This window comes from Oncorhynchus kisutch, linkage group LG10, assembly GCF_002021735.2.
Source record: "Oncorhynchus kisutch isolate 150728-3 linkage group LG10, Okis_V2, whole genome shotgun sequence".
In the NCBI taxonomy this organism is placed as follows: Eukaryota; Metazoa; Chordata; class Actinopteri; order Salmoniformes; family Salmonidae; genus Oncorhynchus; species Oncorhynchus kisutch.
Window position 1 is genome coordinate 12,303,007 of NC_034183.2, and position 72,089 is coordinate 12,375,095.

The 72,089-nt window shown below is 41.2% G+C and overlaps 1 protein-coding gene across 1 annotated transcript; it reads left to right on the forward strand.

The window, feature by feature from the left end:
- The first annotated feature begins 21,897 nt into the window (after positions 1-21,897).
- Positions 21,898-52,590, forward strand: LOC116375766 (trichohyalin-like). The gene is made up of 28 exons (XM_031832846.1): positions 21,898-24,148; positions 24,259-24,480; positions 24,642-24,713; positions 24,810-24,860; positions 24,966-25,037; positions 26,119-26,283; positions 26,445-26,516; positions 26,613-26,663; positions 26,769-26,840; positions 27,922-28,086; positions 28,248-28,319; positions 28,416-28,466; positions 28,572-28,643; positions 29,725-29,889; positions 30,051-30,122; positions 30,219-30,269; positions 30,375-30,446; positions 31,528-31,692; positions 31,854-31,925; positions 32,022-32,072; positions 32,178-32,249; positions 33,547-33,711; positions 33,834-34,103; positions 34,285-34,338; positions 35,170-35,589; positions 35,994-36,305; positions 39,831-40,142; positions 52,466-52,590. Exons 1-28 carry the CDS (start codon positions 21,898-21,900, stop codon positions 52,588-52,590), a joined length of 5,766 nt encoding a protein of 1,921 aa, XP_031688706.1.
- The last annotated feature ends 19,499 nt before the right edge of the window (positions 52,591-72,089 follow it).

The following is a 72,089-nucleotide window of genomic DNA, read 5'->3' on the forward strand; positions in this document are numbered from 1 at the left end:
TTAACATATCCTTATGATGCTTTTGGGAAACAGCTCTGAGATTTACCAAGGCTCCTATGAAGGTTCTAATGATTAACATATCCTTATGATGCTTTTGGGAAACTGGGACCTGGATTATAACATATTGATACAATGTTGAATGCTGAGATAGTTTATTATCATGTTCAAGGCGCTTCTCTTATTTCTGTTTGTCTGTGTGTATTAATGTGCATTCTCGCTATTTTCTTGTCAGATTTGTCTGTGTTTGCTGCAGCCGGAGGAAAGACTCAGGACTCAGCAAAGGTCAAAGGTGAAAAGGACCTGGATAATGACTGGTCAGAGAGTGACAGTGAGATTGAGGAAATTACAGCTGATTTTGAGATTGATGAGGAAACAGACCAACCAGCAACGTGCGGAGGTAAGAAGGCAGTCAGTGGAATTACAGTGAGGAGTGCTGATCTTGTTTGACAGCATGTGAAAATCATCACTAATATTTTATAATTGTAGGAAACTCCCGTGAAATCATTAACACTTACCTTTTCACCCACATTTTGACACACCATTTTTTTCAAATGTCAGATTACTCCATCTCTATTGCTGAGGAGGTTAAGATTCAGGACCCTGACAAGAATCAACCAGCAAAGCTCAAAGGTAAAAAGGGGACAGACAGAGAATAAAGTGTGATATGTGAGGGTAGTTTCAACACTTTCACTTACACTGACTGTATACCACCTCCCTCTCCTCCAGATTCCTCCATCTTCTTGGCTGGTGTTGAGGTCAAACAGACCCAGAGCAAAGGTCATCTTAGTTTACAGTTCTTTTGTACATTGAAAGTGTTATACAACTGCACCCCCCTCCCCCACTGTTGGTATTAACATCCTTAATTTTCCTATTTCTTGTTAGATGTCTCCTTGGTTGCTGCAGCTGAGTCAAAGACTCTGAAACCTCAGGAGGAGCAGCCAGCAACGTGTAAAGGTAAAGACCAAAGCCCGGTTTCCCGTTAGCGATGGAACTGAAGCTTACTAGTGTTTAAGTGATGCAACTTTCTTATAACGGCCGAAGATGTCACATGCGTTTCAACAAAACACCACGCAGAGAGAACGTTCACTAAGTGCATTGTTGGAGAAGGTGTAGATATTGATTGAAAGAAAGGCAGGGCTGCTCCTTGATCAGATTTTTCCATTCAAATCTTACCTTAACATTAGAATTATTCCACAGTACTGATGACGGATCAGCTCCCAGAGAGCTATTACCACCTCATGGCTGCAAAATATTGAGGCGGCTTTTTCTGATGCTTACCCTATAATAATGTACTAAATCACAGATAAATTTGGCACATGTAGTTAAACATCATGAAATATATATTGAGGCAACAATTACAGACCGTAAAGTCTACAAATAGAAGTCAATTGACTGAAGATTAAATAGATTTGAATATGATTGAAATACAGGCCTGTGTAGCCTACTGAACTTCGCTTGTTGAATTGCCAAGACATTGATAACTGTTTATTTGTAGTCAACTTCATGCCGAAGTTTTCGTCAGTCACAGAGAGACAGATAAACGTCTTGTTTCTATGTTTAGGGGAGATCTTCTGCGCAGAAGGTGATGTGGAAGGGCAAAAAAAGCCTTTAACAAAGCACTTAGCTGAACTACGAGTGGTCTGAGGCAGCATTTTCAACTGCAACTTGACTAATTATGGTTTTGGGAAACAGCTCTGAGATTTAACAATGCTCCTATGAAGGTTCTAATGATTAACATATCCTTATGATGGTTTTGGGAAACAGCTCTGAGATTTACCAAGGCTCCTATGAAGGTTCTAATGATTAACATATCCTTATGATGCTTTTGGGAAACAGCTCTGAGATTTATCAAGGCTCCTATGAAGGTTCTAATGATTAACATATCCTTATGATGGTTTTGGGAAACAGCTCTGAGATTTACCAAGGCTCCTATGAAGGTTCTAATGATTAACATATCCTTATGATGCTTTTGGGAAACAGCTCTGAGATTTACCAAGGCTCCTATGAAGGTTCTAATGATTAACATATCCTTATGATGCTTTTGGGAAACTGGGACCTGGATTATAACATATTGATACAATGTTGAATGCTGAGATAGTTTATTATCATGTTCAAGGCGCTTCTCTTATTTCTGTTTGTCTGTGTGTATTAATGTGCATTCTCGCTATTTTCTTGTCAGATTTGTCTGTGTTTGCTGCAGCCGGAGGAAAGACTCAGGACTCAGCAAAGGTCAAAGGTGAAAAGGACCTGGATAATGACTGGTCAGAGAGTGACAGTGAGATTGAGGAAATTACAGCTGATTTTGAGATTGATGAGGAAACAGACCAACCAGCAACGTGCGGAGGTAAGAAGGCAGTCAGTGGAATTACAGTGAGGAGTGCTGATCTTGTTTGACAGCATGTGAAAATCATCACTAATATTTTATAATTGTAGGAAACTCCCGTGAAATCATTAACACTTACCTTTTCACCCACATTTTGACACACCATTTTTTTCAAATGTCAGATTACTCCATCTCTATTGCTGAGGAGGTTAAGATTCAGGACCCTGACAAGAATCAACCAGCAAAGCTCAAAGGTAAAAAGGGGACAGACAGAGAATAAAGTGTGATATGTGAGGGTAGTTTCAACACTTTCACTTACACTGACTGTATACCACCTCCCTCTCCTCCAGATTCCTCCATCTTCTTGGCTGGTGTTGAGGTCAAACAGACCCAGAGCAAAGGTCATCTTAGTTTACAGTTCTTTTGTACATTGAAAGTGTTATACAACTGCACCCCCCTCCCCCACTGTTGGTATTAACATCCTTAATTTTCCTATTTCTTGTTAGATGTCTCCTTGGTTGCTGCAGCTGAGTCAAAGACTCTGAAACCTCAGGAGGAGCAGCCAGCAAAGTGTAAAGGTAAAGACCAAAGCCCGGTTTCCCGTTAGCGATGGAACTGAAGCTTACTAGTGTTTAAGTGATGCAACTTTCTTATAACGGCCGAAGATGTCACATGCGTTTCAACAAAACACCACGCAGAGAGAACGTTCACTAAGTGCATTGTTGGAGAAGGTGTAGATATTGATTGAAAGAAAGGCAGGGCTGCTCCTTGATCAGATTTTTCCATTCAAATCTTACCTTAACATTAGAATTATTCCACAGTACTGATGACGGATCAGCTCCCAGAGAGCTATTACCACCTCATGGCTGCAAAATATTGAGGCGGCTTTTTCTGATGCTTACCCTATAATAATGTACTAAATCACAGATAAATTTGGCACATGTAGTTAAACATCATGAAATATATATTGAGGCAACAATTACAGACCGTAAAGTCTACAAATAGAAGTCAATTGACTGAAGATTAAATAGATTTGAATATGATTGAAATACAGGCCTGTGTAGCCTACTGAACTTCGCTTGTTGAATTGCCAAGACATTGATAACTGTTTATTTGTAGTCAACTTCATGCCGAAGTTTTCGTCAGTCACAGAGAGACAGATAAACGTCTTGTTTCTATGTTTAGGGGAGATCTTCTGCGCAGAAGGTGATGTGGAAGGGCAAAAAAAGCCTTTAACAAAGCACTTAGCTGAACTACGAGTGGTCTGAGGCAGCATTTTCAACTGCAACTTGACTAATTATGGTTTTGGGAAACAGCTCTGAGATTTAACAATGCTCCTATGAAGGTTCTAATGATTAACATATCCTTATGATGGTTTTGGGAAACAGCTCTGAGATTTACCAAGGCTCCTATGAAGGTTCTAATGATTAACATATCCTTATGATGCTTTTGGGAAACAGCTCTGAGATTTACCAAGGCTCCTATGAAGGTTCTAATGATTAACATATCCTTATGATGCTTTTGGGAAACTGGGACCTGGATTATAACATATTGATACAATGTTGAATGCTGAGATAGTTTATTATCATGTTCAAGGCGCTTCTCTTATTTCTGTTTGTCTGTGTGTATTAATGTGCATTCTCGCTATTTTCTTGTCAGATTTGTCTGTGTTTGCTGCAGCCGGAGGAAAGACTCAGGACTCAGCAAAGGTCAAAGGTGAAAAGGACCTGGATAATGACTGGTCAGAGAGTGACAGTGAGATTGAGGAAATTACAGCTGATTTTGAGATTGATGAGGAAACAGACCAACCAGCAACGTGCGGAGGTAAGAAGGCAGTCAGTGGAATTACAGTGAGGAGTGCTGATCTTGTTTGACAGCATGTGAAAATCATCACTAATATTTTATAATTGTAGGAAACTCCCGTGAAATCATTAACACTTACCTTTTCACCCACATTTTGACACACCATTTTTTTCAAATGTCAGATTACTCCATCTCTATTGCTGAGGAGGTTAAGATTCAGGACCCTGACAAGAATCAACCAGCAAAGCTCAAAGGTAAAAAGGGGACAGACAGAGAATAAAGTGTGATATGTGAGGGTAGTTTCAACACTTTCACTTACACTGACTGTATACCACCTCCCTCTCCTCCAGATTCCTCCATCTTCTTGGCTGGTGTTGAGGTCAAACAGACCCAGAGCAAAGGTCATCTTAGTTTACAGTTCTTTTGTACATTGAAAGTGTTATACAACTGCACCCCCCTCCCCCACTGTTGGTATTAACATCCTTAATTTTCCTATTTCTTGTTAGATGTCTCCTTGGTTGCTGCAGCTGAGTCAAAGACTCTGAAACCTCAGGAGGAGCAGCCAGCAAAGTGTAAAGGTAAAGACCAAAGCCCGGTTTCCCGTTAGCGATGGAACTGAAGCTTACTAGTGTTTAAGTGATGCAACTTTCTTATAACGGCCGAAGATGTCACATGCGTTTCAACAAAACACCACGCAGAGAGAACGTTCACTAAGTGCATTGTTGGAGAAGGTGTAGATATTGATTGAAAGAAAGGCAGGGCTGCTCCTTGATCAGATTTTTCCATTCAAATCTTACCTTAACATTAGAATTATTCCACAGTACTGATGACGGATCAGCTCCCAGAGAGCTATTACCACCTCATGGCTGCAAAATATTGAGGCGGCTTTTTCTGATGCTTACCCTATAATAATGTACTAAATCACAGATAAATTTGGCACATGTAGTTAAACATCATGAAATATATATTGAGGCAACAATTACAGACCGTAAAGTCTACAAATAGAAGTCAATTGACTGAAGATTAAATAGATTTGAATATGATTGAAATACAGGCCTGTGTAGCCTACTGAACTTCGCTTGTTGAATTGCCAAGACATTGATAACTGTTTATTTGTAGTCAACTTCATGCCGAAGTTTTCGTCAGTCACAGAGAGACAGATAAACGTCTTGTTTCTATGTTTAGGGGAGATCTTCTGCGCAGAAGGTGATGTGGAAGGGCAAAAAAAGCATTTAACAAAGCACTTAGCTGAACTACGAGTGGTCTGAGGCAGCATTTTCAACTGCAACTTGACTAATTATGGTTTTGGGAAACAGCTCTGAGATTTAACAATGCTCCTATGAAGGTTCTAATGATTAACATATCCTTATGATGGTTTTGGGAAACAGCTCTGAGATTTACCAATACTCCTATGAAGGTTCTAATGATTAACATATCCTTATGATGCTTTTGGGAAACAGCTCTGAGATTTATCAAGGCTCTTATGAAGGTTCTAATGATTAACATATCCTTATGATGCTTTTGGGAGACTGGGACCTGGATTATAACATATTGATGCAATGTTGAATGCTGAGATAGTTTATTAGCATGTTCAAGGCACTTCTCTTATTTCTGTTTGTCTGTGTGTATTAATGTGCATTCTCTCTCTTTTCTTGTCAGATTTGTCTGTGTTTGCTGCAGCCGGAGGAAAGACTCAGGACTCAGCAAAGGTCAAAGGTGAAAAGGACCTGGATAATGACTGGTCAGAGAGTGACAGTGAGATTGAGGAAATTACAGCTGATTTTGAGATTGATGAGGAAACAGACCAACCAGCAACGTGCGGAGGTAAGAAGGCAGTCAGTGGAATTACAGTGAGGAGTGCTGATCTTGTTTGACAGCATGTGAAAATCATCACTAATATTTTATAATTGTAGGAAACTCCCGTGAAATCATTAACACTTACCTTTTCACCCACATTTTGACACACCATTTTTTTCAAATGTCAGATTACTCCATCTCTATTGCTGAGGAGGTTAAGATTCAGGACCCTGACAAGAATCAACCAGCAAAGCTCAAAGGTAAAAAGGGGACAGACAGAGAATAAAGTGTGATATGTGAGGGTAGTTTCAACACTTTCACTTACACTGACTGTATACCACCTCCCTCTCCTCCAGATTCCTCCATCTTCTTGGCTGGTGTTGAGGTCAAACAGACCCAGAGCAAAGGTCATCTTAGTTTACAGTTCTTTTGTACATTGAAAGTGTTATACAACTGCACCCCCCTCCCCCACTGTTGGTATTAACATCCTTAATTTTCCTATTTCTTGTTAGATGTCTCCTTGGTTGCTGCAGCTGAGTCAAAGACTCTGAAACCTCAGGAGGAGCAGCCAGCAAAGTGTAAAGGTAAAGACCAAAGCCCGGTTTCCCGTTAGCGATGGAACTGAAGCTTACTAGTGTTTAAGTGATGCAACTTTCTTATAACGGCCGAAGATGTCACATGCGTTTCAACAAAACACCACGCAGAGAGAACGTTCACTAAGTGCATTGTTGGAGAAGGTGTAGATATTGATTGAAAGAAAGGCAGGGCTGCTCCTTGATCAGATTTCTCCATTCAAATCTTACCTTAACATTAGAATTATTCCACAGTACTGATGACGGATCAGCTCCCAGAAAGCTATTACCAACTCATGGCTGCAAAATATTGAGGCGGCTTTTTCTGATGCTTACCCTATAATAATGCACTAAATCACAGATAAATTTGGCACATGTACTTAAACATCATGAAATATATATTGAGGCAAAAATTACAGACCGTAAAGTCTACAAATAGAAGTCAATTGACTGAAGATGAAATAGATTTGAATATGATTGAAATACAGGCCTGTGTAGCCTACTGAACTTCGCTTGTTGAATTGCCAAGACATTGATAACTGTTTATTTGTAGTCAACTTCATGCCGAAGTTATCGTCAGTCTTAGAGAGACAGATAAACGTCTTGTTTCTATGTTTAGGGGAGATCTTCTGCGCAGAAGGTGATGTGGAAGGGCAAAAAAAGCATTTAACAAAGCACTTAGCTGAACTACGAGTGGTCTGAGGCAGCATTTTCAACTGCAACTTGACTAATTATGCTTTTGGGAAACAGCTCTGAGATTTAACAATGCTCCTATGAAGGTTCTAATGATTAACATATCCTTATGATGGTTTTGGGAAACAGCTCTGAGATTTACCAAGGCTCCTATGAAGGTTCTAATGATTAACATATCCTTATGATGGTTTTGGGAAACAGCTCTGAGATTTACCAAGGCTCCTATGAAGGTTCTAATGATTAACATATCCTTATGATGCTTTTGGGAAACTGGGACCTGGATTATAACATATTGATACAATGTTGAATGCTGAGATAGTTTATTTTCATGTTCAATGCGCTTCTCTTATTTCTGTTTGTCTGTGTGTATTAATGTGCATTCTCTCTATTTTCTTGTCAGATTTGTCTGTGTTTGCTGCAGCCGGAGGAAAGACTCAGGACTCAGCAAAGGTCAAAGGTGAAAAGGACCTGGACAATGACTGGTCAGAGAGTGACAGTGAGATTGAGGAAATTACAGCTGATTTTGAGATTGATGAGGAAACAGACCAACCAGCAACGTGCGGAGGTAAGAAGGCAGTCAGTGGAATTACAGTGAGGAGTGCTGATCTTGTTTGACAGCATGTGAAAATCATCACTAATATTTTATAATTGTAGGAAACTCCCGTGAAATCATTAACACTTACCTTTTCACCCACATTTTGACACACCATTTTTTTCAAATGTCAGATTACTCCATCTCTATTGCTGAGGAGGTTAAGATTCAGGACCCTGACAAGAATCAACCAGCAAAGCTCAAAGGTAAAAAGGGGACAGACAGAGAATAAAGTGTGATATGTGAGGGTAGTTTCAACACTTTCACTTACACTGACTGTATACCACCTCCCTCTCCTCCAGATTCCTCCATCTTCTTGGCTGGTGTTGAGGTCAAACAGACCCAGAGCAAAGGTCATCTTAGTTTACAGTTCTTTTGTACATTGAAAGTGTTATACAACTGCACCCCCCTCCCCCACTGTTGGTATTAACATCCTTAATTTTCCTATTTCTTGTTAGATGTCTCCTTGGTTGCTGCAGCTGAGTCAAAGACTCTGAAACCTCAGGAGGAGCAGCCAGCAAAGTGTAAAGGTAAAGACCAAAGCCCGGTTTCCCGTTAGCGATGGAACTGAAGCTTACTAGTGTTTAAGTGATGCAACTTTCTTATAACGGCCGAAGATGTCACATGAGTTTCAACAAAACACCACGCAGAGAGAACGTTCACTAAGTGCATTGTTGGAGAAGGTGTAGATATTGATTGAAAGAAAGGCAGGGCTGCTCCTTGATCAGATTTCTCCATTCAAATCTTACCTTAACATTAGAATTATTCCACAGTACTGATGACGGATCAGCTCCCAGAAAGCTATTACCAACTCATGGCTGCAAAATATTGAGGCGGCTTTTTCTGATGCTTACCCTATAATAATGCACTAAATCACAGATAAATTTGGCACATGTACTTAAACATCATGAAATATATATTGAGGCAAAAATTACAGACCGTAAAGTCTACAAATAGAAGTCAATTGACTGAAGATTAAATAGATTTGAATATGATTGAAATACAGGCCTGTGTAGCCTACTGAACTTCGCTTGTTGAATTGCCAAGACATTGATAACTGTTTATTTGTAGTCAACTTCATGCCGAAGTTATCGTCAGTCTTAGAGAGACAGATAAACGTCTTGTTTCTATGTTTAGGGGAGATCTTCTGCGCAGAAGGTGATGTGGAAGGGCAAAAAAAGCATTTAACAAAGCACTTAGCTGAACTACGAGTGGTCTGAGGCAGCATTTTCAACTGCAACTTGACTAATTATGCTTTTGGGAAACAGCTCTGAGATTTAACAATGCTCCTATGAAGGTTCTAATGATTAACATATCCTTATGATGGTTTTGGGAAACAGCTCTGAGATTTACCAAGGCTCCTATGAAGGTTCTAATGATTAACATATCCTTATGATGGTTTTGGGAAACAGCTCTGAGATTTACCAAGGCTCCTATGAAGGTTCTAATGATTAACATATCCTTATGATGCTTTTGGGAAACTGGGACCTGGATTATAACATATTGATACAATGTTGAATGCTGAGATAGTTTATTATCATGTTCAATGCGCTTCTCTTATTTCTGTTTGTCTGTGTGTATTAATGTGCATTCTCTCTATTTTCTTGTCAGATTTGTCTGTGTTTGCTGCAGCCGGAGGAAAGACTCAGGACTCAGCAAAGGTCAAAGGTGAAAAGGACCTGGATAATGACTGGTCAGAGAGTGACAGTGAGATTGAGGAAATTACAGCTGATTTTGAGATTGATGAGGAAACAGACCAACCAGCAACGTGCGGAGGTAAAAAGGCAGTCAGCGGAATTACAATGAGGAGTGCTGAGCTAGTTTGACAGCATGTTCAAGGTGTTATGTCTGTCTAGTAATGTACTTTCTCTCCCTTCTCTTGTCTGTGTTTGCTGCAGCTGGAGGACAGACTCAGAACACTCAGACAGACCAGGCCACAAAGGTCAAAGGTGAACAGGACCTGGACATTGACTGGTCAGAGAGTGACTATGACAGTGAGGGAACAATGGATAGTGACAAAGAGTTCATAGATAAAGACGAATGGACAAAATGGAGCGTGGACATTGAGGAAAAGAAAGCGTGTACACAAGTCCAACATGATGGAAATACAGCTGAGAGAGACATCATAAACCAAGAGAAGAAAAAGGTCCAGCCAGCAAAATGCAAAGGTGAGAGAGAGAGAGAGAGAGAGAGAGAGAGAGAGAGAGAGAGAGAGAGAGAGAGACCACACTAGATGATAAGGAGAAGTTCAGATTGTGAAGTGAGCATGAATTCCCTCAGTATGTTTATCAATCGTTCCTCTTGCCCACCTCTCTCCCCCGACAGATTTATCCATCTTTTCAGCTGGTGCTCAGACTCAGCAGACCCAGCAGTGCAAAGGTAAGAAAGAGGATGGGTGCAGCATTATGAATTGCTGTGTCACATAAGACCCACTACCCACTGGGCAAAAACTGGTTGAATCAGCCTTCTTTCTACAAAATAATTATCTATTTTATGACATGACATTGAATCAATATGGAAAACGACTTGGATTTGCAAAACGTCATCAATGTAAAGGAATTTCAGGATGTTTTTTTCCACACAGCTTTTCATCTAAATCCAATTACATGGTTTACATTTAGTTGATTTCACATTAGTTGTCAACTGAATCAAATGTAAATTAAAACTAGACTTTAAACTGACATCTGTGTCCAGTGGATAATATATATTTTATTTTCATGTCATCTTAGTTTACAGTTATTTTGTACACTGAAACCATTAAGTCTATGGTAGTCACACATTCATATTTGGATTGCAGCCTACTACATGAATACATTGATCTGTTGGACCATTGATATTCAAACTGTCCTACAACTTGTTTAGTAAACTACATTGAGTTTAGTTCATTTGAAAGCATGTTCAGTATGAAAGCATCGTCAACACTGTACATCTTTTAGTGTTTATGGTATTATTATCAAACACACTCCTTTTGATATTAACTCCAGTCATTTTACTTTATCTTGTCAGATGTCTCCATAGTTACTGCAACTGAGTCAAAGACTCTGAAACCTCAGGAGGACCAGCCAGCAATGTGCAAAGGTGAAAAGGTCTAGAATTACCATGTTGATGCAATGATGAGTGCTGAGCTAGCTTGAAAGCTGTCTCTGTATTGTATCTGTTATATATCTGTCTATATCTGTTCCTCTTTTCTCTTGTCTGTGTTTGCTGCAGCTGGAGGAAAGACTCAGAACACTCAGACAGACCAGGCAACAAAGGTCAAAGGTGAACAGGACCTGGACATCGACACAGACTGGTCAGAGAGTGACTATGATAGTTACGATGAATTCATAACTGAAGAAGTATGGCAAAAGTGGAAAGAGGACAATGAGAAGAAAAGACAAAACAAAGATGACACAGTTACACCATTACCGAATACAGATAGGATTGATGGAGAGGTCTCAAGAGAAAAGATTGGAAAGATAAACCAAGAGCAGAGGGCTGCAGCCGAGGGAAAGACTCAGAACCCTCAGACATATCAGCCAGTAAAGGTCAAATCTGAAAATGACCTGACAAGTGGGGGAATGAACCAAGAGAAGACAGAGATAGAGGTCCTTCAGAGGTCTCGTCAGGAACAGCCAGCTAAGTGTAAAGGTCAGGAGGGTTGGAGGACCATGCTATAACCAGTAGAACTGTCTTTTTACATTTAACATTTACATTTTAGTCATAGAGCAGATGATCTTATTCAGAGCGACTATACTGGCCCCCCGTGGGAATCGAAAACACAACCCTGGTGTTGCAAGCACTATGAAATACCAACTGAGACACACTAGGCTCTAAATAACAGAGATTATGTTTATTTCCAATCCCCTCTCTCTCTCTCTCTCTCTCTCTCTCTCTCTCCTCTCTCTCTGTCTGTCTGCCTGTCTGTCTGTCTCTCTGTCTCTCTGTCTCACAGGCATGGCCAAGGTACCCCCGGTTCAGCAGGCCAAAGTGAGTTATAAAAGTGAGATTGTCCAAAAGAAAGATGGGAATGACAAAGTGACAGAGCCAAAGACAGATGCAGAGCTCATTATGGAAAAATATGAGAGGATGGTGGAAGAGGGGAGACGGGGGCCTGGTCAGAAGGATAGGAGAGATAAAGACATGGCCAAAGAGTCTAAAGAAGAGCAGCGCAGGCTGAGGAATGAGAAGGCCCTTCAGGATCACCTGGACAGTGTAGAGAATCAGGAAGGGACAAGCAAACAGACCAGACAACCACAGTGTATAGGTAGGACCAGGCAAAGTGACAGGGGACTCGAACAGAAAACATTTCATTCTCTGTGGTTTAATAGCGAAGAGCACCATTGTTCTCTCCCAAAAGTTAGGTTGGTGAGTAAAACCCGTAAATTAAAATAAGTACAAATAAATACATTTGAACTGCATCAGGGATGGCGTACACAGATGTTTCGGCTTTGCAGCCTCCTTCAGGGTGGTTTAGCATCACATTGTACTGAGACGACGCCATCTTAATCCTCATGGGGAGGCTAATAAAACTATTACATTTAAGTAACAGCAGTGTATCTCACTAAGGTACTGAGTTATGTGTGACTGCAGTTTATTAACACAGTACTCCTCTAGTGCATTGAAACAGTTTATAGAACCTAACTATAATTTTATTGCTGTGTGTTGTTGTCCTATCAAATTTCCATTCATGTATATTCCTTTCTGTCCTTAGATTACTCTATTTTCACTGCATCAGGGCTAAAGAGCAAGGACCCGTATGATCAACAGCCAGTAAAATACAAAGGTAAAACATGAAGGGGGACAGAGAGGGACAGACTTTTCACAAAGTATTTGATGGCACAGTGAGGTGTCGGTAAAAAGGATGAGAGATATAGAGACAGACCGACAGACACACTATAGGCTCTAGTTCTCAATTGGAATAGAACTGTTTGATGTCTATTTTAGGAAACATGGCTGATGTTTGTTTTGGATCATTTTCTTTCTATCTATATATCTGTCACTCTGTCTCTATCTCTTTCTCTCTCTTAAACGCGTTCGCACACGTACACGCACACGCATGCACACACGTTCACTCTGTTTTCCTCTATCTATCTCTGTCTCTCTCTGTCTGTCTGTCTGTCTGTCTGTCTGTCTGTCTGTCTGTCTGTCTGTCTGTCTGTCTGTCTGTCTGTCTCTCTGTCTCTCTGTCTCTCTGTCTCTCTGTCTGTCTGTCTGTCTGTCTGTCTGTCTGTCTGTCTGTCTGTCTGTCTGTCTGTCTGTCTGTCTGTCTGTCTGTCTGTCTGTCTGTCTGTCTGTCTGTCTGTCTGTCTGTCTGTCTGTCTGTCTGTGTCTCTGTCTGTCTGTGTCTCTGTCTGTCTGTCTGTCTGTCTGTCTGTCTGTCTGTCTGTCTGTCTGTCTGTCTGTCTGTCTGTCTCTCTGTCTCTCTGTCTCTCTGTCTCTCTGTCTCTCTGTCTCTCTGTCTCTCTGTGTCTCTGTCTGTCTGTCTGTCTCTCTGTCTCTCTGTGTCTCTGTCTCTCTCTCTCAGGCATGGCCAAGGTCCCCCCGGCTCAGCAGGCCAAAGTGAGTAATAAAAGTGAGATTGTCCAAAAGAAAAATGGGAATGACAAAGTGACAGAGCCAAAGACAGATGCAGAGCTCATTATGGAAAAATATGAGAGGATGGTGGAAGAGGGGAGACGGGGGCCTGGTCAGAAGGATAGGAGAGATAAAGACATGGCCAAAGAGTCTAAAGAAGAGCAGTGCAGGCTGAGGAATGAGAAGGCCCTTCAGGATCACCTGGACAGTGTAGAGAATCAGGAAGGGACAAGCAAACAGACCAGACAACCACAGTGTATAGGTAGGACCAGGCAAAGTGACAGGGGACTCGAACAGAAAACATTTCATTCTCTGTGGTTTAATAGCGAAGAGCACCATTGTTCTCTCCCAAAAGTTAGGTTGGTGAGTAAAACCCGTAAATTAAAATAAGTACAAATAAATACATTTGAACTGCATCAGGGATGGCGTACACAGATGTTTCGGCTTTGCAGCCTCCTTCAGGGTGGTTTAGCATCACATTGTACTGAGACGACGCCATCGTAATCCTCATGGGGAGGCTAATAAAACTATTACATTTAAGTAACAGCAGTGTATCTCACTAAGGTACTGAGTTATGTGTGACTGCAGTTTATTAACACAGTACTCCTCTAGTGCATTGAAACAGTTTATTGAACTTAACTATAATTTTATTGCTGTGTGTTGTTGTCCTATCAAATCTCCATTCATGTATATTCCTTTCTGTCCTTAGATTACTCTATTTTCACTGCATCAGGGCTAAAGAGCAAGGACCCGTATGATCAACAGCCAGTAAAATACAAAGGTAAAACATGAAGGGGGACAGAGAGGGACAGACTTTTCACAAAGTATTTGATGGCACAGTGAGGTGTCGGTAAAAAGGATGAGAGATATAGAGACAGACAGACAGACACACTATAGGCTCTAGTTCTCAATTGGAATAGAACTGTTTGATGTCTATTTTAGGAAACATGGCTGATGTTTGTTTTGGATCATTTTCTTTCTATCTATATATCTGTCACTCTGTCTCTATCTCTTTCTCTCTCTTAAACGCGTTCGCACACGTACACGCACACGCATGCACACACGTTCACTCTGTTTTCCTCTATCTATCTCTGTCTCTGTCTGTCTGTCTGTCTGTCTGTCTGTCTGTCTGTCTGTCTGTCTGTCTGTCTGTCTGTCTGTCTGTCTGTCTGTCTGTCTGTCTGTCTGTCTGTCTGTCTGTCTGTCTGTCTGTCTGTCTGTCTGTCTGTCTGTCTGTCTGTCTGTCTGTCTGTCTGTCTGTCTGTCTCTCTCTCTGTCTGTCTGTCTGTCTGTCTGTCTGTCTGTCTGTCTGTCTGTCTGTCTGTCTGTCTCTCTGTCTCTCTGTCTCTCTGTCTCTCTGTCTCTCTGTGTCTCTGTCTGTCTGTCTGTCTCTCTGTCTCTCTGTGTCTCTGTCTCTCTCTCTCAGGCATGGCCAAGGTCCCCCCGGCTCAGCAGGCCAAAGTGAGTAATAAAAGTGAGATTGTCCAAAAGAAAAATGGGAATGACAAAGTGACAGAGCCAAAGACAGATGCAGAGCTCATTATGGAAAAATATGAGAGGATGGTGGAAGAGGGGAGACGGGGGCCTGGTCAGAAGGATAGGAGAGATAAAGACATGGCCAAAGAGTCTAAAGAAGAGCAGTGCAGGCTGAGGAATGAGAAGGCCCTTCAGGATCACCTGGACAGTGTAGAGAATCAGGAAGGGACAAGCAAACAGACCAGACAACCACAGTGTATAGGTAGGACCAGGCAAAGTGACAGGGGACTCGAACAGAAAACATTTCATTCTCTGTGGTTTAATAGCGAAGAGCACCATTGTTCTCTCCCAAAAGTTAGGTTGGTGAGTAAAACCCGTAAATTAAAATAAGTACAAATAAATACATTTGAACTGCATCAGGGATGGCGTACACAGATGTTTCGGCTTTGCAGCCTCCTTCAGGGTGGTTTAGCATCACATTGTACTGAGACGACGCCATCTTAATCCTCATGGGGAGGCTAATAAAACTATTACATTTAAGTAACAGCAGTGTATCTCACTAAGGTACTGAGTTATGTGTGACTGCAGTTTATTAACACAGTACTCCTCTAGTGCATTGAAACAGTTTATTGAACTTAACTATAATTTTATTGCTGTGTGTTGTTGTCCTATCAAATCTCCATTCATGTATATTCCTTTCTGTCCTTAGATTACTCTATTTTCACTGCATCAGGGCTAAAGAGCAAGGACCCGTATGATCAACAGCCAGTAAAATACAAAGGTAAAACATGAAGGGGGACAGAGAGGGACAGACTTTTCACAAAGTATTTGATGGCACAGTGAGGTGTCGGTAAAAAGGATGAGAGATATAGAGACAGACAGACAGACAGACAGACAGGCAGGCAGAGAGAGAGAGAGAGAGAGAGAGAGAGAGAGAGAGAGAGAGAGCACACAAGCACACTATAGGCTCTAGTTCTCAATTGGAATAGAACTGTTTGATGTCTATTTCAGGAAACATGGCTGATGTTTGTTTTGGATCATTTTCTTTCTATCTATATATCTGTCACTCTGTCTCTATCTCTTTCTCTCTCTTAAACGCGTACGCACACACATTCACTCTGTTTTCCTCTATCTCTGTCTCTCTCTCTGTCTCTGTCTCTGTCTCTCTCTCTCTCTCTCTCTCTCTCTCTCTCTCTCTCTCTCTCTCTCAGATTACTCCATCTTCTCTGTGGGCCAACAGGGGGTTGCAGAGCCCCCTCCAGCCCAGAAGACTAAAACAACCAACCCCCGCAAAGGTAATAACAAGAGCAGTTTGATTCATCGGCTCATCAATAAGAATGTATAAGAGCAGCCATTTTTAATAATCTTCAACAGCCCCAGAGTCTCTTCCCCCTTATCCCCCGTTTCTCTCTCAATTCAATTCAAATGGATTTATTGGCATGGGAAACATAAGCAAGTGAAGTAGATAATAAACACAAGTGAAATAAACAATCACAAATTAACAGTAAATATTACGTTCACAAAAGTTTCAAAGGAATAGAGACATTTAAAATGTCATATTATGGCTATGTACAGTGTTATAAGTACAAAAGGGAAAATAAATAAACATAAATATGGGTTGTATTTACAATGGTGTTTGTTTTTCACTGGTTGCCCTTTTCTTGTGGCAACAGGTCACATATATTGCTGCTTTGATGGAACGCTGTGGTATTTCACCAAAATAGATATGGGAGTTTATCAAAATTTGATTTGTTTTTGAATTCTTTGTGGGTCTGTGTAATATGAGGGAAATATGTGTCTCTAATATGGTCATACATTTGTCAGGAGGTTAGGAAGTGCAGCTCAGTTTCCACCTCATTTTGTGGGCAGTGTGCACATAGCTTGTCTTCTCTTGAGAGCCAGGTCTGCCTATGGCAGTCTTTCTCAATAGCAAGGCTATGCTCACCTAGTGTGTACATAATCAATGCTAATCTCTCTGTCTCTGTCTCTGTCTCTGTCTCTGTCTCTGTCTCTGTCTCTGTCTCTGTCTCTGTCTCTGTCTCTGTCTCTGTCTCTGTCTCTGTCTCTGTCTCTGTCTCTGTCTCTGTCTCTGTCTCTGTCTCTTTCTCTTTCTCTGTCTCTGTCTCTGTCTCTGTCTCTGTCTCTGTCTCTGTCTCTGTCTCTGTCTCTGTCTCTGTCTCTGTCTCTGTCTCTCTCTCTCTCTCTCTCTCTCTCTCTCTCTTCTCTCTCTCCTCTCTCTCTCTCTCTCTCTCTCTCTCTCTCTCTCTCTCTCTCTCTCTCTCTCTCTCTCTCTCTCTCTCTCTCTCTCTCTCTCTCTCTCTCTCAGATGTCTCTATATTTGCAGCTGGGAAAAATCGTTTGGCTAAAGTCTTGAAACCCCTTGTGCGCAAAAAAATGAAGTCAGAATGCATAGGTAAGAGAGGAGAATGTTACAACTGATAAGTGAAGTTTGTTTGACACAGTATTACATGATTCTAACAGTGATACTTTTTGTTGGGTCTTTTTTCAGTTCCTGACGTTTTCCTTGCTAAGAAGTGACCTCTGCAATTTGAAAAATATTTTCTGAAATTCATTTTCATTCATTCCCTTGTTTTCTATATACATTTTTAAATTCTTCAAGCATTATAAAATAATAAAATCATTTTATCATCAATGGTTTGTGTGTGCACATTGTTTTTAAGGGTCAGGTCAAGACCAATTCTGTGTTCTGTGTTTTGCTAGAGAGAAACAGTATGGATACTGTCCCAGATTCCTAACCTCTAGGGTTTGCAAAGTCTTTCAAAAAAACATTCACCAGCCTTAGATTCTCCAATGTTTTTTTTGTCACATTAGACTTGAAAGATATGCTAACAGAATTGAGCGTGCCAGAGAAAATGGTCTCTAATGTACCCACAGTTTAGTACTCAAAGCATTCTTTCTCTCTTTAGGATTGTCACAGATGGTTGTGGCCACAGAGCTCGCCAGTTTGTAGTCCTAAAAACTGGAAAAGAAACCTTGTGGTACAGATAGGGGTCTACCTGTGCCTGAGCACCTTAGTTTAAATATCAACAGTACTGCCCCAGCAGCATACCATTTGATTAACACTTGATAACACTTGATTTACATCATCATCAATTCTCGGTCTGGTTGGACTTCACGCAGCAGAGAGAGGCAGAAAGACATAGAGAGGAGTGTTTGCATCTCCGACCCTCCGACCCATGTCCACCCCTTCTTCAGTCGGGAGTTGCACGTGTGTGTCAGGGCAGCAGCAACACAGGTAGTCTACACTCTAGCAAACCATCATACACTAACATACAGTGTATGATGGCCCCCTTGAACTTTGCGACCTTTTGCCACATTTCAGGCTTCAAACATAAAGATATAAAACTGTATTTTTTTGTGAAGAATCAACAACAAGTGGGATACAATCATGAAGTGGAACGACATTTATTGGATATTTCAAACTTTTTTAACAAATCAAAAACGGAAAAATTGGGCGTGCAAAATTATTCAGCCCCTTTACTTTCAGTGCAGCAAACTCTCTCCAGAAGTTCAGTGAGGATCTCTGAATGATCCAATGTTGACCTAAATGACTAATGATGATAAATACAATCCACCTGTGTGTAATCAAGTCTCCGTATAAATGCACCTGCACTGTGATAGTCTCAGAGGTCCGTTAAAAGCGCAGAGAGCATCATGAAGAACAAGGAACACACCAGGCAGGTCCGAGATACTGTTGTGAAGAAGTTTAAAGCCAGATTTGGATACAAAAAGATTTCCCAAGCTTTAAACATCCCAAGGAGCACTGTGCAAGCGATAATATTGAAATGGAAGGAGTATCAGACCACTGCAAATCTACCAAGACCTGGCCGTCCCTCTAAACTTTCAGCTCATACAAGGAGAAGACTGATCAGAGATGCAGCCAAGAGGACCATGATCACTCTGGATGAACTGCAGAGATCTACAGCTGAGGTGGGAGACTCTGTCCATAGGACAACAATCAGTCGTATATTGCACAAATCTGGCCTTTATGGAAGAGTGGCAAGAAGAAAGCCATTTCTTAAAGATATCCATAAAAAGTGTCGTTTAAAGTTTGCCACAAGCCACCTGGGAGACACACCAAACATGTGGAAGAAGGTGCTCTGGTCAGATGAAACCAAAATTGAACTTTTTGGCAACAATGCAAAATGTTATGTTTGGCGTAAAAGCAACACAGCTTATCACCTTGAACACACCATCCCCACTGTCAAACATGGTGGTGGCAGCATCATGGTTTGGGCCTGCTTTTCTTCAGCAGGGACAGGGAAGATGGTTAAAATTGATGGGAAGATGGATGGAGCCAAATACAGGACCATTCTGGAAGAAAACCTGATGGAGTCTGCAAAAGACCTGAGACTGGAACGGAGATTTGTCTTCCAACAAGACAATGATCCAAAACATAAAGCAAAATCTACAATGGAATGGTTCAAAAATAAACATATCCAGGTGTTAGAATGGCCAAGTCAAAGTCCAGACCTGAATCCAATCGAGAATCTGTGGAAAGAACTGAAAACTGCTGTTCACAAATGCTCTCCATCCAACCTCACTGAGCTCGAAGCTGTTTTGCAAGGAGGAATGGGAAAAAATGTCAGTCTCTGGATGTGCAAAACTGATAGAGACATACCCCAAGCGACTTACAGCTGTAATCGCAGCAAAAGGTGGCGCTACAAAGTATTAACTTAAGGGGGCTGAATAATTTTGCACGCCCAATTTTTCAGTTTTTGATTTGTTAAAAAAGTTTGAAATATCCAATAAATGTCGGTCCACTTCATGATTGTGTCCTACTTGTTGTTGATTCTTCACAAAAAAATAAAGTTTTATATCTTTATGTTTGAAGCCTGAAATGTGGCAAAAGGTCGCAAAGTTCAAGGGGGCCGAATACTTTCGCAAGGCACTGTATCTCAAAATGAGAGAACCACATCAGACTCATCCTTTCATCTCATAGTGAGAGAACCACATCAGACTCATCCTTTCATCTCATAGTGAGAGAACCACACCAGACTCATCCTTTCATCTCATAGTGAGAGAACCACATCAGACTCATCCTTTCATCTCATAGTGAGAGAACCACATCAGACTCATCCTTTCATCTCATAGTGAGAGAAACACACCAGACTCATCCTTTATTCTCATAGTGAGAGAAACACACCAGACTCATCCTTTCATCTCACAGTGAGAGAACCACACCAGACTCATCCTTTCATCTCATAGTGAGAGAACCACACCAGACTCATCCTTTCATCTCATAGTGAGAGAACCACACCAGACTCATCATTTCATCTCATAGTGAGAGAACCACACCAGACTCATCCTTTATTCTAGCCTTCATTAAAATGTGTCTAGGTCAGACAGTGTGGAAATTCAAGATGTGGCTTCACCTCCTAAAATACACTTATTGTCCCTACCTCCCATTCTCTCTCTCTCTCTCTCTCTCTCTCTCTCTCTCTCTATGCTTTGCTCCCATAGGAGAATGATCGAGGCTAAAAGTTCATATTAGCATGGGTAGTGCCATTGAGAGCTTCCACCATTTCAATGTAGTCAACTGGGTGGGACTTCCACTTCATTGGCTGATCTTTCCTGGTGAACTTGTTGTAGTCATGTCCAACGCTCATCTTGACGGATCAGCCAAAAATTACTACTTCAAAATGGAGATAGCCTCAATGGCACTGCCAATGCTGTTAGACGCTATAATGCCACAGACACAAAGAGGAGACCCCTGTCTCTATGTTTGCTCCTCGTCTGAATCTCAGGTGACAAGGGATGTCGTACTATGGCTCAGTTTACACAGGCAGCCCAATTCTGATCTTTGTTTCACGAAATGGTATTTTGACCTGTAAAATATCGAATGTAAAAATATCTGATTTGTACGTTTGTTGATGTGTAACTCTGTGTTGTTGTTTTTGTCGCACTGCTATGCTTTATCTTGGCCAGGTTGCAGTTGTAAATGATAACTTGTTCTCAACTGGCCTACCTGGTTAAATAAAGGTGAAATAAATAAAACTATGAACTTGTAGTCTGTAGTTGCACACAGTGAAGCATTGAGGATGAGTAATTGCATTCTTAGAGTGATGTCATAATGGATCATGCGGTCATAAGAAGATAGAATCCTCTTGCTATTAGGCTAGAATCTTAGGTGGGAGAACATTCCGAGAGAAGATTAGTTGGAGAAGGTCATCATATTGGTAAGTCGTGTTTATACATTTTTCCAAAAGTTATGGTGAATCTACTATAATGGAGAGGACGGTTTTAGGCAAATATGATTATGTTTAAATTAATATTTTCTTGGTTAAAGATTGGTTTGCATTAATTTATCTAAATTGATAACTGTATAATCTGGATTGCGGAACCTATGCTTGATTACTGAGGAGTTTCAATTGATTAGTAATGTCTTAAAACACATTTAACATCATAGTGTAGTATACTATAAACATTTAGAAAAGATTTACACAAAATCTATCGTATAAAGAGAAGTTTGCATAATTGGTTGGTCACAGCTTTATACATTTGGATACAGGGCTGTCTTATGGTGAGATGCAAGATAATGTATTAGAGGCACTATTAGAGGCACTAGAAATGTAGGCATTGATGAAAGACACCGCATAGATTAAATGCTTTAATAGTAGTTTGAATGGCTATAATGAACTGTTAAAAGAGACTTGCTTGATGCCGATGCCGTCTTTAGGTTGTTAAAGGATTTGTTTTCCTTTAGCAGCATCCTATAGGATGCTAAATATTTACGAACTCACTTTTAGAGCTCATTCGTTATGGAAGTGCACAGTATTGGTCAGAGCGACTGGCATGTTGAGGTGGGCCTGCTAAGGAAAGAGGTAGGCCTGCTAAAGCAATGGGCCTGTATGGAGGAGACGAGACGGATAGAGAGACAGAAGATGGAGATGTATGCAGAAGAGAGACAACAGCAGGATTACCAGCATCTGGAGATGAATAGAGAGAAGGTGTTGAAGGAGGTGGAGAGGGACGGACTTGAGAGGATGAAGAGGGAGGAGAAGAAGGAGCTTGCAAAAATAAATCAAATGAAGGATGAAGAGTTGCTGTTAATGGATATTAGAATGAGGGAAAGGGAGAGAGAGATGGAGGAGGAAATGAGGAGGTTCAGGGAGAAATCTGAGAGGCAGAAGGTAGAGAAACAGATGGAGCTCCAGAAGAAGAGACAGGAGGAGAGAGATGAGTGGGAGATATTTGAAAATAAGAGAGTGGAGGAATGGAAAGAGTTTTACAGGAAGGAAGAAGACATCCGAAAGGAAGAGTCATGGATGAAAGCAGAAAGGAAGGCAAATAGAAAGGTGGAAGAAGGAAAGAGAAAGATGGGAGAAGAACAACAGATGCTGAAAAAGCAAGCCAGTCTAACGGAGACACTGAGTGATGGAAAGAGAAGAAACCTGGAAGAGAGAAAGGAAGATGAAAATAATATGGGAGAAAAGTGTGTGAAGGAAGCAAGGGAAGGAGACAGGGGAGAGCTCCTGAAAGAAAAGAGACAGAGACAGATTGCAGAAGAACATTTGACACACATGGAGAAACAAATGATGGAGAGGGAGGGGGAGAGGAAGAGAGAACTTGAGAGTCAGATTAGAGAAGAGAAAAGGAAGCACGAGGAGGAAATAAAAATGAGGAAACTGAAAGAGGATCTAATGAGAGAAAAGAGGCATAGACAGATTGCAGAAGAAAATAGGACACATATGGAGAAACAAATGAGAGAGCTGGAGGAGAGGGAGGAGGAGAGGAAGAGAGAACGTGAGAGTCAGATTAGAGAAGAGAAAAGGAAGCATGAGGAGGAAATAAAAATGAGGAAACTGAAAGAGGACCTAATGAGAGAAAAGAGGCATAGACAGATTGCAGAAGAAAATTTGACACATATGGAGAAACAAATGAGAGAGCTGGAGGAGAGGGAGGAGGACAGGAAGAGAGAACATGAGAGTCAGATTAGAGAAGAGAAAAGGAAGCACGAGGAGGAAATAGAAATGAGGAAACTGGAAGACATGAAGAATGAAATGTTTGGAAAAATTAGAGAGTTGGAGGAGGAGAGGAAGAGAGAACTTGAGAATCAGATTAGAGAAGATATGAGAAAAAGAGAAGAGGAAATGAAAATGAGGAAACTGGAAGAGGACCTAATGAAAGAAAAGAGGCAGAGACAGATTGCAGAAGAAAATTTGACACATATGGAGAAACAAATGAGAGAGCTGGAGGAGAGGGAGGAGGACAGGAAGAGAGAACTTGAGAGTCAGATTAGAGAAGAGAAAAGGAAGCACGAGGAGGAAATGAAAATGAGGAAACTGGAAGACATGAAGAATGAAATGTTTGGAAAAATGAGAGAGTTGGAGGAGAGGATGAAAAAGATGGAAAGACAGCATGCAGAGAAGACCACGATGGAGGAGGAGAAGGAGGAAAGAAAGAGGGTGGAAGACACAGTGAGGATGAAAGAGCTAAACAAGACAGCCTTGGATGTGTGGGAATTTCACTTTGGAAGTCATGAATGTCTGAAACACAGAAGTGATTCAGAATGTTCAGATTGTGATGACAGTAAAAGTGTCAAAGCACACCAGAAGAAGACAGACAAAGGGAAGAATGAAACGATGGAAGCACTCCTGAGCGAGGACGAATTTAACAGTAGTGATGATGATGATGGTTTCACTGAGATGAAACAAAAGGATGGACATAAAAATATGCTTGTTGAGGAGAAGGTAGCTACAAATTGCTGTCAAAATGATCACCCAGGAAAAGTCAAAGTTCAAAATGACCTGGCAGGTGATATAGACTGGTCAGAGAGTGACTACAGCGAGATTGAGGAAATAATCGACAGTGACACTGAGGACATTAGTGAAGAAATAAAGGAAACGGATGAGGAGGAGGAGGTTGAAGATAAGACAGATATTGAGAGTGATGAGAGAACAGTAAGAAATGTGATAAGAAGTGAATGTGATGATGATAAGAGTGGGAAACCAAACATGAAGAAAGGCATGGTTGACAAAGACAATACGGACAACAACGTTGAGAAAGAGAAAACAACCCAAAGCAACACAAAGAGAGAGGAGGGTGAGAGAAAAGAGGTTCATCAAAGCCAAGACACAGAGACATACAAAACCAATGGTGCGACAGAATCTGACGAGCTCACTTTGGCTCCTGGAAAGGGGTCAGATAGCAATGACAGTGAGAGGGTCAAATCCAACCAAGAGAAAGAAAAGGATGACCAAAAGGACACAGGACAGTTAGAGAGTCAGGAGGAGAAGAAGGAGGACAGGATACTTGCTGGAGCAGAGCGAGAGACTCAGCATCCTCAGGAAGACCAATCGGAAACATGCAAAGGTAAAAAAAAAAAAGTTGTTTGGCAACATATGTAAATGATCACTGATCTGTCATTAAATGTAGAGAACTCCACTGATGTCAATGACACTTACCTTTGTCATCTCTTTCAGATTTTTCAATTTTCGCAGCGGCAATGGTTAAGACTCAGGGCCCAGACGAGGATCAACTAGCAGTTGAAGGAAAGACTAACAACACTCAGACAGACCAGGCAGCAAAGGTCAAAGGTGAAAAGGACCTGGATAATGACTGGTCAGAGAGTGACAGTGAGATTGAGGAAATTACAGCTGATTTTGAGATTGATGAGGAAACAGACCAACCAGCAACGTGCGGAGGTAAGAAGGCAGTCAGTGGAATTACAGTGAGGAGTGCTGATCTTGTTTGACAGCATGTGAAAATCATCACTAATATTTTATAATTGTAGGAAACTCCCGTGAAATCATTAACACTTACCTTTTCACCCACATTTTCACACACCATTTTTTTCAAATGTCAGATTACTCCATCTCTATTGCTGAGGAGGTTAAGATTCAGGACCCTGACAAGAATCAACCAGCAAAGCTCAAAGGTAAAAAGGGGACAGACAGAGAATAAAGTGTGATATGTGAGGGTAGTTTCAACACTTTCACTTACACTGACTGTATACCACCTCCCTCTCCTCCAGATTCCTCCATCTTCTTGGCTGGTGTTGAGGTCAAACAGACCCAGAGCAAAGGTCATCTTAGTTTACAGTTCTTTTGTACATTGAAAGTGTTATACAACTGCACCCCCCTCCCCCACTGTTGGTATTAACATCCTTAATTTTCCTATTTCTTGTTAGATGTCTCCTTGGTTGCTGCAGCTGAGTCAAAGACTCTGAAACCTCAGGAGGAGCAGCCAGCAAAGTGTAAAGGTAAAGACCAAAGCCCGGTTTCCCGTTAGCGATGGAACTGAAGCTTACTAGTGTTTAAGTGATGCAACTTTCTTATAACGGCCGAAGATGTCACATGCGTTTCAACAAAACACCACGCAGAGAGAACGTTCACTAAGTGCATTGTTGGAGAAGGTGTAGATATTGATTGAAAGAAAGGCAGGGCTGCTCCTTGATCAGATTTTTCCATTCAAATCTTACCTTAACATTAGAATTATTCCACAGTACTGATGACGGATCAGCTCCCAGAGAGCTATTACCACCTCATGGCTGCAAAATATTGAGGCGGCTTTTTCTGATGCTTACCCTATAATAATGTACTAAATCACAGATAAATTTGGCACATGTAGTTAAACATCATGAAATATATATTGAGGCAACAATTACAGACCGTAAAGTCTACAAATAGAAGTCAATTGACTGAAGATTAAATAGATTTGAATATGATTGAAATACAGGCCTGTGTAGCCTACTGAACTTCGCTTGTTGAATTGCCAAGACATTGATAACTGTTTATTTGTAGTCAACTTCATGCCGAAGTTTTCGTCAGTCACAGAGAGACAGATAAACGTCTTGTTTCTATGTTTAGGGGAGATCTTCTGCGCAGAAGGTGATGTGGAAGGGCAAAAAAAGCATTTAACAAAGCACTTAGCTGAACTACGAGTGGTCTGAGGCAGCATTTTCAACTGCAACTTGACTAATTATGCTTTTGGGAAACAGCTCTGAGATTTAACAATGCTGCTATGAAGGTTCTAATGATTAACATATCCTTATGATGGTTTTGGGAAACAGCTCTGAGATTTACCAAGGCTCCTATGAAGGTTCTAATGATTAACATATCCTTATGATGCTTTTGGGTAACAGCTCTGAGATTTACCAAGGCTCCTATGAAGGTTCTAATGATTATCATATCCTTATGATGCTTTTGGGAAACTGGGACCTGGATTATAACATATTGATACAATGTTGAATGCTGAGATAGTTTATTATCATGTTCAAGGCGCTTCTCTTATTTCTGATTGTCTGTGTGTATTAATGTGCATTCTCTCTATTTTCTTGTCAGATTTGTCTGTGTTTGCTGCAGCCGGAGGAAAGACTCAGGACTCAGCAAAGGTCAAAGGTGAAAAGGACCTGGATAATGACTGGTCAGAGAGTGACAGTGAGATTGAGGAAATTACAGCTGATTTTGAGATTGATGAGGAAACAGACCAACCAGCAACGTGCGGAGGTAAGAAGGCAATCAGTGGAATTACAGTGAGGAGTGCTGATCTTGTTTGACAGCATGTGAAAATCATCACTAATATTTTATAATTGTAGGAAACTCCCGTGAAATCATTAACACTTACCTTTTCACCCACATTTTGACACACCATTTTTTTCAAATGTCAGATTACTCCATCTCTATTGCTGAGGAGGTTAAGATTCAGGACCCTGACAAGAATCAACCAGCAAAGCTCAAAGGTAAAAAGGGGACAGACAGAGAATAAAGTGTGATATGTGAGGGTAGTTTCAACACTTTCACTTACACTGACTGTATACCACCTCCCTCTCCTCCAGATTCCTCCATCTTCTTGGCTGGTGTTGAGGTCAAACAGACCCAGAGCAAAGGTCATCTTAGTTTACAGTTCTTTTGTACATTGAAAGTGTTATACAACTGCACCCCCCTCCCCCACTGTTGGTATTAACATCCTTAATTTTCCTATTTCTTGTTAGATGTCTCCTTGGTTGCTGCAGCTGAGTCAAAGACTCTGAAACCTCAGGAGGAGCAGCCAGCAAAGTGTAAAGGTAAAGACCAAAGCCCGGTTTCCCGTTAGCGATGGAACTGAAGCTTACTAGTGTTTAAGTGATGCAACTTTCTTATAACGGCCGAAGATGTCACATGCGTTTCAACAAAACACCACGCAGAGAGAACGTTCACTAAGTGCATTGTTGGAGAAGGTGTAGATATTGATTGAAAGAAAGGCAGGGCTGCTCCTTGATCAGATTTTTCCATTCAAATCTTACCTTAACATTAGAATTATTCCACAGTACTGATGACGGATCAGCTCCCAGAGAGCTATTACCACCTCATGGCTGCAAAATATTGAGGCGGCTTTTTCTGATGCTTACCCTATAATAATGTACTAAATCACAGATAAATTTGGCACATGTAGTTAAACATCATGAAATATATATTGAGGCAACAATTACAGACCGTAAAGTCTACAAATAGAAGTCAATTGACTGAAGATTAAATAGATTTGAATATGATTGAAATACAGGCCTGTGTAGCCTACTGAACTTCGCTTGTTGAATTGCCAAGACATTGATAACTGTTTATTTGTAGTCAACTTCATGCCGAAGTTTTCGTCAATCACAGAGAGACAGATAAACGTCTTGTTTCTATGTTTAGGGGAGATCTTCTGCGCAGAAGGTGATGTGGAAGGGCAAAAAAAGCATTTAACAAAGCACTTAGCTGAACTACGAGTGGTCTGAGGCAGCATTTTCAACTGCAACTTGACTAATTATGCTTTTGGGAAACAGCTCTGAGATTTAACAATGCTCCTATGAAGGTTCTAATGATTAACATATCCTTATGATGGTTTTGGGAAACAGCTCTGAGATTTACCAAGGCTCCTATGAAGGTTCTAATGATTAACATATCCTTATGATGCTTTTGGGTAACAGCTCTGAGATTTACCAAGGCTCCTATGAAGGTTCTAATGATTATCATATCCTTATGATGCTTTTGGGAAACTGGGACCTGGATTATAACATATTGATACAATGTTGAATGCTGAGATAGTTTATTATCATGTTCAAGGCGCTTCTCTTATTTCTGATTGTCTGTGTGTATTAATGTGCATTCTCTCTATTTTCTTGTCAGATTTGTCTGTGTTTGCTGCAGCCGGAGGAAAGACTCAGGACTCAGCAAAGGTCAAAGGTGAAAAGGACCTGGATAATGACTGGTCAGAGAGTGACAGTGAGATTGAGGAAATTACAGCTGATTTTGAGATTGATGAGGAAACAGACCAACCAGCAACGTGCGGAGGTAAGAAGGCAATCAGTGGAATTACAGTGAGGAGTGCTGATCTTGTTTGACAGCATGTGAAAATCATCACTAATATTTTATAATTGTAGGAAACTCCCGTGAAATCATTAACACTTACCTTTTCACCCACATTTTGACACACCATTTTTTTCAAATGTCAGATTACTCCATCTCTATTGCTGAGGAGGTTAAGATTCAGGACCCTGACAAGAATCAACCAGCAAAGCTCAAAGGTAAAAAGGGGACAGACAGAGAATAAAGTGTGATCTGTGAGGGTAGTTTCAACACTTTCACTTACACTGACTGTATACCACCTCCCTCTCCTCCAGATTCCTCCATCTTCTTGGCTGGTGTTGAGGTCAAACAGACCCAGAGCAAAGGTCATCTTAGTTTACAGTTCTTTTGTACATTGAAAGTGTTATACAACTGCACCCCCCTCCCCCACTGTTGGTATTAACATCCTTAATTTTCCTATTTCTTGTTAGATGTCTCCTTGGTTGCTGCAGCTGAGTCAAAGACTCTGAAACCTCAGGAGGAGCAGCCAGCAAAGTGTAAAGGTAAAGACCAAAGCCCGGTTTCCCGTTAGCGATGGAACTGAAGCTTACTAGTGTTTAAGTGATGCAACTTTCTTATAACGGCCGAAGATGTCACATGCGTTTCAACAAAACACCACGCAGAGAGAACGTTCACTAAGTGCATTGTTGGAGAAGGTGTAGATATTGATTGAAAGAAAGGCAGGGCTGCTCCTTGATCAGATTTTTCCATTCAAATCTTACCTTAACATTAGAATTATTCCACAGTACTGATGACGGATCAGCTCCCAGAGAGCTATTACCACCTCATGGCTGCAAAATATTGAGGCGGCTTTTGCTGATGCTTACCCTATAATAATGTACTAAATCACAGATAAATTTGGCACATGTAGTTAAACATCATGAAATATATATTGAGGCAACAATTACAGACCGTAAAGTCTACAAATAGAAGTCAATTGACTGAAGATTAAATAGATTTGAATATGATTGAAATACAGGCCTGTATAGCCTACTGAACTTCGCTTGTTGAATTGCCAAGACATTGATAACTGTTTATTTGTAGTCAACTTCATGCCGAAGTTATCGTCAGTCACAGAGAGACAGATAAACGTCTTGTTTCTATGTTTAGGGGAGATCTTCTGCGCAGAAGGTGATGTGGAAGGGCAAAAAAAGCATTTAACAAAGCACTTAGCTGAACTACGAGTGGTCTGAGGCAGCATTTTCAACTGCAACTTGACTAATTATGCTTTTGGGAAACAGCTCTGAGATTTAACAATGCTCCTATGAAGGTTCTAATGATTAACATATCCTTATGATGGTTTTGGGAAACAGCTCTGAGATTTACCAAGGCTCCTATGAAGGTTCTAATGATTAACATATCCTTATGATGCTTTTGGGAAACAGCTCTGAGATTTACCAAGGCTCCTATGAAGGTTCTAATGATTATCATATCCTTATGATGCTTTTGGGAAACTGGGACCTGGATTATAACATATTGATACAATGTTGAATGCTGAGATAGTTTATTATCATGTTCAAGGCGCTTCTCTTATTTCTGTTTGTCTGTGTGTATTAATGTGCATTCTCTCTATTTTCTTGTCAGATTTGTCTGTGTTTGCTGCAGCCGGAGGAAAGACTCAGGACTCAGCAAAGGTCAAAGGTGAAAAGGACCTGGATAATGACTGGTCAGAGAGTGACAGTGAGATTGAGGAAATTACAGCTGATTTTGAGATTGATGAGGAAACAGACCAACCAGCAACGTGCGGAGGTAAGAAGGCAGTCAGTGGAATTACAGTGAGGAGTGCTGATCTTGTTTGACAGCATGTGAAAATCATCACTAATATTTTATAATTGTAGGAAACTCCCGTGAAATCATTAACACTTACCTTTTCACCCACATTTTGACACACCATTTTTTTCAAATGTCAGATTACTCCATCTCTATTGCTGAGGAGGTTAAGATTCAGGACCCTGACAAGAATCAACCAGCAAAGCTCAAAGGTAAAAAGGGGACAGACAGAGAATAAAGTGTGATATGTGAGGGTAGTTTCAACACTTTCACTTACACTGACTGTATACCACCTCCCTCTCCTCCAGATTCCTCCATCTTCTTGGCTGGTGTTGAGGTCAAACAGACCCAGAGCAAAGGTCATCTTAGTTTACAGTTCTTTTGTACATTGAAAGTGTTATACAACTGCACCCCCCTCCCCCACTGTTGGTATTAACATCCTTAATTTTCCTATTTCTTGTTAGATGTCTCCTTGGTTGCTGCAGCTGAGTCAAAGACTCTGAAACCTCAGGAGGAGCAGCCAGCAAAGTGTAAAGGTAAAGACCAAAGCCCGGTTTCCCGTTAGCGATGGAACTGAAGCTTACTAGTGTTTAAGTGATGCAACTTTCTTATAACGGCCGAAGATGTCACATGCGTTTCAACAAAACACCACGCAGAGAGAACGTTCACTAAGTGCATTGTTGGAGAAGGTGTAGATATTGATTGAAAGAAAGGCAGGGCTGCTCCTTGATCAGAGTTTTCCATTCAAATCTTACCTTAACATTAGAATTATTCCACAGTACTGATGACGGATCAGCTCCCAGAGAGCTATTACCACCTCATGGCTGCAAAATATTGAGGCGGCTTTTTCTGATGCTTACCCTATAATAATGTACTAAATCACAGATAAATTTGGCACATGTAGTTAAACATCATGAAATATATATTGAGGCAACAATTACAGACCGTAAAGTCTACAAATAGAAGTCAATTGACTGAAGATTAAATAGATTTGAATATGATTGAAATACAGGCCTGTGTAGCCTACTGAACTTCGCTTGTTGAATTGCCAAGACATTGATAACTGTTTATTTGTAGTCAACTTCATGCCGAAGTTTTCGTCAGTCACAGAGAGACAGATAAACGTCTTGTTTCTATGTTTAGGGGAGATCTTCTGCGCAGAAGGTGATGTGGAAGGGCAAAAAAAGCATTTAACAAAGCACTTAGCTGAACTACGAGTGGTCTGAGGCAGCATTTTCAACTGCAACTTGACTAATTATGCTTTTGGGAAACAGCTCTGAGATTTAACAATGCTCCTATGAAGGTTCTAATGATTAACATATCCTTATGATGGTTTTGGGAAACAGCTCTGAGATTTACCAAGGCTCCTATGAAGGTTCTAATGATTAACATATCCTTATGATGCTTTTGGGAAACAGCTCTGAGATTTACCAAGGCTCCTATGAAGGTTCTAATGATTATCATATCCTTATGATGCTTTTGGGAAACTGGGACCTGGATTATAACATATTGATACAATGTTGAATGCTGAGATAGTTTATTATCATGTTCAAGGCGCTTCTCTTATTTCTGATTGTCTGTGTGTATTAATGTGCATTCTCTCTATTTTCTTGTCAGATTTGTCTGTGTTTGCTGCAGCCGGAGGAAAGACTCAGGACTCAGCAAAGGTCAAAGGTGAAAAGGACCTGGATAATGACTGGTCAGAGAGTGACAGTGAGATTGAGGAAATTACAGCTGATTTTGAGATTGATGAGGAAACAGACCAACCAGCAACGTGCGGAGGTAAGAAGGCAATCAGTGGAATTACAGTGAGGAGTGCTGATCTTGTTTGACAGCATGTGAAAATCATCACTAATATTTTATAATTGTAGGAAACTCCCGTGAAATCATTAACACTTACCTTTTCACCCACATTTTGACACACCATTTTTTTCAAATGTCAGATTACTCCATCTCTATTGCTGAGGAGGTTAAGATTCAGGACCCTGACAAGAATCAACCAGCAAAGCTCAAAGGTAAAAAGGGGACAGACAGAGAATAAAGTGTGATCTGTGAGGGTAGTTTCAACACTTTCACTTACACTGACTGTATACCACCTCCCTCTCCTCCAGATTCCTCCATCTTCTTGGCTGGTGTTGAGGTCAAACAGACCCAGAGCAAAGGTCATCTTAGTTTACAGTTCTTTTGTACATTGAAAGTGTTATACAACTGCACCCCCCTCCCCCACTGTTGGTATTAACATCCTTAATTTTCCTATTTCTTGTTAGATGTCTCCTTGGTTGCTGCAGCTGAGTCAAAGACTCTGAAACCTCAGGAGGAGCAGCCAGCAAAGTGTAAAGGTAAAGACCAAAGCCCGGTTTCCCGTTAGCGATGGAACTGAAGCTTACTAGTGTTTAAGTGATGCAACTTTCTTATAACGGCCGAAGATGTCACATGCGTTTCAACAAAACACCACGCAGAGAGAACGTTCACTAAGTGCATTGTTGGAGAAGGTGTAGATATTGATTGAAAGAAAGGCAGGGCTGCTCCTTGATCAGATTTTTCCATTCAAATCTTACCTTAACATTAGAATTATTCCACAGTACTGATGACGGATCAGCTCCCAGAGAGCTATTACCACCTCATGGCTGCAAAATATTGAGGCGGCTTTTGCTGATGCTTACCCTATAATAATGTACTAAATCACAGATAAATTTGGCACATGTAGTTAAACATCATGAAATATATATTGAGGCAACAATTACAGACCGTAAAGTCTACAAATAGAAGTCAATTGACTGAAGATTAAATAGATTTGAATATGATTGAAATACAGGCCTGTATAGCCTACTGAACTTCGCTTGTTGAATTGCCAAGACATTGATAACTGTTTATTTGTAGTCAACTTCATGCCGAAGTTATCGTCAGTCACAGAGAGACAGATAAACGTCTTGTTTCTATGTTTAGGGGAGATCTTCTGCGCAGAAGGTGATGTGGAAGGGCAAAAAAAGCATTTAACAAAGCACTTAGCTGAACTACGAGTGGTCTGAGGCAGCATTTTCAACTGCAACTTGACTAATTATGGTTTTGGGAAACAGCTCTGAGATTTAACAATGCTCCTATGAAGGTTCTAATGATTAACATATCCTTATGATGGTTTTGGGAAACAGCTCTGAGATTTACCAAGGCTCCTATGAAGGTTCTAATGATTAACATATCCTTATGATGCTTTTGGGAAACAGCTCTGAGATTTATCAAGGCTCTTATGAAGGTTCTAATGATTAACATATCCTTATGATGCTTTTGGGAAACAGCTCTGAGATTTATCAAGGCTCTTATGAAGGTTCTAATGATTAACATATCCTTATGATGCTTTTGGGAAACAGCTCTGAGATTTACCAAGGCTCCTATGAAGGTTCTAATGATTAACATATCCTTATGATGCTTTTGGGAAACAGCTCTGAGATTTATCAAGGCTCCTATGAAGGTTCTAATGATTAACATATCCTTATGATGCTTTTGGGAGACTGGGACCTGGATTATAAGATATTGATACAATGTTGAATGCTGAGATAGTTTATTAGGATGTTCAAGGCGCTTCTCTTATTTCTGTTTTTCTGTGTGTATTAATGTCCATTCTCTCTCTTTTCTTGTCAGATTTGTCTGTGTTTGCTGCAGCCGGAGGAAAGACTCAGGACTCAGCAAAGGTCAAAGGTGAAAAGGACCTGGATAATGACTGGTCAGAGAGTGACAGTGAGATTGAGGAAATTACAGCTGATTTTGAGATTGATGAGGAAACAGACCAACCAGCAACGTGCGGAGGTAAAAAGGCAGTCAGTGGAATTACAATGAGGAGTGCTGAGCTAGTTTGACAGCATGTTCAAGGTGTTATGTCTGTCTAGTAATGTACTTTCTCTACCTTCTCTTGTCTGTGTTTGCTGCAGCTGGAGGACAGACTCAGAACACTCAGACAGACCAGGCCACAAAGGTCAAAGGTGAACAGGACCTGGACATTGACTGGTCAGAGAGTGACTATGACAGTGAGGGAACAATGGATAGTGACAAAGAGTTCATAGATAAAGACGAATGGACAAAATGGAGCATGGACATTGAGGAAAAGAAAGCGTGTACACAAGTCCAACATGATGGAAATACAGCTGAGAGAGACATCATAAACCAAGAGAAGAAAAAGGTCCAGCCAGCAAAATGCAAAGGTGAGAGAGAGAGAGAGAGAGAGAGAGAGAGAGAGAGAGAGAGAGAGAGAGAGAGAGAGAGAGAGAGAGAGAGAGAGAGACCACACTAGATGATAAGGAGAAGTTCAGATTGTGAAGTGAGCATGAATTCCCTCAGTATGTTTATCAATCGTTCCTCTTGCCCACCTCTCTCCCCCGACAGATTTATCCATCTTTTCAGCTGGTGCTCAGACTCAGCAGACCCAGCAGTGCAAAGGTAAGAAAGAGGATGGGTGCAGCATTATGAATTGCTGTGTCACATAAGACCCACTACCCACTGGGCAAAAACTGGTTGAATCAGCCTTCTTTCTACAAAATAATTATCTATTTTATGACATGACATTGAATCAATATGGAAAACGACTTGGATTTGCAAAACGTCATCAATGTAAAGGAATTTCAGGATGTTTTTTTCCACACAGCTTTTCATCTAAATCCAATTACATGGTTTACATTTAGTTGATTTCACATTAGTTGTCAACTGAATCAAATGTAAATTAAAACTAGACTTTAAACTGACATCTGTGTCCAGTGGATAATATATATTTTATTTTCATGTCATCTTAGTTTACAGTTATTTTGTACACTGAAACCATTAAGTCTATGGTAGTCACACATTCATATTTGGATTGCAGCCTACTACATGAATACATTGATCTGTTGGACCATTGATATTCAAACTGTCCTACAACTTGTTTAGTAAACTACATTGAGTTTAGTTCATTTGAAAGCATGTTCAGTATGAAAGCATCGTCAACACTGTACATCTTTTAGTGTTTATGGTATTATTATCAAACACACTCCTTTTGATATTAACTCCAGTCATTTTACTTTATCTTGTCAGATGTCTCCATAGTTACTGCAACTGAGTCAAAGACTCTGAAACCTCAGGAGGACCAGCCAGCAATGTGCAAAGGTGAAAAGGTCTAGAATTACCATATTGATGCAATGATGAGTGCTGAGCTAGCTTGAAAGCTGTCTCTGTATTGTATCTGTTATATATCTGTCTATATCTGTTCCTCTTTTCTCTTGTCTGTGTTTGCTGCAGCTGGAGGAAAGACTCAGAACACTCAGACAGACCAGGCAACAAAGGTCAAAGGTGAACAGGACCTGGACATCGACACAGACTGGTCAGAGAGTGACTATGATAGTTACGATGAATTCATAACTGAAGAAGTATGGCAAAAGTGGAAAGAGGACAATGAGAAGAAAAGACTAAACAAAGATGACACAGTTACACCATTACCGAATACAGATAGGATTGATGGAGAGGTCTCAAGAGAAAAGATTGGAAAGATAAACCAAGAGCAGAGGGCTGCAGCCGAGGGAAAGACTCAGAACCCTCAGACATATCAGCCAGTAAAGGTCAAAGGTGAAAATGACCTGACAAGTGGGGGAATGAACCAAGAGAAGACAGAGATAGAGGTCCTTCAGAGGTCTCGTCAGGAACAGCCAGCTAAGTGTAAAGGTCAGGAGGGTTGGAGGACCATGCTATAACCAGTAGAGCTGTCTTTTTACATTTAACATTTACATTTTAGTCATAGAGCAGATGATCTTATTCAGAGCGACTATACTGGCCCCCCGTGGGAATCGAAAACACAACCCTGGTGTTGCAAGCACTATGAAATACCAACTGAGACACACTAGGCTCTAAATAACAGAGATGATGTTTATTTCCAATCCTCTCTCTCTCTCTCTCTCTCTCTCTCTCTCTCTCTCTCTCTCTCTCTCTCTCTCTCTCTCTCTCTCTCTCTCTCTCTCCTCTCTCTCTGTCTGTCTGCCTGTCTGTCTGTCTCTCTGTCTGTCTGTCTGTCTGTCTGTCTGTCTGTCTGTCTGTCTGTCTGTCTGTCTCTCTGTCTCTCTGTCTCTCAGGCATGGCCAAGGTACCCCCGGTTCAGCAGGCCAAAGTGAGTTATAAAAGTGAGATTGTCCAAAAGAAAGATGGGAATGACAAAGTGACAGAGCCAAAGACAGATGCAGAGCTCATTATGGAAAAATATGAGAGGATGGTGGAAGAGGGGAGACGGGGGCCTGGTCAGAAGGATAGGAGAGATAAAGACATGGCCAAAGAGTCTAAAGAAGAGCAGCGCAGGCTGAGGAATGAGAAGGCCCTTCAGGATCACCTGGACAGTGTAGAGAATCAGGAAGGGACAAGCAAACAGACCAGACAACCACAGTGTATAGGTAGGACCAGGCAAAGTGACAGGGGACTCGAACAGAAAACATTTCATTCTCTGTGGTTTAATAGCGTAGAGCACCATTGTTCTCTCCCAAAAGTTAGGTTGGTGAGTAAAACCCGTAAATTAAAATAAGTACAAATAAATACATTTGAACTGCATCAGGGATGGCGTACACAGATGTTTCGGCTTTGCAGCCTCCTTCAGGGTGGTTTAGCATCACATTGTACTGAGACGACGCCATCTTAATCCTCATGGGGAGGCTAATAAAACTATTACATTTAAGTAACAGCAGTGTATCTCACTAAGGTACTGAGTTATGTGTGACTGCAGTTTATTAACACAGTACTCCTCTAGTGCATTGAAACAGTTTATAGAACCTAACTATAATTTTATTGTTGTGTGTTGTTGTCCTATCAAATTTCCATTCATGTATATTCCTTTCTGTCCTTAGATTACTCTATTTTCACTGCATCAGGGCTAAAGAGCAAGGACCCGAATGATCAACAGCCAGTAAAATACAAAGGTAAAACATGAAGGGGGACAGAGAGTGACAGACTTTTCACAAAGTATTTGATGGCATAGTGAGGTGTCGGTAAAAAGGATGAGAGATATAGAGACAGACAGACAGACAGACAGACAGACAGACAGACAGACAGACAGGCAGGCAGGCAGAGAGAGAGAGAGAGAGAGAGAGAGAGAGAGAGAGAGAGAGAGAGAGAGAGAGAGAGAGAGAGAGAGAGAGACCACACAAGCACACTATAGGCTCTAGTTCTCAATTGGAATAGAACTGTTTGATGTCTATTTCAGGAATCATGGCTGATGTTTGTTTGGATCATTTTCTTTCTATCTATATATTTGTCACTCTGTCTATATCTCTTTCTCTCTCTTAAACGCGTTCGCACGCACACGCACACGCACACGCACACGCATTCACTCTGTTTTCCTCTATCTATCTCTTTCTCTCTCTTAAACGCGTTCGCACGCACACGCGTTCACTCTGTTTTCCTCTATCTATCTCTATCTCTGTCTCTCTCTCTCTCTCTCTCTCTCTCTCTCTCTCTCTCTCTCTCTCTCTCTCTCTCTCTCTCTCTCTCTCTCTCTCTCTCTCTCTCTCTCAGATTACTCCATCTTCTCTGTGGGCCAACAGGGGGTTGCAGAGCCCCCTCCAGGCCAGCAGAATAGGACAACCAACCCCTGCAAAGGTAATAACAAGAGCAGTTTGATTCATCGGCTCATCAATAAGAATGTATAAGAGCAGCCATTTTTAATAATCTTCAACAACCCCAGAGTCTCTTCCCCCTTATCCCCCGTCTCTCTCTCAATTCAATTCAAATGGATTTATTGACATGGGAAACATAAGCAAGTGAAGTAGATAATAAACACAAGTGAAATAAACAATCACAAATTAACAGTAAATATTACGTTCACAAAAGTTTCAAAGGAATAGAGACATTTAAAATGTCATATTATGGCTATGTACAGTGTTATAAGTACAAAAGGGAAAATAAATAAACATAAATATGGGTTGTATTTACAATGGTGTTTGTTTTTCACTGGTTGCCCTTTTCTTGTGGCAACAGGTCACATATATTGCTGCTTTGATGAGGGAAATATGTGTCTCTAATATGGTCATACATTTGTCAGGAGGTTAGGAAGTGCAGCTCAGTTTCCACCTCATTTTGTGGGCAGTGTGCACATAGCTTGTCTTCTCTTGAGAGCCAGGTCTGCCAACGGCGGTCTTTCTCAATAGCAAGGCTATGCTCACCTAGTGTGTACATAATCAATGCTAATCTCTCTGTCTCTCTCTCTCTGTCTCTCTCTCTCTCTCTCTTTCTCTCTCTCTCTCTCTCTCTCTCAGATGTCTCTATATTTGCAGCTGGGAAAAATCGTTTGGCTAAAGTCTTGAAACCCCTTGTGCGGAAAAAAATGAAGTCAGAATGCATAGGTAAGAGAGGAGAATGTTACAACTGATAAGTGAAGTTTGTTTGACACAGTATTACATGATTCTAACAGTGATATTTTTTGTTGGGTCTTTTTTCAGTTCCTGACGTTTTCCTTGCTAAGAAGTGACCTCTGCAATTTGAAAAATATTTTCTGAAATTCATTTTCATTCTTTCCCTTGTTTTCTATATACATTTTTAAATTCTTCAAGCATTATAAAATAATAAAATCATTTTATCATCAATGGTTTGTGTGTGCACATTGTTTTTAAGGGTCAGGTCAAGACCAATTCTGTGTTCTGTGTTTTGCTAGAGAGAAACAGTATGGATACTGTCCCAGATTCCTAACCTCTAGGGTTTGCAAAGTCTTTCAAAAAAACATTCACCAGCCTTAGATTCTCCAATGTTTTTTTTGTCACACTAGACTTGAAAGATATGCTAACAGAATTGAGCGTGCCAGAGAAAATGGTCTCTAATGTACCCACAGTTTAGTACTCAAAGCATTCTTTCTCTCTTTAGGATTGTCACAGATGGTTGTGGCCATAGAGCTCGCCAGTTTGTAGTCCTAAAAACTGGAAATGAAACCTTGTGGTACAGATAGGGGTCTACCTGTGCCTGAGCACCTTAGTTTAAATATCAACAGTACTGCCCCAGCAGCATACCATTTGATTAACACTTGATAACACTTGATTTACATCATCATCAATTCTCGGTCTGGTTGGACTTCATGCAGCAGAGAGAGGCAGAAAGACATAGAGAGGAGTGGTTGCATCTCCGACCCTCCGACCCATGTCCACCCCTTCTTCAGTCGGGAGTTGCACGTGTGTGTCAGGGCAGCAGCAACACAGGTAGTCTACACTCTAGCAAACCATCATATACTAACATATCTCATAGTGAGAGAACCACATCAGACTCATCCTTTCATCTCATAGTGCGAGAACCACACCAGACTCATCCTTTCATCTTATAGTGAGAGAACCACACCAGACTCATCCTTTCATCTCATAGTGAGAGAACCACACCAGACTCATCCTTTTATCTCATAGTGAGAGAACCACACCAGACTCATCCTTTCATCTCATAGTGAGAGAACCACACCAGACTCATCCTTTCATCTCATAGTGAGAGAACCACACCAGACTTATCCTTTCATCTCATAGTGAGAGAACCACACCAGACTCATCCTTTCATCTCATAGTGAGAGAACCACACCAGACTCATCCTTTCATCTCATAGTGAGAGAACCACATCAGACTCATCCTTTCATCTCGTAGTGAGAGAACCACACCAGACTCATCCTTTCATCTCATAGTGAGAGAACCACACCAGACTCATCCTTTCATCTCACAGTGAGAAAACCACATCAGACTCATCCTTTATTCTAGCCTTCATTAAAAAGTGTCCAGGTCAGACAGTGTGGAAATTCAAGATGTGGCTTCACCTCCTAAAAGACACATATAGTCCCTACCTCCCATCCCCTCTCTCTCTCTCTCTCTGTCTCTCTCTCTCTCTCTCCCTCTCTCTCTCTCTCTCTCTGTGTCTCTCTCTCTGTCTCTCTCTCTCTCTCTCTCTCTCTCTCTCTCTCTCAGGCATGACCAAGGTCCCCCCGGGTCAGCAGGCCAAAGTGAGTAATAAAAGTGAGATTGTCCAAAAGAAAGATGGGAATGACAAAGTGACAGAGCCAAAGACAGATGCAGAGCTCATTATGGAAAAATATGAGAGGATGGTGGAAGAGGGGAGACGGGGGCCTGGTCAGAAGGATAGGAGAGATAAAGACATGGCCAAAGAGTCTAAAGAAGAGCAGCGCAGGCTGAGGAATGAGAAGGCCCTTCAGGATCACCTGGACAGTGTAGAGAATCAGGAAGGGACAAGCAAACAGACCAGACAACCACAGTGTATAGGTAGGACCAGGCAAAATGACAGGGGACTCGAACAGAAAACATTTCATTATCTGTGGTTTAATAGCGAAGAGCTCCATTACTCTCTCCCAAAAGTTAGGTTGGTGCGTAAACCCGTAAATTCAAATAAGTAAAAATCAGACACAGAGAGAGACAGACAGACAGAGAGAGAGAGAGAGAGAGATAAAGCCCCTTGAATTGAATTGAGAGACAGAGAGAGAGAGTGAGACAGAGAGAAATAGAGAGGCAGACTGACTGACAGAGAGAGAGAAACAGAGGCAGAGAGAGAGAGTGAGACAGAGAGAAATAGAGAGGCAGACTGACTGACACAAAGAGAGAAACAGAGACATACCACACAAGTGCACTATAGGCTCTGTTTACTCAGGTCTATTTTAGGACTTAATTAATTTACTGTATGTCTGCCTCTATCACTGTCTCTGTCTGTCTGTCTGTCTGTCTGTCTGTCTGTCTGTCTGTCTGTCTGTCTGTCTGTCTGTCTGTCTGTCTGTCTGTCTGTCTGTCTGTCTGTCTGTCTGTCTGTCGGTTAGTCGGTTAGTCGGTCGGTCTCTCTCTCGCCCCACTCTCTATCTCTAGCCCCCTCTCTCTCTTTCTCTTTATCTATCTCTATCTTTATCTATCTCTCTATCTATCTCTCACCTCCCCCCCTCTCTCTCTCACTTGTCCTCTCTCTGTCTCTGTGCATGCCAATACATCAGCTTAATAGAGATACAAGTAAAATGCCTATATGTCAGCATGAATACATTTTCAAACACATATTCTCAGCTGCATAATGGTGTGGGATAGTGCCGTCTAGTTCAGGATGTGATCAATAATCCAGTCATTGCACAGTCTAAAGTAGGTGTATATAGAAATCAGCAACAGGGATGCCTGCCTGACAGCCATTATGAGTATGTACCATATGTTATTGGGAAATAGGTTCTGGGGTATCCTTGCCAATTGGATAAGGAGACAAAGCAAGGAGACGAGGAAAATATACTAGGAAAGAAAGTCAGCTCTCATTGCTGGGAAACATCACGAGATATGCACCCTGATGTCAAACGTACCCATAGATGGCAGTTCTCTCTCCATACAAACTGTGAGGGTTGCATGAAAGCTCAGCTGAAATGAACAGGCTCAGATATGCCCCCAGTTGCCAGATTGACAGTTGCCAGATTGACGGTTGGCAGATTGACGGTTGCCAGATTGAGATTTACCTCTAATGCTCTGGCTCATCTATCCAGACTAGGGGGGATTTCTCCTGAGCTTCCTCTTCAGAAGTGTGCATCACTTCATTGTCATTTCATGAGGGAGTTGGGGAAAACTTATGATCTTCTGCATTTGTTGCTTAAAACAGAGTATGTTACAAAAGGTGTGTTTGATGCCATTTTGTGTTAATCTGTAGATGTCTTGTTGGCACAGATACAATTTAATAGGCAGTTTAGTTATTACAAATATCTGGTTAGCACAGATACAACTTAATAGGTCATTTAGTTATTGTGTAAATGTCTGGCTAGCACAGATACAACTTAATAGGTCATTTAGTTATTGTGTAAATGTCTGGCTAGCACAGATACAACTAAATAGGTCATTTAGTTATTGTGTAAATGTCTGGCTAGCACAGATACAACTAAATAGATAATTTAGTTAACATCACTATATCAGGAGGATGTTGCATATTCATGAGCACACAGTACAGTCAGCAAATTTAAACCTTCATACATGTTGACATCAACCAAAGGTTGGTATGATATTTACACATCATTTGTTAGCCTGCAGATGATGTGTCTGGCTTGCCTGGCTACCCAGACTCCTTGCTCCGGCCACACACTACGCCACACCCATGGATGTTAGTTTGTTCTCTGCAATGAGTCTGGATCTGAGGACCTCACCGACCTTCCACTGAATGCAAATATTTGGGGCCATCTGATTGGTCCAGAGCCAAAACACAACGTTGGTAAAGCGTCGGTTTGAAAATTCAACATTGGCTTTGATACTCTGGTTAGAGACGTTCCAATTGCTGTTGACTTTGTTCTGTACAACGCCCCTCATGCCCCTCGTCACTACAAACGGCTTCAATGACGGCAGCCTCAGATTGAAGTATGTAGCGAATGACAGAGCAGCAGAAGAGTCGTCAGGCTAGTGTCTGGCATGATCACTAGTGTGTTAAAAAAAATTGCTTACTAGAACATCCGGAACGTATTCAGCTGGAAAATGCCTTTTTCAGGTAGGCAATCTCAGTTTGGCATGCCTGAAACTGGGAGATATTACATGTGAGATTGGGAGATATGTGTTGAGTCACATGTTTACTTTTATTTCTACCATTTCAGTTTTAAAAGAGGAGAGCAGCCTTCATGGCTCACCGGTTGCCATGGTGATTCTCCCGCATGCAGGGTCGAAACTCTCTCTCTTGCTCTCTCTCGCTCTGCATCACTCCACTGTTTTCACTCTTTATCTCTCCTCACAACTCTCTCTCTCTCTCTCTCTCTCTCTCGCTCTGCATCACTCCACTGTTTTCACTCTTTATCTCTCCTCACAACTCTCTCTCTCTCTCTCTCTCGCTCTGCATCACTCCACTGTTTTCACTCTTTATTTCTCCTCACAACTCGCTCTCTCTCTCTCTCTCTCTTGCTCTCTCTCGCTCTGCATCACTCCACTGTTTTCACTCTTTATCTCTCCTCACAACTCTCTCTCTCTCTCTCTCTCTCTCTCAGGCTTCTTCTGCCTCTTCTTTACACTATGTCCCCTCCCTTTTTCTCTCTGTTTTTCACTTGCTTTATTCACACCTTGCTCTGTTTTTCTCTCTCACTCACTTCCTTTCTCTCTTACTGCCTCACTCTCAGTGTTACAGCTGGGGGAGCTGCTGTTCCATACTACGGCTCTGTTCCCTAACGAATGTAGACACACACCCATGCACACACACACACACACACACACACACACACACACACACACACACACACACACACACACACACACACACACACACACACACACACACACACACACACACACACACACACAGAGAAGCGTGCACAGTATGTTAACATATATCTGGTGATTTTGGATAATAATCAGAATCCAGACAGAGATAGAAGAGATTAATTCACTGATAGCATGTGCTAAAAATTATACATAAAATATACAGAAACAATGGCTGTGAATGTATATATATTTTTTGTATGCTAATTCTATTGACACTAGTCACCCGGTTTGGGCAAATGAATAGCAAAAGACCGCATAACAAATGTAGAGCTTCTTACTTGGTACGATACAGTCATCTTCCTCTGTGTAGCTAGCTCTTCCTCTGTGTACTGTAGCTCATCAGAGGTCATTCATACTGCACTATGGTATTGACTATGACACTGCTGTGATAGAAATGGCTACCATTTTCCTGATAATACCTGTAATTGAGGAAAATGATACCTGTCTGGCCAAACCCTTAAGATGACAAGGCATAGTTTGTGCTGTTGTGCCCTCATCCCTTGCAGGCCTACCTTGAATGACTCTGGAAACGCAAAACCAGGAATAGAGAACATTGGTGATAGTAATATCCTCCCACCATACCCTAAAGTGGCTCTTTCCTTATCTTGTTTGTAGGTTGACGTTATTGTCACAACTCTTGTCCTGGAGGCAGAACTGAGAGATTTCCCCTTTGATAGGCCAGCTGCAAAGTAAAAACTGGCTATATTGTAAAAATGTATTTAATGTAAGGTTTAGGCAGTGTGGTTAAGGTTAGATTAGGTTAGGTTTAAATTCAGCTAGTGACCACTCGGCAGAGCTGCCTCCAGAACAAGATTCATGCTGAAAAGCGCTAACCTGCGTCTTTTTTCCTTCATCTACATCTATCTAGAAAGAATAGACCGGTGAAAGCATACTCATGGGTCCCTCTATGACATTCTCACATCAATTATTTTCAGTTTGAGACACTAGGAGAGTCAAGCTGGGTGCCATTTTAGAGTATTGGGATGCAACCACTGAGTGGCAGTGATGGATTTGACTTTTCTCTATGAAAAGCATTTAGGATCACTGGGGATAAGTAAGATAATGTATGTATAGGACGTGCTAGTCTACTAATGTCTACACACTGCATTCTTTCAAAGGCAGCTCTGCAGACCGTCCAGTCATGCCTCCTAACAGAACACGAGAATATGAAGGATGTAAACACAGGTGTGGATTTAACAGAGCAGAGAAATGGGTTATAAACAAGTAAAGATAGTTAAACATACAGAAGCTACAGTATATCTTTCTCTCAAGTACACACATAAACAAATACACACATTTTTACGAGGTCGCACATACATTCTGACAGGTGCAGCCTCAGTAGGTGTGTGTGTGTGTGTGTGTGTGTGTGTGTGTGTGTGTGTGTGTGTGTGTGTGTGTGTGTGTGTGTGTGTGTGTGTGTGTGTGTGTGTGTGTGTGATTGATGTGCTGAAGCCCCAGAGAGCTGCGTGGTTGCTCTGAGTGGTTGACGGATGTCTCTTCCACTGAGTGACAGAGAAAGTGCCTGAGCTTCTCGACTCAAGTTTCTCCCTCCAGCTAATATACAATACATGTTTGAGACTACTTTGGCTTGGTTGTGATACGTTATGTATTACTATTGACATTTCAAGCTATTTGAACGTGGAAATTGCATGTAGAATGACACATAAACATGGTAAAATTTTGGAAAGCAGGAGTTTGGGCTGTAATTTGAACAGTCTCTTCAAACTGTCTTTTTCAACTGACATGCTACTTTCCTCAATCAGACCCTTTTGTTGCAGTGCCTGATCACTGATCCTCTTATTTCCAAAGATATTGTGAAATACCTGATGCAATAGACAACGTGTCCTTACACTCCCAAACCATCTGGACTATATTTAATCGTTGAGCAGGTAATACAGGGAAGTATCTTTTTACAAGATGCTCCATTAGTTTATGAGCCATGCTGTGTGCCACATCGCCCTTCAGTTGACCTGTCGTCTGCATCACACCTTTCCCCAACAATGACAAGAAGTATCAAATAAATGCTCAATTTGACTTTTATAAGACCTAATAAGAAGAATTTATTCGTTTTTTTCCAACCATCTCTGAATCTCTGATTATTATATATTTCTTTACAATAAATGTCATACATGTTTTCAAACAAATAATGTGTTAGATGATGAATACTGTGCAATAGTGGAGAGGGAGAGGTCAATGCTAAATAGTGATCTATCGCCAGACATCAGAGAACTGCCAAGCTTATATTTGTTCACATGAGTTATCAATTCAGCACGCCAACTTTAGCAGAGGGCTGGTGGTCAATGCACTACAGTCGTTGAGTGATTGAATAGAGGGGTGATTTAAGGTCATCAACCCCCTGCTCTTTCACTGCACTGCTGGACGCTGCTTTCTGGGACACACGCTCACACATGCAAACGTAGAAGCACACACACACACACACACACACACACACACACACACACACACACACACACACACACACACACACACACACACACACACACACACACACACACACACACACACACACACACACACACACACACACACACACACACACACACACACACACCACATGAACTTTGATGACAACAACATGGCTTGTATGTCTTTCTCTTCCCTTATTGACATGTTTAGTCATTTATCCATGGCAAGAAGGGAAACGGTTTGTGTACTGTGTCTTGCACACAATATTGGTTTATTTGTTCAGATGTGGACCCACGTCCGTGATGCGGGATGTGAATCTTCTGTTTGCACAGAAATTACAATATGTTGGTGGCACATTGGTTCGTCACGTCTTCAAACCTAGACAATATTCTACTCTGTGTCAACCCTGGCCCTTTTGAACAGAAAATCCTACATTCTGCCCCTGAAAAGACCAGGAACATTTCTCAGACACGCAACAAGGCGACGAGTGTTGTTACGAGGCAACGCTGAGCAGAGAACAGAAGGCTAGCACAGGTGTTTAGACATGCATGGGGTGAGGTGTGCCTGTCACCAACATCTCTCCAGTGTGTTAGTGTGACCAAGGTGAGGACGGTGCCAAGGTACCCAGCCTTTGTGCCATATGGCCAGAGACGTGTGTCACCTGTGGGAAGAGTTTCCTGCTTCTGCTCCAAACACCCGTCCTACCGCATTGGTGGAGTTAAGGTGGAGATATAGGGGAGACCGGACTTGGTGGAGTTAAGGTGGAGACATAGGGGAGACCGGGGTTGGTGGAGTTAAGGTGGAGATATAGGGGAGACCGGGGTTGGTGGAGTTAAGGTGGAGATATAGAGGAGACCGGGGTTGGTGGAGTTGAGGTGGAGATATAGGGGAGACCGGGGTTGGTGGAGTTAAGGTGGAGATATAGGGGAGACCGGGGTTGGTGGAGTTAAGGTGGAGATATAGGGGAGACCGGGGTTGGTGGAGTTAAGGTGGAGATATAGAGGAGACCGGGGTTGGTGGAGTTAAGGTGGAGATATAGGGGAGACCGGGGTTGGTGGAGTTAAGGTGGAGATATAGGGGAGACCGGGGTTGGTGGAGTTAAGGTGGAGATATAGAGGAGACCGGGGTTGGTGGAGTTAAGGTGGAGATATAGGGGAGCCCGGGGTTGGTGGAGTTAAGGTGGAGATATAGGGGAGCCCGGGGTTGGTGGAGTTAAGGTGGAGATATAGGGGAGACCGGGGTTGGTAGAGTTAAGGTGGAGATATAGGGTAGACCGGGGTTGGTGGAGTTAAGGTGGAGATATAGGGGAGACCGGGGTTGGTGGAGTTAAGGTGGAGATATAGGGGAGACCGGGGTTGGTGGAGTTAAGGTGGAGATATAGGGGAGACCGGGGTTGGTGGAGTTAAGGTGGAGATATAGGGGAGACCGGGGTTGGTGGAGTTGAGGTGGAGATATAGGGGAGACCGGGGTTGGTGGAGTTAAGGTGGAGATATAGAGGAGACCGGGGTTGGTGGAGTTAAGGTGGAGATATAGGGGAGACCGGGGTTGGTGGAGTTAAGGTGGAGATATAGGGGAGACCGGGGTTGGTGGAGTTAAGGTGGAGATATAGGGGAGACCGGGGTTGGTGGAGTTAAGGTGGACATATAGGGGAGACCGGGGTTGGTGGAGTTAAGGTGGAGATATAGGGGAGACCGGGGTTGGTTGTCACACTTTTTACACTGGTGTGTATTTCTCAGCACCAGTATATCTTACAAAACGTTTCAACATCAGGAGAAAGACCAAGGTCTTGGGTTGAAATGGAGACACTTTTATCCACACATCTTATTCCAACATGGAGTTATAAGCCATCAAACACACTTTGTCCAATAATGACAACCAGCCCCATCGATGGGTTAGATGTCACACGGTATGGGCTTGGTTGTCACAATGTTTGCTAGTAAACTTACTCCCTTTGTAACAGGTAATGAAGCTACATACACCACAGTCTGACATAGCCTTTCTTTGATCAAACGATATTCCTGACAGAATTCAGCATTTTATGCCTTGAGAATAACATATTACATTTTGAGTAAATGTGTGTGTATGCGTGTGTTTGCACACTCATGTATTTGTATTTATTAGTATCCCCTTTAGCTGTTGCCAAGGCAGCCACTACTCTCCCTGGATCCATGTATGTGGGTGTGTGACAGAAAACATATGTGTGTGAGAGAGAGGCAACGAAGGGAGCTCTTTATAATAATGTTTACATCCTGCTTTACTCATCTCATATGTATATACTGTATTCTATTATACTGTATTTTAGTCAATGCCACTCTGACGTTGCTCGTCCTAATATTTACATCCTGCTTTACTCATCTCATATGTATATATTGTATTCTATTCTACTGTATTGTAGTCAATGCCACACTGACGTTGCTCGTCCTAATATTTACATCCTGCTTTACTCATCTCATATGTATATATTGTATTCTATTCTGCTGTATTGTAGTCAATGCCACTCTGACGTTGCTCGTCCTAATATTTATATATTTCTTTATTCCATTCTTTTACTTTTAGATTTGTGTGTATTGTTGTGAATTGCTAGACACTACTGCACTGTTAGATACTACTGCACTGTTGGAGCTAGGAACACAAGCATTTCACTACACCCACAATGACATCTGCTAAACATGTGTTTGTGACCAATAACATTTGATTTGATTTGATTTATGGCACAAGCACAAAAGAGCTTGGGATTTATTGTATACTGACAGTTGCAATGTCCCCAACAATACAGTATGTTGCAATGGGTTAGATTGTTTGCCTGGCTACCCATCCACATGGCTCTGGCCATGTTTCTTCTAGAACGCGAACACATTCTGACCGTTCTGATTTGTCTCAGAAACCGAATGGGTTGGGCCAGACCCGGCAGACATGATGACGTAATCAACTTAGATACTCTGGTGAGATTTGCTATAGATGATCCAATAACTGATGAATTTGCTCTGTACAATGAAGTCACATACACAAATGACTTGTAGTACGGCAGACTCAGACTTAATGTATGTAGCGATTGATAGAGCAGAGGATTTAAATTCAGGGTGAGTCGTCGAGCAATTGGATTGTGACAACCAACCCCATATTCCATGTGACAACCATCCTCTACCACCACCCAAAGCTAATTCATATGCTACAGTAGCTACTACAGGGCTTGACCTATGAACTCAGAAATAGGTTTGAAATATAACTCTCCCTTTCCTATTTTCAACAAACATAATTGTTTATGGATACTCCCATAATTCAAACATTTACAAAGAAAATACCAAAATATATATTTTTTACTTTCACCTATGAAAATCAGATCAATCCCAGTCACATCAATGTTTTGTCATGCTGACATGAACTGACCAGGTGGATACAGTTTTTCAAACAATTCACATTTTAACCTTAAAAATATTACACAGCACCATTTAGATTGGGACTAATTAGCACGGTGACAACCAATTCGTGAGACAACCAACCCTGTTCTCCCTTACTTAGATTAATCTCCACCTTAAAAAGGGTAGAAGATCATCTTCCTTGATATACGTTACAGACCATGAAGGTATACCTTATAGCTTAATAAGCACTTCACGTCAGTCATAGCAAGGTTTTCACTGCTACATAAATCTTTTTATATCTTTTTCATATATGAACTCTTCCTTTATGTATAGACCAGCCTGGTCAAATGAATTTGTGTTGCTCTCAACACTTCAGTCATTGAGCCACAGGAAAAATCTCAGAGGACCTGCTTTCACTTGACTCCCAGCTAGATTATCTTTTGTGATTTTACTAAAGAATGAATATTGGAAATGGAATTTGCACACAGCAATGAGATGGGCTATGCTCACAAAATAGATGCTTGATATTCAGCTGGTTTGTTTGCCACATGTCTGTGCTCCTGGGTTTTCTTTTTGTTTCTTATTGAGGGTGAAGTATGGTAACTTGTATTGCTATGTCGTTGGAAATGGAGGTGGTTTCAGTGTTGTGTATTGAGGGTAAATAAATGTTATTCTAGCAGAATCTTTGACAATACAGTACAATGTGTATTGGTACATGTATTATACGTGAAATATTTGTACTATGTTCTCTTCTCATATTTTGTTTCTTCGTTCTTTGCTCTTGAGCTAGAGATGAGGGATAACAAAGAGTTTGACATTCTGAGAAGGTATCCTATCCCTGTCTTATAGCTAACTTCCACATGCTGTACTGTAGCAGAGCAGGTCTCCATCTTGGCTCAAAGGACCCCCAGTCGCTGGCACTTTCATTCAGATTCAATGGGCTGGCATGTCGCCTCAGCTAGAAAGGTATCAGCTGCCAAGCTCTTGGCGGAAGAACAAGAGAGACATCCCTTTGTTTCCTTTCCTGCGTGATCTTGTTTACCGTGTTATAAATAAACCTGCCAGAGACATCGCTACCCGAGTGCGATGGATGCTATTGCAATGGATGCGGTGTCTGAGTGCAATCATCCAAAACAATATGAAATCATACATCAGAATCAGAGTTCTTTATTGTGTGTTTTGGTGTGTTTCTTTGATGTTGTGAATGCGCTCAGGGGGTGAACATCGCCATTTAGCCTTCAGCATTTCTTTCAAATCTACGATGATAAAAACTGTCTAAAGTGCTAAGGAGTTGAATCCCCATTAAAGCCACAGCCTGCTGAGAAGGGAGCTTACATCCTGTCTTGGGGATGAGGCCCACACCATCCCAGCTTTTCCAGTCCGACGGGTCTGAGAGGTGGGTCTCGTACACAACTTGGAAGTAGCGACCTTGAGATCATTAGCCAAACCATCAACCGGCGGAGGTGTGTGTGTCCAAGGAGGTTAAACCTTACACATTGTTCAGATAGAAATACATCGGGAGGGATATGTCTGTCATGAATAGTGAATCATGCCTGGTCTAGTGATTACATTTCTGTCTGCAACTTTCTGAACCTCAATGAATATAACCCCAGGCAGTGGCCCCTGCAACATGTCTCAGACAGAGCCACAGCCCCATAGAACATGGGGACGTATGTCTCCTGAGGATTATGGTCTAGAGTAAGCATTGACATAACCAGCTGCTGGACAGAGATATCGGAGCTTTTCTAGCAGTGATACATGTGTTAATCTTTCCTTGAGTGAAGTAAAATAAAAATTGGTCTCTGCCAAAATACTTAGACTTGTTGAAGGATGTTTTGAGCATTATGATTCTGTCAGAAATGTATTTATTTAACCTGATTAAATCTATGTTTCTAATGGGCCAGAGTGCAATTAGACTACAGTACCAGTGTGAGCCACCATGAAAGCTCCCTCTTTCTGACTATTGGCTATCGCTGGGGTTCCGGGTTCCATCCCCTTACTCTGAACAGGGCTGCAATTCTTTTAGGATGCATGGGCCATTGTGAAGAGACTTCCAAGAGACTTTCACACACATAGTGAAGAGACTTCCACACACATAGTGAAGAGACTTCTACACACATAGTGAAGAGACTTCCACACACATAGTGAAGAGACTTCTACACACATAGTGAAGAGACTTCCACACACATAGTGAAGAGACTTCCACACACATAGTGAAGAGACTTCCACACACATAGTGAAGAGACTTCCACACACATAGGGAGTAGACTTCTACACACATAGTGAAGAGACTTCCACACATATAGTGAAGAGACTCCCACACACATAGTGAAGAGACTTCCACACACATAGGGAGTAGACTTCTACACACATAGTGAAGAGACTTCCACACACATAGTGAAGAGACTTCCACACACATAGTGAAGAGACTTCCACACACATAGTGAAGAGACTTCCACACACATAGTGAAGAGACTTCCACACACATAGTGAAGAGACTTCCACACACATAGTGAAGAGACTTCTACACACATAGTGAAGAGACTTCCACACACATAGTGAAGAGACTCCCACACACATAGGGAGTAGACTTCTACACACATAGTGAAGAGACTTCCACACACATAGTGAAGAGACTTCCACACACATAGTGAAGAGACTTCCACACACATAGTGAAGAGACTTCCACACACATAGTGAAGAGACTCCCACACACATAGTGAAGAGACTTCCACACACATAGTGAAGAGACTTCCACACACATAGTGAAGAGACTTCCACACACATAGTGAAGAGACTTCCACACACATAGTGAAGAGACTTCCACACACATAGTGAAGAGACTTCCACACACATAGTGAAGAGACTTCCACACACATAGTGAAGAGACTTCCACACACATAGTGAAGAGACTTCCACACACATAGTGAAGAGACTTCCACACACATAGTGAAGAGACTTCCACACACATAGTGAAGAGACTTCCACACACATAGTGAAGAGACTTCCACACACATAGTGAAGAGACTTCCACACACATAGTGAAGAGACTTCCACACACATAGTGAAGAGACTTCCACACACATAGTGAAGAGACTTCCACACACATAGTGAAGAGACTTCCACACACATAGTGAAGAGACTTCCACACACATAGTGAAGAGACTTCCACACACATAGTGAAGAGACTTCCACACACATAGTGAAGAGACTTCCACACACATAGTGAAGAGACTTCCACACACATAGTGAAGAGACTTCCACACACATAGTGAAGAGACTTCCACACACATAGTAAAGAGACTTCTACACAGCCCCCATGAGAGGAAGAGATTAAACAGATGAGTCCAACAAGAGAGCACCCCTCTCTGCCACCTTTCCGTCTGCCCATGATAAATGACTCGTCCCTCACCGGCAGGTACCACAGCACGATACGGGGAGATTGGTCATTCTCCAGACAGGTCAGGGTTATAGAATACAGATGGTGTGGCCTTTGTTACCGCTCTTGTGCTCTGTGATGCATCATTATATGAGGCCACCCCAGCTGTGTCCACTCAGGTGATGTCATCTCAAATGGACGACTCCGGTGCACTGGAGCAGATGTCCCCAGCGCCATACGGCTGGAGCCATACTCTCTGCCTTACCAACTGATCGCTGGTCAGCTCTCCCAACAGCAGTTCTAGGCTTTGCCATTTAGAGCAAGGCAATGAAACTGGTATTGAACGGGGGTCACAGGTACACTCCCTGGGGAGAGAAAATGTACATTACTGTCTGACTGAGATAAATTCAACATTGGGGAAAGATAATAGATTGTTTAATTAACAAAAGGGCAGACAAGATTTATTGTCTAATTTTTGCGTCTGGCTGTGCCAATGAGGATTCAAACATGCACAAAGAGAACAGACAGCCCATGCACGACTTCAGGTTTAACGAGTTGTGTGCTTTCCTCCATTGAGTTTCATTGCCGTGCCCGTTATACAGCTAGTTAGAACGTGTGTTAAGCTCTCAAACATCTCCAAGTTTATATGAGTGTCTACACTGGTATGCTCATGTGCAAGTGTACGATCAGTGTGTGCTCACATTGATGTGGGTGTGTGTGTGTGGAATCTCACCCCACCTGGAGCCCACTGTCTGGAGCCAGCGAAATGGATCATAATTAATTACCTCCTCCTCTCCATTTTAATTGTCTCCATGATATCCGAGGGAGGCCGCGTAGCACGCTTTAAATAAAGTGTGCCCTTATGTTCTGACAAGTGAGCACTTCCTCCTTCGACCTGTTGGGACCTCCAGAGGCGTTTAATTATGGGCTGGTAGTGGGCTGAGACCACTGCACTCTTAACACTTAAGGAACTGTGATCTGCTCTGGCTCACCAAGCCTAGCATAATGATCATACATATCATCTGTGTTGAATGGAGGGAGAGCCCATAGAGACAGACAGTCACAGTAGTCTTGTGGTGTACTCTGCTGTAAATATTAAATAGGCGCTATGCTGTCTTTGTTTTAATGTTTGTTTTTGTATTTTTCTGTCTCACTGACATAATGTATACAACCGTGTTTCCATCTTGTCACAAGAGGACCACAATGGAAATAGGTTCCAGACATTGTGTGTTATCCTCCATGATTTTAATCTTGTGCATGTATGGCTTTTTCAAGTTTTATGGGTGCTTGATTTTAAAATGGTTGAATCAATAAATGAAAATAAAATGAAGAGCTGTAGATGCCATAGTTCTCTATTGGCCATGACTGCTCTGGGTGGAATGAAGATGCCAGAGCTACACTGTGGGGGATATTTCAGAGCAGGGTTATTTTTATTTTTTATTTATTGAATTTTAAAACATATAATCTAACTGTAGTGAAGCTGTTCAACATTTACATTACATTCTGTCATCTAGCAGACACTCACATCCAGAGCGAGCCACAGGAGCAACCAGGGTCAAGCGCCCGGCCCAAGGCAGATCACCCACCCAGTAGAATCGGAGACCCGAACCAAGTTCCCAACCGGATCCAAGATCCCCCCCACAGTTCCCCTTGAGAAATGCCCCTCAACAGAGCAGGTGGTTTAAAATTCATCCTGTGTTGTCTGCTGGTCTGTACTCTCATTGGGATTAAGTTGTTAGTGTAAATTCCCAAATTTTCCACTCAAACAAAAGCACTCAAGCTCAAAAGATGAAAACTGCCACAAAGTTTCTGCCCCAACACTGGTGTTATTTGAAAGTGTAGTTGGGTCGTTCCACAAAATCAGTCCATTTTGGGTAGTGTAACTTGGTGAAAAGTAATAATTTTATCATTATATCATAAAGAACACGTCAAATTTTTTAAAAACATTTATGTTTTCCCATCTCAAGAGAAAAATCTATAGCCAATGCCTATTAAGTGCCTAATAAAGTAACAGAGTTGACCGTAACAGGGTTGACCATAACAGGGTTGACGATTTCTTCTTAAATCAGCCATAAATCCCCTTATGACAGGGGGAATGGAAGCATGTTGTGTGCAACAGGGAGGGGCAATTGAATGCAAACTTCACCATTTAAAAATAATTATAGGTCTAATGGAGACGCTTTGATCTCAATATCGTATAATTTCTGGATTGTTTTAAATAAAAATTGTCGAAAAGAAACAAAAATAGCTTCTTATTAACCAAGGGCTATTTCTCAAGCAAGAATTTTGCTTAGGACGCTCACAGTGGTCTGAGTGGGGAGGGGAAAACGTAAAATGTGCTGTTAACGGCAGAGAGGTTAGGAACTCTCTTTCTTATTGGTCTATAAGAAAAAATACAACTGGGTGATATCACCATGGAAGGCTAAAACTCCATCCCACAAAAACAGGTGGAAATTTCACACAGCCATTACACTAAAAGGGCATTATCATCATTTTCACAATTTCCCAGTATTATTCCAACCTCATAGTGTGGAATTCTATATATATAAAACACAGGGAAATCACATGTGTGACTGCACTGGGATGTTAAGACATATCAAGCCTGTCTATGGGTAACAGGTTGACGTGTTATGAATGACCCGCTCAGTTTTCCACCACAAAACACCAGGAAATAGTAGAACCAGCTCACCTAGGATTTTACTACTAGATGTTCAATGTTTCTTTTGTAAACAAAAAATAGTAATAATAGAAATAGTTTCACCATTATTAAAATGAGGAACAGGTTCCTTCTGGTTTGACCTTAAAGCAGCAATCAGCAGTATAAACAATAACAATGTGTACTCCCTGCCCTTGTTTTAGTAAAAGGCTGAGGGATAGGACTTGAGAAATGTCATACATTTCAAATTGAAAAACAGAGCTACGGAAGCAAGGACCATCCATGATATAAAACATATGCTTTTAACAATGTTGTGAGGCTACAGTGTTAATATAGCCTCACAAAAAACAAGTGTATAGTTTTGATGGAATACGACAGTTGAACTATTCTTCAAGAATCAATGGATACATACCATTCATTTATAAGTGCAAAAATGGATGTAGCTACTGCTGATTGCTCCTTTAAAATGAATCAATAATCACATGAAATAAATTACAATCTCCAGAAATGACTTTGTCAAAGCAACAAAATAACCAGGGCTTTACAATGATGCTGAAAACTTGGGGGAATTATGTGGTTAAGTGGGTTAATATCTTCCTAGAAGTCACAGAGAGTGCACAGAGGGACATGCCAAAATGCAGAATTTTGGCACTTTAGCAAGTCTTATTCATCTGATTTATTAAATTTGAAATGTGGTCTATATTAAAGGGAACTTTATTTAATATAACAGGCTTTTAAAAATGCAATATTGGTGCACAATTTTTACATAGCCCTTGACACTCGTGCAGCCACAGTATACTGGTTGAAAATGGCACTGATAAATGCCTAAATTGGAACGCAGTGGCTGTATAGTAGCATGCTATACTGTACATGACGTCAGACCTCAGGCTTTGCACTTCAGAGGACTCGATGCATTTTGAAAGATGAGACGTTAAGGACTATAAAAAATACTACTTTGATATCATACAAGCAAGCTCAACACCCATGAGTCCAAATTTGCACTTCACATTTCCATATCATTAAACTCATGTCATATACAGTGTCAACATGTATGATCATTATATTTGATGTAAAGCTACAAGATGACATGACGTCATACCCTGGGTTATTCTGAACAGAATGAGCCTGTTTGTCTACTGTGAATAAAATTTGCCATGGCATACGCACCTGAACGCGCTCATGACTCCTATGCGCACCATTACGATCTGTTTCCCTGAATTTTATTGTGAAAGCCTACACTGTAATATCCTTTTTATAACTTAGCTAATCATGTTGGCAATATAACAAGTTTTCAAATGATGCCCACCTGACACAGATTGCAAGTTATAATGGACCGTTTTTGGATTCCGTAAACAACAACAGTAAGTGTGCTTGCTCTAGTTCCTCAATGGCACAGCTAGGAGAACTTAAAAAAGCCCCTTATAGTTGAAGATTCTTCTTTGAGTTATAAAAGTGCATCAAAGTTACTTAGGAAATGTGCACAATTTGGAGAGGAGTGTGGCCACTTAAAGACACCTAACTCTTGAACCTACAATACATTTTCCAGGAATATTCTTATCATGTCACTGAATGTATCCAGAGTTTTTCTGATTTTGTCATTAACAAAAAAATGTACATTAAATGTAAAATGCACATGACATCAACAGTGTAATGTTTGGATTCAGTCTTGTGTCATGTGAACTGTTGTGACCTCACACTTTAGTCTCATACTTTTCCCATAAGGTCCAAACCCTTTCAATTGCTACCATGGTTATGCACATGCTTTTCATATTTCTTTTGTAAGAAACATTTAAATGTAGCCCTATCCATATAGGCCAATTCACATGAGTGTAAACGGTTCAAATATAGAAAGGACGCTAATTGGAACGACCCAGTTCACTTAATTTCATTGGCCGTCAATCGGCCTTCAGGTAAAAGTTGAAAATAGATATAAAAGTATGAAGCACTGATATGGCACCATCTGCATAGTAAGATGAAAAATGAACTCTTCAAGACTATAATGATGCCTGGTTTATTAATTATCTCTTGGTATTTGGCTGCAAGACATTAGTGTCTCTTTGGCCCTTAGTGAGTGTTACTGCAGTATGTTATGTATGGTATTGATGGTAATAGTTTTGATCTGCAGGCACATTTTCATTAAGATGACTGGAGAGGATAAAAATGATGAGTTATGGCATTAATGATGAGGAGAGTTCCTCAAAGCAGCCATTGGACTCAACATCTTTTAAGTCTTCTAGAAAAAAACATTCTCAAGGGCATGGAGCCTTCTTCAATAAAACATTTGTCAGTCATAGTGAAGTTTTGTACACCTCATCATTGACAAGTTTACCTTACTGGGTACAGTATAACATTTAGTTTGAAAGCTCACATTTTAGAGGGCCAGAAAAGTGAGAAACAACTCTAATGCTGCGACAAATCATGACTTAATCACTTACAAATGGAACAAAATGTGTTTGCCTCAGGTGTGGACCGTTTCCGGGTCTTAATATATGAGTTATGAAGATGCCACTCAAATCAGTTGTGTTGCAATACAGGCAGGTCTGTCTTAATTGAGCACAGGTGGGAAGATGGTGTCTGCAGTGGGATTCCTGATTTCCACTGAGTATCTGTGCTCACTCCAAGGTTGCTTCATTTACACTCAGATCAGTTTCCCCGGTTCTCACTGCACAAGCCAGACAATTGAGAAGACAGAGCTGATTATGGGAGGATATTTGAGTTGAAGTATGAGTACTGGAAATCATAATAAGCACGATAGGCAACATGTTAACTTTTTTTTAACAATATGGAAATTCACAAATAGCTAGACACTCACAAACACACCTGTCTCATGAAGGAGTAGTACATCACCAAGATTCTCCAACACAGAAATGTAAAACAAAACATGAAAACATGGTGTTTCCAGACAACAAAATCTTGACAACTCTCTACACCCCATCTCGATAGCAAGGGTAAAAATAGGATGGTGCTGGAGACTGAATTCCAAGTGTATTTTTAGCAAGGGCAGAGGAGGCTCAAGGCACTGGGCCTTTTCACAGGAGGATTAGCCATGTTCTGTTCAGGGAAAAATATGGATAAGGCAGGTTATAATTGAGATTTCTAAAAAACCAAATCCCAGACGGTCCGGGGGCAAGCTTTTTTGTTAGGGTTGCTATTTCTGCTTCGGAACTCGGCGACAGGGCCAGCGGGGGGTTCTACGTGAGAGGAGCTGGAGACAGGTCTGGTGGAAGAGAACGAGAGTGAGAGAGAGAGAGTAAGAGAGAGAGAGGGGGGGGGGGGGGGGGAGAAAGAGAGTAAGGGAGGGAGAGAGAATCTAGCTCTGGGAAATAAAAGCAGACTGCTTCTCCTCCTTTACCATCACTAATGAAGTTCTTCGGCACTGAAAGTCATCGTCTGTAATCCCCAGGACTCTCTACCTCGGGGACCCAAGCTACCCCCCTCCCTTTGTTGGAGGTGATCTGTGCTTCTCTCCGTCCTTTTCCTGCACAGGGAGTTCAGCCAAACCAAACTAGTCCCGAATTCATTTGACAGGCACCACCAATCATATGCGCGCCCCTCTCAGTAAGTGACCCCCCGCCTTTGCTTGGACCTTGCCCATCTGTCTTTTTTAATGAACCCTGCATTGTAACATTGTCCCTTACTCCTTCCAAGGGATTTGCGAGAAGGCATAAACTTTCTTGCCGATCGCATTCTCTCGTAATGAAATATTCATGGCTAAAACACTGGATTATTTACTCAACAGAGACTTTTGTTTACCCATAAAGTGGGTTTCCTTTCACTTTGCCACTGTCTGAATGCATATCAGGACGCCCGCTTCAGAGTCCCTGTCACCGGTCTTATTACCATCCTCATGATATAGGTTGGCTAACAACATGAAGTATTTGCACACCTTGCTCTTAACCTCTTCTCTCTCACTCTCTCTCTCTCTCTCTCTCTCTGTCCTGTCTCTCTCCTGTCACTTTCTCTCTCTCGTACACATTCTACTTATATAATCATTATTTTCGGGCCTCTGCTCAGTGGTTCTTTCCCTATCTAGATTCCTCTTGTCCCTCCGAAAACTCCCATCCTGTAATCAGACACTTGTCCTTATCTTTCCATCTCGTACCACTCATAGCTTTACATAACCGTTTAGAGTGGTCACCAAACCTTTTAGAGTGGTCATAAACCGTTTAGAGTGGTCACCAAACCATTTAGAGTGGTCACCAAACCTTTTAGAGTGGTCATAAACCGTTTAGAGTGGTCACCAAACCGTATAGAGTGGTCACCAAACCGTTTAGAGTGGTCACCAAACCGTTTAGAGTGGTCACCAAACCGTTTAGAGTGGTCACCAAACCTTTTAGAGTGGTCACCAAACCGTTTAGAGTGGTCACCAAACCGTTTAGAGTGGTCACCAAACCTTTTAGAGTGGTCACCAAACCTTTTAGAGTGGTCACCAAAACGTTATTGTGAGAAGACCAATTTTTGGGACGCAGGCCATGCAAAAAAACAGATATCTTTAGTTTAAACAGACAGATTTTGATGGGGATTTTTAAAATTATGTTCCGCAGAAACTGTAGGCTAAGGATACTCTTTGAAGGGGTAGGGTTTCACACGTTCTCTATCCTAGGTGGTTTCATGTACATTGATGGGGGGGTTGATCTTGTAAAATTAAACAACTTCTTTACACAGCCTTGGTGGCAATACAGTAAGACACTATTGTGTGCCCAAATGTAAAAGCCTTGGTTCCTTGTTGATGGATTATTATCGTAAATAAAAATGGTGTTCCTCCTTGAACTATTGTTGCCTTGGCAAGCTCTCCTCAATAATGGCAATCGATACTGCTGTGTCTCAGCTGTCCAAGGTAGCTTCCGCTCCTCATCTCTGCTCACTACATCTCCATCTGTTTTGAAAATGAAAGATGTCAAGGGGAAAGAGTGTCAATTGCTTATTGTCACCAAATACCTTAAAAAAGCACTATTCCCTTAATTAGACAGCTTTTGGATGGTTTTGCAGCAAGATCTACTCTCCTGTGAGCAGTAATCAGTGCAACATATTCATACTGTTGCCAAAATATATATTGTTTGTGGCAATATTATTTTGAATTTCTGCAGCATGTACTATTTTGTTTGAAATACTTTTTGAAACTATACTGAATAAAAATATGAACATAACACATAAAGTGTTGGTCCCATATTTCATGAGCTGAAATAAAAGATCCCAGAAATGTTCTATAGGCACAAATATATTATTTCTCTCAAATTTTGTGCAACCGGCCTCACTTGTACTCATTCTGGCCACACCAGAATCTGACTGGTTTTCTTATTTTGTGACCACGGATGCATATCTGTTTTCCCAGTCATGTGAAATCCATAGATTAGGACCTAAAGGATTTATTTCAATTGACTGATTTCTTTATATCAACTGTAACTCAGTCAAATCTTTTAAATTGTTGCATTTATATTTTTGTTCAGTGTAGATGAAACATGGCACCCACAGCAATGGTTCTTAAACTACAAAACTCTGTTGTTTTTGGGTAAGGAGCCCTGGTTTCCGTGTCTTCATCAGAGGCTGCTTGTTTTTAATACCTGATCAATCGCAGGCCGTCCTGCTGACTTCACACAAGCTGCAGAACATCGCCCCAGGCAAGCCCAATCAAACGCTGCCCTAAGCACTAATCATTTTTGTTTGTCAGTTCCCCTGTTGAAAACACAGATTTCATTTACTACCCTAAAAATTGATTTCTCCAAGCCTCTTTTTTGGTCTCCAGATAAGGAGAAGAAATGATCATCTGTTTACAGTAGTTCAGTCCATTAGCTTGAGGAGTCTGTGAAAGATTAGCTAGTATCAAGGGGATAACTCAGTGTTTGGAAGGATGGGTCTGGGGAAGACTCGGCTGGCACTGTCTACTCCTTATTCCTTAGCCGTCTGGGTTACTTATTTTCTTTTTAAGACATTGGAGGTAATTCTCTGGAATTGTGGTTGCTGCTCAATCAACACAGACAGTTACAGGTCAATAAAAACCTGACAAAGTACAGAATTGGCCTCCACAATTCCTCTAACGTAAGTTCTCAATTAACCTTGAGTGAAGGAAGTTTTATCCGTTTTCATTATCTAAAGTGACGCTATACCGTATGTAATGCTTTGAAAAAGTTGGATTCAGTTGACTGATTTAGTTGGCTGCCGTATTCCAACCTCTTGCCATCTATTTATACAACTTTGTCACTTGTCATCTAGGCATTTGAAATATTACACTTATTTTGGACAATGTTTGTTCACCGTACTGGCTGTTTAACCCAAAGAAGTGTCATCATAGGACTTTTGAAACACTGACACTGCTTAGTTCAAATCTTTATCTTAGCCCAAATATGCTTAGAGACCTGGCAGTTTTTGTTGACTGTGGTTAAAAGGAATTCTGGAACAGTGTATTTACTTGCAGAGTCGAGCTAAACCCCTGAGACTGTCCTGTGTTCTCTTTAATGAAGGCCACTGAGACTGCATTGTGGGCCACATTTCATTATTCTGAAGGACAAACGGGTGCAGGCGATTAAACAATGTTTCCTGTGTAGTTAATATTGATGGTGAGACTATTTGACAAATGGCCTTACTCCCTGTGAACAGCAGGGAAAGAAAATTGATGAAAAGCTGTGCCTTGTTCAGGATTTTAAACATTACTTAAACCTGCGCAAGTGGCAAGGCCTTTCTTTCTTTCATCTGAGGTGTAGTGGATTGGGCTCAGGTAAGGAAAAATAGAAATTATGCTTATGCTCAATATGCCAAAACTTTGAGTGGAATTGCCCCCCAAAAATATTTTCGGTTGACTAGTTTGATGAAAAGAGTTAAAATGTTACTTTGAAATTGTACTTTGTGAAAGTAAGAGATCCTTAATGTTGTTGGTTTTGTCTGTTGTTGAATATTTAAAGGATTTGTTTTGAGCAGAGCCTGCAATGGAGCAGAATTTTCTTTCAAAACTGGTTGAATGGCTATTTTTACCCTGTAAAAACTCACCACAGGTAAGATAAACTACACAGCAAACTAGAATCACATGCCTCCAAACAAGTTCAATTGAACTATGAATAATTGAATCCAGGCCATTTCTGTTTAACTTTGAAATTAAAAATCTCAATTTCAGTTTTTGTTAGTTCTTTATTTTTGATCCTGTGCAGTTGTAAATCAAACAAATACACGTGTAAACACTAAAAGTCTTGTCACTCTCAATTTATTATAGAAGAAATAGTGAATTGTGCATGGGTGCCAATATATTAGAGAACAACTGTATAACGTCCCTGGTGATAAACATGGGAATGTGACCAATGCATGCTAATGCAACCTTCAGGTAATTACAATATCTTATGTTTTATTTTTTAAACAACAGATTTTCAGCTGCATCTGATAATAACTTCAGAGACAATACCTGGGAGGATAATGTCTTTGTGGTTTTGATTAACATGTCACTCATACCTGAAAACATTTAGCTAGCTAGGTTGTTTTTGTAACGTTCCCTCAGATGCACAGTCCTGATTAGACTACCAACAGAATGAGTGGCTTTAATCAGTAAGTGTGTCCTTCAGAAAAGTCCTTCATTTCAAATGCTCCTGATGAAACACAGCAATAGCCACATAACCCTTTCACAGCACAACTACAATTTATACTGGAATAATCATTGTGTGCACTGGGTATGAGGCATCAGTTAGGCAAATGACTGATGATAATGACTTATGATAATGACTGATGATAATGCGCTGCAGTGGCTACTTTCTTGCTCCTTCACCCTCAGTATACTCCAACTGGTCATTGATTTCCATTACCTGGTTCAGTGTCTCATTTCTTGCCTTTGACAGATTAGTGGAGTGGAACATTCTGCTGGTGAATTCCTAGGAGGAGATGGAGAAGGGGAAGGGGGTTAATTGAAAGGCAGTTCACATCAGAAAGCACTCCTAGCGCTTCTCCAATACAGGCTAAGTGGGACATTGATGATGAGGAAAGGAACATTTGAGATGAGAGTAATGTTTATGTTACAGGCATTGAGTACAGGTGCTGAAAGCTCCCATCTAAGTGACAAATTTGTTATTTTTCACCCACTCTTTGGGGGAATGATTTTATTCATGGAAGTTACATGTAAATGTAAGAACTTAAAGCATATAACACGCATTACATGTCATTGTACGAGTCGAGCAAAAGGTAGGGGAAATCTGAGGCCACTTTTAATTCAGATGAGTTTTTCCTATTAATTCACATGAGTTGACAAGAGCTAGGGTGAAACATGAAAAAAACTATAGTAGACGTTGGCTTTAATGAAGATGGAAGGGTTTGCCTTGCTTGGAAAGATGAAAAGGAGGAAGGAAGCTGAAGTCAAATGAATGTCCTTGCTAGGCGACAGCAAAAGCAGGCTTAAAATACTGATGAAAATTGATAGTGAAATGGATGATTTATTTCCTCCTAAATTGCAAATACCTGGACCCATTAATAAACCTTAAGTTACCTTGACCTAAGACTGTAAATACAGAAATTCATGCATACGTTCATGCACTATAAAAAAAACTTAACCAATTGCTTAATCACCGTTATTCTGTGAGTTGGATGGACTTAAGGACAACAAATTGAGCTGATGTGTGAACATTTGCTCACTCAACAAACTTTGCACACTGAGCTGAATGTGAAGAAAAATAATTGAGTCGAATTACAAGTTCATATTTGCCTTTGGAAGGCAACACTGTATGTTGGTTCAGCTATATGCCCAAATGTTGAGCAAACTGACAATTCTATTGCAGCTGGTTGCCTCACAATCGTGCATTTTTTTTTTTACAGTGTTCAAACTAGTCACAAGCCTGCATGAAAAAATATATAATTCTTCTCTGATATACTGTTGGTTTACCTAATAAACTTTGTTGGCAAGGTTGTTCTTAAAGCTCAGACGGAACACTAATTGGGTCACCTAGCTAACTGAACAAAGACTGACTGTGACAGTAGAATTTGATATTGACAATGTTGTAGTGTGAAGAACTGTAGTTTGGGAAACATATTTTCTGATGAAGGACTGAATGGCTGCCTTAATGCCTTAATGACTGTTTATTTATTTATTTTTGAATGACTGTGGTCCCAATTTTAATTGCCTCTTCTCTGAGCCAGCGACCACACAAACAAACAAACACAACTGAGTTGAGAGGCAGGCAGATGCACTGGTAGCATCCACAGCCCAATGCCCAGTGACAATACTAGCTCACGGGATTACCTCTGCCACCAGGGGGTTGCTGTCCCTCAATAATACTCTATGGCCTCAGCACTTTAAGTTTACCGTTTGCAGGTTGGCCAGTACCTGTTTCCAGCCATTGGGGTTGGGCCGGGAGTGATTGAGAGAAGAAAAAGGCCGTAACACTTTATTATATCAACCCTTTGTATAAAAAAATATCTGTGATTTTTATCTTACTACAGCATCTCTTTACAAATAAGTGGGGGCAGCACTTTTCACTGGAAATGTACAGATGTTACAGATTGCTGCTCTAATACAATTTGTATCAGTTATTTTGATTTTGTCTCTTTTATTATAAGACTAACTCAATGTTTTTCCCTGTATTTTCTTACATAAACAGAAATGGTTAACAATTAACCAATTAACATTTCTGTCGTTTGGAGATCTAAGCAAGGATATATTTTAGGACCTAATTTATGCTGGGCAAGTGGTTTTGTCACTGGATCACCATAAACCTGGGATTGGAGTAGCCATTGGCATGTGAAGTGTGTGCTCTTCTACAGGGCAATTAGCTATAGGGTTGACAAGTGATGAATCCCTTACCATATCCCCTCTTCACACACACATGCACCTGTAAAGGATGTTACGCTGCTTACTTAGCAAGTACCACTTCCTCCTAATTTGGCTCCTACCTGGCTCGAACTCAGGAACTGTGCCTCACAACCACATGTGACCGCCCTCCTCAAGCATCCTAGCCGATCGCACCACCTCAAACGCTAGCTAATCACACATTCCCATGTGCTACACACCCACCACATGCACGCACGGCCGGTTTCAGTCATAAGCAACATAAGCGGTAGCTTAGCGCCCCCGGCTGCTAGGAACTCAGTCTGGGTCTCAACTTATTATTGAGAGTAAGAATAGGAGAATACACCAGGTGCAATTTCAAAATGTGGTTGTGCATCAGCAGCTTTTCTCTTTTTATGTTAGTCACTGACAGACTAAAATAGCCATGTCAGCTAATATTTTTGAGATTGGTATATTTAGTCTAGGCAGCTATCTAAACTTCTAGTAATAATGCCCAAATACTGACCGGGCACACAGTGCACGTACCAGAAGCCCTTACCTCCAGGGGGCCCACAATTGATTTTGTTATTCATTCTCACACAGATATTATATTAACATGGCATAAGTCATTACAACATGTGTAGAATTTCAGGAAATTAGCTGTAAAACTGCTAACCTTTGCCTCCAACCCCCTTCGATGTGTAGAACAGATGTGGGTGGGGCCAGGTCTACATAAGGGTGCAATTCTTTTTTAAATCACAAAAGCTCTGGCGAAGGCCATGTGGCCGATACGTAAGCTTATTAAATGTTGGTGATACTATCAAGAGCAGTGTGCGGTTTCCTTTTTCCTTCATCCTGTAAAACTGCTAAAATGTTGTCTCGGCCCCATGACAAAAATAATACAATTGCATGCATTTTTTAAATAAAATTGCAAAATACTCTCCACCGCAAAATGTGCAGAATTGCAAGAAATGAACTTTTTTTCCTTCTCTCCACAGGTGAAGAGGGGGGCCACTAAAATGTTTGGACATGAGATGTTGGGCCCTCTAATCAAATCTCGCTTAGGGCCCCAAAAAGGCTAGAGCCAGCCCTGCATGCAGGCACACACACACACACACACACACACACACACACACACACACACACACACACACACACACACACACACATACAGAATCTCCTGCAGAACTCCCCCAGGGGAGGCAGAAAGAGGGGCAGCAGTGCATGGGATTTCTCATTAGGCGAATGTCAGCCATGCAGTAAGCCACTCACACAGCCCAATTACAGAGGTGTAAATGAGACTTTGACTGACAACCAGAGGGGGAGTCCAGGAAAGGGGTTGGAATTATCTCTGTGATGAACTGATGAAGTCTATTGTCTGAGGTGCCTGTTGGATCAACACCATCTCATTTGTTTAAAAAAAAAAAATATATTTTTTTACCTCGGCTGCTAGAGTGGCTTTATCAGAGCGAGTGTCTTTAACAGAGAGCGATAAACACAATAACAGACGCAACACCCCAGAGACGCAAATTAGAGCCATCGAAAAGTTTTCCAAAAATTAAACAATGGCGTAAATAAATTCTGAAAACTTTGTTAGCATACACTTAACACTGTACAAGTTCCGGGTCTACCTCAATAAATGTTCAATTGAATTATTTTGATGAAGTTTCTACTGTAACGTAATCGTTTTCTATCACTGCAATAGGCAAAGCCATAAGGGTTAATGAAGGTAATAATGGGTTCAGGGTTGAGATTGATGAGTTTCTTGCTACACCCACTGCTCAGTTATGAAAGTTTAAATGAATATCATTAATTTTAAAGATCTTTCACTGTAATAACAATTACACAGAACATACCAAACAAATGCTGAATGTAATTATTTAATTTTTATTTATTTTATTTTTTATTTCACCTTTATTTAACCAGGTAGGCTAGTTGAGAACAAGTTCTCATTTGCAACTGCGACCTGGCCAAGATAAAGCATAGCAGTGTGAACAGACAACACAGAGTTACACATGGAGTAAACAATTAACAAGTCGATAACACAGTAGAAAAAAAGGGGAGTCTATATACATTGTGTGCAAAAGGCATGAGGAGGTAGGCGAATAATTACAATTTTGCAGATTAATAACACTGGAGTGATAAATGATCAGATGGTCATGTACAGGTAGAGATATTGGTGAGCAAAAGAGCAGAAAAGTAAATAAATAAAAACAGTATGGGGATGAGGTAGGTAAAAATGGGTGGGCTATTTACCGATAGACTATGTACAGCTGCAGCGATCAGTTAACTGCTCAGATAGCAGATGTTTGAAGTTGTTGAGGGAGATAAAAGTCTCCAACTTCAGCGATTTTTGCAATTCGTTCCAGTCACAGGCAGCAGAGAACTGGAACGAAAGGCGGCCAAATGAGGTGTTGGCTTTAGGGATGATCAGTGAGATACACCTGCTGGAGCGCGTGCTACGGATGGGTGTTGCCATCGTGACCAGTGAACTGAGATAAGGCGGAGCTTTACCTAGCATGGACTTGTAGATGACCTGGAGCCAGTGGGTCTGGCGACGAATATGTAGTGAGGGCCAGCCGACTAGAGCATACAAGTCGCAATGGTGGGTGGTATAAGGTGCTTTAGTGACAAAACGGATGGCACTGTGATAAACTGCATCCAGTTTGCTGAGTAGAGTGTTGGAAGCAATTTTGTAGATGACATCGCCGAAGTCGAGGATCGGTAGGATAGTCAGTTTTACTACGGCGTGAGTGAAGGAGGCTTTTTTGCGGAATAGAAAGCCGACTCTTGATTTGATTTTCGATTGGAGATGTTTGAAATGAGTCTGGAAGGAGAGTTTACAGTCTAGCCAGACACCTAGGTACTTATAGATGTCCACATATTCAAGGTCGGAACCATCCAGGGTGGTGATGCTGGTCAGGCGTGCGGGTGCAGGCAGCGAACGGTTGAAAAGCATGCATTTGGTTTTACTAGCGTTTAAGAGCAGTTGGAGGCCACGGAAGGAGTGTTGTATGGCATTGAAGCTCGTTTGGAGGTTAGATAGCACAGTGTCCAAGGACGGGCCGGAAGTATATAGAATGGTGTCGTCTGCGTAGAGGTGGATCAGGGAATTGCCCGCAGCAAGAGCAACATCATTGATATATACAGAGAAAAGAGTCGGCCCGAGGATTGAACCCTGTGGCACCCCCATAGAGACTGCCAGAGGACCGGACAGCATGCCCTCCGATTTGACACACTGAACTCTGTCTGCAAAGTAATTGGTGAACCAGGCAAGGCAGTCATCCGAAAAACCGAGGCTACTGAGTCTGCCGATAAGAATATGGTGATTGACAGAGTCGAAAGCCTTGGCCAGGTTATAACAGTATTTACTGTGAATCAAAAGTTATTAAAGTATTTAATTGTTATGTTTTTTGTCTCTAAGTTTTCACCATGCCTTAAAGTTGAATATTGCATAATTTAACTTGTTTGTTTCTGGGGGTTTTTACAGCTGGAGAACTCCAGAAGAATGGAAGTCTGCAAATCCGTTGGACCCTTTCCACTTCTATTATGGTGGATAAATATTATGAATGGATTTTTATGAATGTGTGGAGGAATAAGATGTATTTCATGGAGTTGTGTGAAATGCATCAAATAGAGTGTCAAACACGATTTGAAACGAAATTGGCATATTGTCAACATTACTGACACAAAATAAAAGCCAGCCAGATTGTAAATCCTCAATACCCAATACCTTCAGCACTACTTCAACACACACTACAAAAGGATCAACATAAACCTTTTTATGAAAATGTACAAATTGCAGTCACTCTGGACCTAAAGGCCAACTAAAGGTTTGTTTCAGATGTAACACTGTGGTAACAGTACGGTTACATTCACACAATAATACGATTATTGTTAATAGTCAGATTAATATAATAGTTCAGTTTCAACGTTTACATGCTTTTTAAGAAGAACGATTTCTCTAATAATCCTGTTTACATAGACACATCTGAAATCAGGCTACCTGATGGGATTAATACACGCATCCAAAATAACATTTCTACAACTCTGAGTTCAGACACATAAAGTGTGTATGTGAAAACTATTTCTAAGATGCATACTTTGTTTTTCAAAACTCACTTCGCTCACAGAAAATAAGGAAGCTTGCTCTGCTTGTGCTAGTACATGCACATATCAAATACACAGCTGGAACTCTGATTAAGGCTTTTGCCTAATCATTTGAACGACTGCTCAAAAAACCAAGTGTTTTAATTGGCATATGCTTAATTCGATTATGACCTTATGCCAATTAAGATAACCAGAGTAAGGTATTTACTTGACTAATGCCATACTCGGCCTACTGCCATAATCAGCTTAATATGGAATTATTAGAGTACATTACTGACAGGTCAAAGCAGCAGTGCCATGGTCCAAACAGACCATATGCTTTAAAACATCCGCACACTGAAAATACCAGCAATTATTTGAGTTTGTAAAACAATGCATTCACAGCGCCAAAGCCTGCAAGGCCATCCTTTCAGAGGTTTGTAAATCAATACCATTACAGCCTTTTCTTTAATGCTATAGCTATGTCACGAGAAGGATTGGTAGATAAGTGGATGTCGGGCTGGTGTGATCAGACGCACCTGCAGAGCGTTAGCTAATCAGACAGGTAGCTTGGGATTGGATATAATTTCCTTTAAAGCTCTGTGTTTTGTGATGTTTGGGGCTGGGAGTTGAGCAGAGAATGTCTCTCTGTGTGGATCGGGCCCCTATGCATTTGTCCATGTCTGGGGCGGTTGCTGTGATCGCACTGGACCGTTGTCTGCAGGACGAGAAGTCTTACTGGCAAATTTGAGTTAGGATGTGCGTGGCTGCGTTGATGATGAACTGGGGCTGTAGAGCTGAGTGGTGACCTGAGAGCAGAGGACTGAGAGGCATTGGTACAATGCACATCTAGGAGCTTTAGCTCTGCCAGGTAAAGGACTTGATTCTTCCTCTGTTTCCCTTACACTACTCTTTCTCTCTGCACAGTTTTGCCACGCCACTGAAAGACACTATTGTTTAGCACTGGAGGTGGGGCCATCGCTGATGTCGCCTAGCAGAGTGTGACTGGGCGGGTTCCAGGACAGGGAGCTGTGCGGATCTGGATATCACCATACAGAAATGTTTATTTAATTTTGTGGGGATATGGCTATTGTCGGGTGGAGTAAAGGGGTTCACACTAAACTGTGACAACTACTCTAATCAAAATCTAATCAAATTTGACTTGTCACATGCGCTGACTACAACAGGTGCAGACCTTACTGTGAAATGTTTACTTACAAGCCCTTAACCAACAATGCAGTTCAAGAAATAGAGTTAAGAAAAATATTTACTAAATAAACTAAAGTAACAAAAAAACAACAAGGCTATATACAGGGGGTCAAACATTTTGGGGGATCAATGTAATTCAGATCTTGTGGCTTGGGGGTAGAAGCTGTTAAGGAGCCTTTTGGATGCTCCGGTACCACTTGCTATGCGATAGCAGAACAGTTAGTCTTGGGTGACTGGACTCTTTGACAATTTTCTTCGGGCCTTCCTCTGAAACCGCCTAGTTCTTTGGTCCTAGATGGCATGAAGTGTGGCCCCATTGATGTACTGGGCCGTACGTACTACCCTTGCCTAACTGTTGGATGCCGAGCAGTTGCCATACCAGGCGATGATGCAACCGGTCAGGATGGTGCCAAATCTTTTCAGTCTCCTGAGGGGGAAAAGGTGTCATATTTATTATGCCATGGCAGCAGCTACTCTTCTTGGGGTCCAAACATGTTAAAGCACTTACATTACATATAAAACAAAAGAAAACAGTACATAACATTATTAAACCATTACATATCTACAATACAAAATGTACCACCATACAACAATATCACAACGTATGCATATACATGTGTCTGTATCTATGTGTGTGTCTCTTCACAGTCCCCGTTGTTCCATAAGGTGCATTTTTACCTGTTTAAAAAAAATCTGATTCTAAGGCTTGCATCAGTTACCTGATGTGGAATAGAGTTTCATGTCATGGCGCTATGTTGTACTGTGCGCTCCCATAGTCTGTTCTGGATTTGTGGATGTCTTGTGGGGAATGCATGGGTGTCCGAGCTGTGTGCAAGTATTTTAAACAGACAGCTTGGTACATTCAGCTTGTCAACACCTCTTACAAAAACAAGTAGTGATGAAGTCAATCTCTCTTCCACGCCATGAGAGATTGGCATGCATGTCATTAATGTTAGCTCTCTGTGTATTTTTAAGGGCCAGCTGTGCTGCCCTGTTCTGAGCCAACTGCAATTTTCCTAAGTCCCTCTTTGTGGCACCTGACCACACTGCTGAACAGTAGTCTAGGTGGGACAAAACTAGTGCCTGTAGGACTAGCCTTGTTGATAGTGTTAATTTTCCTTCTTAAGGAAGGAATTCCTATCATGGACAGACTTCTCCCTATCTTTGTTTCTGTTGTATCAATATTTTTTGACCATGACAGTTTACAATCCAGGGTTACTCCAAGCAGTTTAGTCATCTCAACTTGCTTAATTTCCACATTATTCATTACGAGATGTAGTTGAAGTTTAGAGTTTAGTGAATGATTTGCCCCAAATACAATGCTTCTAGAAATATTTAGGACTAACTTATTCCTTGCTACCCATTCTGAAACTAACTGCAGCTCTTTGTTAAGTGTTGCAGTCATTTCATTTGCTGTAGTCACTGATGTGTATGTTGTTGAGTCATCCACAAACATAGACACATTGGATTTATCCAAGGCCAGTGGCATGTCATTAGTAAAGATTGAAACAAGTAAGGGGCCTAAGCATCTACCCTGGGGAATTCCTGATTCTACCTGGATTATGTTTGAGAGGCTTCCATTAAAGAACACCCTCTGTGTTCTGTTAGACAAGCAACTCTTCATCCACATTATAGCAGGGGGTGGAAAGCCACAAAACAGCAGACTAGCAGCAGCAAAACAGAAGACTAGCAGACTCCAGCAGCAGACTATGATCAATATTGTCAAAATAGAACAAGTCTAACAAGACAGACCCAAAATCATTTTATCATCATTTTCTAATTTATGTAAGTGCTGTGCTTGTTGAGTGTCCTTCACTATAAGTGTGTTGTCAATTTGTTTACTGTGAAATAGCATTGTATCTGGTCAAACCCCATTTTTTCCAGAAGTTTATTAAGGTTTGGTAACAGGCTGATTGGTCGGCTATTTGAGCCAGTAAAGGGGGCTTAACTAATCTTGGGTAGTGGAATGACTTTAGCTTCCCTCCAGGCCTGAGGGCACACAATTTCTAGTAGGCTTAAATTTAAGATGTAGAAAATAGGTGGCAATATTGTCTGCTATTATCCTCAGTAATTTTCCATCCATACTGTCAGACCCCAGTAGCTTGTCATTGTTGGTAGA

Bases quoted from the DNA above. Each gene is read 5' to 3' on its own strand.
- LOC116375766 (XM_031832846.1), top strand. From the start codon at position 21,898: ATGAGGGAAAGGGAGAGAGAGATGGAGGAGGAAATGAGGAGGTTCAGG. The intron at 30,123-30,218 runs GTAAAAAGGGGA...CCTCTCCTCCAG, and splicing joins TCAACCAGCAAAGCTCAAAG to ATTCCTCCATCTTCTTGGCT. The intron at 32,250-33,546 runs GTAAAGACCAAA...TTTTCTTGTCAG, and splicing joins GCAGCCAGCAAAGTGTAAAG to ATTTGTCTGTGTTTGCTGCA.